The sequence below is a fragment of the Pistacia vera genome, unplaced genomic scaffold (genome assembly GCF_008641045.1).
Source record: "Pistacia vera cultivar Batoury unplaced genomic scaffold, PisVer_v2 Contig298, whole genome shotgun sequence".
Classification (NCBI taxonomy): Eukaryota; Viridiplantae; Streptophyta; class Magnoliopsida; order Sapindales; family Anacardiaceae; genus Pistacia; species Pistacia vera.
Window position 1 is genome coordinate 74,586 of NW_022196110.1, and position 68,982 is coordinate 143,567.

Sequence of the window (68,982 nt, forward strand, 5' to 3'; positions counted from 1 at the left end):
ACAACCAAGACAGAGCTCCTGTTTTATATTATGGTGAGAAATATTGGAGGCCTGAGATTACAGAGCAAGGAAAAGTACAAGAGAAGTAGATGAAACGGCTGAAAAGGGAATGGAGGAGACTCTTGTTTAGTCATTCTTTCTCATTCATAAATCCTTAATTATAGGCAAAGATAGTTACGTTTTGAGAAAAAATATTATAGCGGTGGTAGACTTGTTCTTTTGAAAGGGCCATTTCTAACTCTTTCCTCTCAATAATTTCAACCACACTGGGTCGGTTTATGACTATGACCCCTAATATATTATATGTTTAAACTATGATTTGTTTACACAACTATGCTGTTATTAGGCTCTTAGATTCCGGTTGGTGAGGTGGGTTGAACTGGGAAAGCTACAGCAACGGCGTTCGCAGAAGAGCTGATTAATCAATCATCATTAGAACGTAAGAAATTCACATTTTGGTTAATATTTTACTTCGAGGATGATCTAGCTATCCAGAAGATATCAGATTTTGTTTAGACGTATTGCGGAATTAGATTCCAGGCGGTTTGATTCCATTTTTATAATTTGTTACACATCTGCAGAAAGTCCAAGTAATCTCTAGATTGATTGATAAATACAAATACTAAGCATTGCCAATGATGAGATCACTTGCAAAATATCTGCCCAAAGGTATGAACTTTTGATTTTGATATTGAAGGATGATTTGGCCTTAAGTTCAAATTCTGGTAGTTCTGCCAGTAAAGTGCAATAATGCACCCACAAGATAACAAAGTAGTTTTCTCCATAAATAACATTTGATTCATCTACTCTATCAGTTGTTTGTTCTGATATGGTAACGTTAAATACCCTGTAAACCATTTTGAACCGAAACTCTTAACAATTTTGACTGTTTCAATATTAGAATGAACGTACACAAATAGCCTTCTTCCACCATTTTTTGCAGAACCTGGTTTCTGTGAGTTCTTCAACAGAAAAGCTTTATGTTAAGAAAAGTACAACAATATATGTGTGACTTTGCATACAAGGACTAAATAAATATTAAGGTCTGTTTCTTTTTACATTGTTTTATATAATAAATTATGCACACATTCTGTACTTTATGCCTTTCTGTAATGCTATTTAGTATTCAACTGTGGTGATGTTAAGTATAAAATTGTTACTTGGATTAACAAATACAGTATCTGTTGAATAAAAGACACATTGAAAGAGGACAATACCCACTAATTTACTTCACCAATTGGGATTAAGAAAAGTATTATCTTTGAAGGTTGGTTTGGTGTATAATTAAAGAAAAAAAATTGAATTGTTGGGTTATTGGTAGCATGATTTTTAACAGCCGCAAAGAAATAATGTGAAACAGGATCTCTCTGTTCCAAGCCGCTCAAATTCTTCTCAACACCATCATTATCTCTTGACAATATGCTAGATTTACAACATAGATATATATATTATTAAATTATATTGAACCCGCAAAATCCCCACATATGATGGTGATGAATTATTGGAGAGTTACCAAATCTGTTGGCTTTTCAACAAGGAGGCCATTATATTTGGATTATGAGTAGGCTTTTATACTCATCAAAAGCAATAATAATTTGTATAGTATGCTTCCAGGTGTCTTCATTATTATTATCAGTCCACAGACTATGAAATTTTTCCTGGCACAAAGAACTTTGTGCTCAACATAGAATGCACTCTTGTTGGACTCGACTACTTCAATATTATAGGTCCGCAGACGCATTTGGGGTCCTGCTGTCCGTAGGCGGTTTGGGCTTTTCCATATATAATTCTGAAAAATTTCTTTAAGTTATTAATTCCTTATTAAGTTTTGGCTTAGGAATAGAGATCTTTGTAATACTAGGTTTTAGTCTTTTAACTTAGTATATAATACACTTTTCTTTTGTAACGAATGATACAAATAATGATAAATTACTTTATTGTAAACGAAAGATGTGAGGTATTTGAAATAACATTGACTCTACTGGCGTAACCTGTTAATTAGGTAACCACATAAATCTGCCTTTCTTTTCTTTTGTTTTACTGTTTGTGATTATGTGTTTTTTCTTTTATTTGGTTTTCGCATCTTTCCATTTCGTTCACTTTTACATCACCTTCATTTTAAAAGTACCGCCCCATGTTGTCACATCTTTCTATGCTTATTCGTGGCTGACAATGTTTACTGGCAATTTACTAAGCGGATAGTGTTCTCTTCTTCTTCTCATCATCATAATTATAAGTTTTATGTGGTTGAAACGATTACTGGTTGATATGATTAAGAGATTTTACATTGACACATCTTTTTTCCACTTGGAGATACTTCATTTTCAGCCTCCAAAAACAATCCAGCTACTACAAAAAAAAAATGTAAAAACTTAAGTGCATTTGTTGTGTTTTGGAGAAGAAACAAAGGCTTTCATTATCTGAAGAACTTGGAATGAGAATGTTACCACACAATTTGTTTCAAGTACTACTTTAGACCTTCAGGGAGTCTGAAGTGAGTTTTTATCCCAGTTGTTTGAAAACTGAAACATCACAACAACAACAACAAACATGAGATGTGATTCTGGAGAAACCAAACAGCATGTGGATGCAGTTCATCCATTGCTTTATCAAATTGTTATAAATTACTGTCATCCATTTACTGGTATGTTTGTCGTTTTGCAATATTTCTTTAAGATGCAATGCATTTGGGGAGAAAAGCATAAACATAAATCTTTTTTATGAAAAGCCAACCAAAATTTTTGCTTATCCTGAATCAATGGTTCATTCAACTTTTTATGTATTGGGGTGATTTTGAGTTCCGAATTCATCTCATAAAAGATCACCAAACCAAGCAGAATAATGGTGAAATTTTTTTTACATAGAAGGTTAATAACCGCTAGTCAATACAACATTGTGCTCAAAGGGTGTGAATGAATTGTCATCTTCTCCAGTCCCACCAATTCTTGTCTCTTTATTAGAACTCTTTATCTTCTTCTACAAAATCCTTGCTTAAACCTGTCATAATTAGTGGCTTGAATGCTTGTCCTTCGACAATCGAATCAACTCAGGTCGATGTAGAGCCTCATCTCTCAAGCAACAACTCCGGGTATAGGATATAAATTATTGGTTATTTACTGAAAACCCTCCAAAATATTATTATTTATTAAAAAAAACCCTAATTTTTATATTGTAAAACAGTCAATTTTTTGGGTGCATTTGTTACTTTCTAAAACTTTTGGGTACAGTAATTTTCTTCGAACCTTGAAGAGGAAATTTGTAAATAACCCTATCTAATACCCATTAGACTTAGACATTGACTTCAGAGTTCAGCCCATAGTTTCAGATTGAGCTGGGCCCATAAAGCAAAATTGTCTTTGGATCATTAGATGGATTGGAAACCAGGGAAGATGCTGAAAATCTATTTGCTTGGTTTTGTTCAAGGAAGTGATTTTTTTAAGCCCCATTATTTTTATTTTTAGCCCCCATCCTCTATCTTAGATAGATGTAAAATAACACACAAAACAAAAAAAGCTAATATAAACACCTCATTTGATTTAAGTTTTGTTTTATGACCATTTTTCTGATTAAACGATGTAATTTGTAATAGATTTCTAAAATAAAAAAACTTAGAAAAAAAAAAAAAAAAACCAAAGAAAAAGAGAAAGAAACGAATAAAGAACTCTTCAAAAGAAGATCAAACAATACTTCTGTCTACTTTTGGTTTGTATCGTTGAGGAGAAAAATTAAGTAATTTGATAATTATCATGAGCTTTTAATTCACTGGTGATATCATGAATTCTAGTTGGTCTAAATCTCCTTTAATTCTCAACATAGATGAAATCTTACCCATAAAATTTTCCCTTCAATTATTCAAATCTTTGTGTAATATTATTACAGAATGATCCTCTGACTCAAACTCCATTGATGACTTTTAAGGGGTTTTAGTTATTTATTTTAATTCTTTAACAACATTAAAACATCTCAAATGATTAGAAATTGACTAACTCTTGGTCTTAGGTTAGGTTGAGAATGCCACATTGTTTTATTGTCCCTACATAGAATGAGTTTCCTCACTTCATACTCAACAATTAAAATTTCTAATTTTTAATTATTTATCATTTAACATTTCCTCAAGCAAAGGATGAAATTTTAGGAATCCAAAACCCACAAGTCATTAAGAAATGGACAATTTGATTTATAGCATTACACTAAGAAATTAAATCAAATCCATCAATCAACCTCTGGATGACGGAGTGGTTCGATATAGACTCTTGGGTGTATTATTCAAAAGATCATCAGTTCAAGATCGAGATTGCTAATAGGGGTGACCATTAGAGCTCTTATCTGGTCGCTAGTTTCAAAGTTCCGAGAGATTAGTTGAGATGCACGTAAGCTAACCCGGACACTTCTGATTATAGAAAAGAAATCAAACCCATCTCTAAAATTAGTCAATTCACAAGATTAATTGAGGTACGTATAAGCTAACCGGATAACACCAATCATAAAAAAATAAAAAATCAAACCCATCTCCAAAATTAGTCAATTCACATGATCAGATATTTTAAACGGGATGATCTCTTACAGCTAATGAAACAAAGAAAGTAGATAATAAATCAATATCTCAGTAAAGTCACCATGGCCACAGGCCACAGCCAGCTGCATGTCTGTATCTAAAGATGTGCAGAATTTGGTGGGTGAAACAATTCCCGAAGAGTGCATTATTGGTACTGTTGTTGTACCTTCTAACTTGACTTATCATATCTATGGACATTCAGAACCATTGCCAGAGTTGCAGAAAGAGAAGAAACTAATGATGCTTTCATAAATGAGCTAGCTTGCTTGCTGTCAACCCATATATCTTTTGGCTGCATGCAATCAGCAATCCATTGGGCCATCCTACATGAATTGTGATGCAAATGGTAGGGACTAGGGACTGAAAAGCCTAAGTAGTTTGCTTCACGTTCACCTAATATGTATAATTTACTCTTATATATTTATGTCTATCTTCTTGCTGAGCTTCATAGATTAATAAATAAGTCATGTTCCAGCACTATTTTCATGCATCAAATCTGCAGATAGATCTGGAATATATTATATACTATGTCTCCATGATATGATATTGGATTGAAATTGAATTATACCTAATTGTGTATATTTTATATTAACATCGTGATTAGCACGGCCTTCCAGAAATTTATTTATGATTGTAGAATGGATTGTGACATCACTGATAAAGCCATCCAAAATAATGAGCAGGTGATAAACATTGCTTTTTATATGAACATTGAACTAAGGCCAAAAGGGTTGGAATTATTTCTTCTTTTTTTCATTAATGATCTGAACAAAACATGTACATCATTTGATCATATGGTAGGGAACGGGGACAATATAGACCCCAGATCATGGTTGATTTTTTTTTTTTCTTTTTTTTTTATGCTAATACCATGAATCTAAGCTGTCACTGATGTCTCCACAGGAACCTTGCCAGAGTAACCAACTTCTGATTTCATATCGGCCTCCCAGAGCTCTGGTATTGCTTCCTTCATGTAGTGAATGCTCTCCAATGCATAGTCTGCTCCTTTAACTCTCTGGGAACTTCCAATCTGGACACATTATAAAATAACCATGGCATCAAATTAGATGGTTAATTAACAAAGAATGGAATATCCATCAAGGAGTACTACATGGTACAGATTTCAAAGACTTTACCCTCACTGTGTGAAGCCCCACACGCTTGCCAGCCTGTATGTTGCGGACGCTATCTTCGAAGAACAGCTGATATAACAATATACAAATGATGAAATTATTAGCAAACGGGAATAACAATTTGATTCATCAGACATAAGAAGTAAATGTTAAAAGATCATTCATATATATCTTACTGTTCTCTGAGGGTTGATGTTGGCGATCTTGAGGGCTTGTTCAATGGCAAACTCAGATGGTTTGCATACAATGGGTGTCTTTGGTAATCCCACCATGCTTGGGTTGGGTTGTGCAAAATGCCCAACGATGTCAAAAATTCCAGAGCCATTAGTACTAGCTGTGGTGGCAGTAGCAGTTGATCCCACAAAAGCAATGTCATCCTCATCATCAGAAACATTGCTCTTGTGAGTGGGATTCAGAGTTTCAAAGCAGATAATTCCTTCAAAACAGTCCTCCAATCCAAGCCTGTTTAGAGCTTTAACAGCGTGGTCCTTGTCGGCATTGGTGAAGATCTATTTCACAGGAATTAAACAGATTGTTAGATCAATTACATGACAAGTAATGGCTTTTCTAATTTGTTAATAAAAATGCTTACAATTTTCCTAATAGGAAGGCTCAACAGAAGACTCCTAAGTACAGGATCTGGTTTTATGTTCTCATAAGGCAATCTCCCATGAACAAAGCTGTTGCAAATAAAAGTAAAATGTTTATCAGAATTACCAAATGCTGACAAACTTTGGAAAATTTAATACCCTTTTGTAAAACTGTAAAGAAAAAATACCTGTGGTACTCATTATAGTCAAAGTCATAGCCAATTGCCTGCACAGAATAATCCCATCAATCAATAAGCTCCTGTTTTGACCTTTAAAAACAAAAGGGAGTTGGAATATAAATCGAAGGCATACCCTGAGGCCAGCCATTGTTGTTCCATAATGCTTATACAGCAGGTTCCCCAACTCAGTAATTTTACTCCTATCAATGCCAAGTTTTTCAACCATAAAATCTGCCAAAAAGCCGCTTATCTTAGTATTATAAAACTGTAGCACAGAAAAATAACAGCCCAGGAATAATTACCTTGGATATTCTTTCCGGTTGCTGCTGCAATACCAGAACTATATGGATAAAGAGTGTCATCTAGATCTGCAAATATAAATAAAAAGTTTAGTATTTATTTTCTCCCTGCAAGATATTGAGTTTCTAGTCCAATGTGTTGTTGTATAAAAGAGTTTACCAAACAGAAGGCAATCATATTTTGTCCTCTGGGTCAATCCATAGCGGCCTTCATACTCCATGTTGATTCAGAAAACCTTCATCAAACGATTAAAGAATGTTAGCACCACACGCCAACACAGCTTGAAACCACCCAAGTCAACATCAAAATTTACTTTAATTCTCAAACTATAATGTTTTTTCATGGTCTGTAAAATTAATTAAAGGCAAATATGACTCAGAGTTGGCATCACAAGAAGAGACGTGAAGGTCTAAATATGTGGACAATCTAAGACCGAAATCCCAAGTAGTTGGGACAAGTTATTTAAGTTCATGTGTGGACAAATCTCAACCACAACAACAAATAAAACTAAAGAACAGATAGACCAGTGACCTTAAGGGCTATAAATAAATCCGTTGCCATATATCTGAAACTCAAAAGTCCAACTTAATTATAAGAAAATTAGCTTTCAATAAAATAAAACAGAGAAAAGTATTAAGGCCATTAAACTATATAAAATTAAAGCAAAATACAGAGACCTTTATGTAGTGCCTCTCTTTAAGAATCCAGAGTTCAAAAACTAATAAAAGTACTGATAATCTAATCTGAAATGCTATGGATGTGACTTAAATAATGATAGTCAAGATTTCCCAGAAAGGTTCTTTAAAAAAGAAAGCATTTTTATAACCAAATTAACTTCAAAAGTTCATCTTTTGTTCCTAAACCGAAGCCTTCAACCCGATAAACATTTTCATCTTTAAGAACTCGTAAATGCTCAAAAGCTTTAGAAACTTGTGAGAATAACAAAGATGAAAACAAATAAAACATGAAAGAAATTTTATCAACTACAAGGTTGAGTGAGATAACCCACCAAGGTTATGATACTTGATCAATGAAAAGGAGTTGTGGAGAAAGAGACAGAGAGAAAGTACTACAAAGATGTAGAGGAAGAAGGAGAGGAGAGGGGGAAGAAGAATGGAGGCAGACGAGGGTTTATATAGGCAAACCGTTGAGTAGTTTCCAATTATTTTAAATTAAATTATTATTTTAATATTGACACGCTAAATAGTAGTTTTCTTTATTGTAATAAAAAAATCAATTTTATAAGTGGTTGAGAACGTAAATGGAAGCAACCATGAACCAAACGTTTTCAAAAAACAAATTTTAAAAAATGAAGGTTGTACTTCGTGGACTCTCTTTCTCTGAAAAAATTTCCAGTTTTGTCAGTAAATGGCATATTTCTGAGACATTCCCAACTTTTGACCAAAGATTAGATGACTTACCTTATTTGAAAATCCAACATTTCCTGGAATTTATGGAAAATCTTTTGATGAATAGATGGTCAATTGGTCACTGTAAATTTACCCTTCAAATCTACCTTTCTGGTTTGATCTGAACTTATCCGGAACTTCCCAGAAAGATGCCATTTTGATGGATCAGAATTATTTAGTTGTGCGAATAATAAGGGATGAATGTTATTGGATATCTTACTTCTTTAATTGGTTTTGTTCGTTGTAAGTGAAGTGTAAACAAGTTGTACAGAAAAAGGGGATGAGAAGGAATCCAATATTTCAGAATTCAGATCCTATCTTTGATTAAAAAAAAATTAGGTAAATTGAAGTACAGGCATATTGGTCAAAGAAGGGAAGATGCTCAACTTTGGTTCCAGGACCACACCTAATAAATCTGGACACTTTTGGGCACATGAAACATGCAGAAGCTGTTCCTGTTAAAATATACTGATATTTTACAGATGGGTTTGCCGCTATATAACACTTTCTTTTGCACATTTGACGTATACATTGAACTACTTTTACAGGATAATATGTGTGAATTTCTTGAGCACTTTAAGAGCTCTATTATTGAGGGGAGGAAGAAAGACAAAAACTTACGTCTGTCTGTCTGTCTTATAATTATAGATGATTAAAATGGTTTGATATTATCTGTATTAAGATCAATAATTGATGGATTCTTAGAGCACACGTATCCACGTACTGCTGAAGAAATGTGTGTATTGTATTTGATTATAAATTTTTTGCAGACTCTGAACCTGATAAGATTATGATATTAATTGCTTCCCACAATAGAATATATGATGCATGACAACACTAAACCGTTTCCTAAGTTGGGTTAATTGATTTTTTAAACTATATTTTATGAAAGTATACATAAGAAAAAATTGGAGCCTGAGTCTCCGGGCATACTTGTTATTGAAAATGACTAACCTAATACAGACCAAGACAGAGCTCCATGTTTTATATTATGGTGAGGAAATAATTGGAGGCCTGAGATTACAGAGCAAGGAAAAGTACAAGAGAAGTAGATGAAAACGGCTGAAAAGGGAAATGGAGGAGACCCTTGTTTAGTCATTCTTTCTCATTCATAAAATCCTTAAATTATAGGCAAAGATAGTTACGTATTTGAGAAAAAATATTATAGTGGTGGTAGACTTGTTCTTTTGAAAGGGCCATTTCTAACTCTTTCCTCTCAATAATTTCAACCACAGCTGGGTCGGTTTATGACTATGACCCCTAATATTATTATAATGTTTAAACTATGATTTGTTTACACAAACTATGCTGTTATTAGGCTCTTAGATTCCGGTTGGTGAGGTGGGTTGAACTGGGAAAGCTACAGCAACGGCGTTCGCAGAAGAGCTGATTAATCAATCAATCATTAGAACGTAAGAAATTCACATTTTGGTTAATATTTTACTTCGAGGATGATCATAGCTAGTCCAGAAGATATCAGATTTTGTATTAGACGTATTGCGGAATTAGATTCCAGGCGGTTTGATTCCATTTTTATAATTTGTTACACATCTGCAGAAAGTCCAAGTAATCTCTAGATTGATTGATAAATACAAATACTAAGCATTGCCAATGATGAGATCACTTGCAAAAATATCTGCCTAAAGGTATGAACTTTTGATTTTGATATTGAAGGATGATTTGGCCTTAAGTTCAAATTCTGGTAGTTCTGCCAGTGAAAGTGCAATAATGCAGCCCACAAGATAACAAAGTAGTTTTTCTCCATAAATAACATTTGATTCATCTACTCTATCAGTTGTTTGTTTCTGATATTAGGTAACGTTAAATACCCTGTAAACCATTTTGAACCGAAACTCTTATACAAATTTTGACTGTTTCAATATTTAGAATGAACGTACACAAATAGCCTTCTTCCACCATTGTTTGCAGAACCTGGTTTCTGTGAGTTCTTCAACAGAAAAGCTTTATGTTAAGAAAAGTACAACAATATATGACGTGTGACTTTGCATACAAGGACTAAATAAATATTAAGGTCTGTTTCTTTTTACATTGTTTTATATCAATAAATTATGCACACATTCTGTACTTTATGCTAATTTAGTATTCAACTGTGTGGGTGTTTAAGTATAAAATTGTTAATTAGATTAAACAAATACAAGTATCTCTTGAATAAAAGACACATTGAAAGAGGACAATACCCACTAATTTACTTCACCAATTGGGATTAAGAAAAGTAGGTATCTTTGAAGGTTGGTTTGGTTGAATAATTAAAGAAAAAAAATTGAATTGTTGGGTTATTGGTAGCATGATTTTCTAAACAGCCGCAAAGAAAATAATGTGAAACAGGATCTCTCTGTTCCAAGCCGCTCAAATTCTTCTCCAACACCATCATTATCTCTTGGACAATATGCTAGATTTAGAAACATAGATATATATATATAAATATATATTGAACCGGCCAAAATCCCCACATATGATTGGTGATGAATTATTGGAGAGTTACCAAATCTGTTGGCTTTTCAACAAGGAGGCCATTATATTTGGAATTATGAGTAGGCTTTTATACTCATCAAAAGCAATAATAATTTGTATAGTATGACTTCAAGGCTACCCACTGTCTTCATTATTATTATCAGTCCACAGACTAATGAAATTTTATCTGAACACAAAGAACATTGTGTATAGGAAGTTCATCTAGCCAATTGAATGAGAGCTCAACATAGAATGCACTCTTTGTTGGACTTGTCGACTACTTCAGCATCACGCAGATGCATTTGGTGTCCCGCATATGACAAATTACTTCATTGGAGACGAGAAAGGTGAGATAAAATTGAAATAATATTGATCTGTTGTGAACGTAGTTTGTTAAATTAGGTGAACCAGCATAAATCATGCCTTTCTTTTCTTTTGTTTTACTGTTTGTGATTTATGTGTTTTTCTGTTATTTTGGTTTTCGCATCTTTCCATTTCGTTCACTTTTACATCACCTTTCATTTTAAAAGTAACCGCCCCATGTTGTCACATCTGTCTGATGCTTATTCGTGGCTGACAATATGTTTATCTGGCAATTTACTAAGCGGATAGTGTTCTTCTTCTTCTTCTTCATCATCATAATTATAAGTTTTATGTGGTTGAAACAGATTACTGGTTGATATTGATTAAGAGATTTTACATTGACACATCTTTTTTCCACTTGGAGATACTTCATTTTCAGCCTCCAAAAACAATCCAGCTACTACAAAAAAAAATGTTAAAAACTTAAGTGCATTTGTTGTGTTTTGGAGAAGAAAACAAAGGGCTTTCATTATCTGAAAGAACTTGGAATGAGAATGTTACCACACAAATTTGTTTCAAGTACTACTTTAGACCTTTCCAGGGAGTCTGAAGTGAGGTTTATATGCCAGTTGTTTGAAAACTGAAACATCACAACAACAACAACAAACATGAGATGTGATTCTGGAGAAACCAAACAGCATGTGGATGCAGTTCATCCATTGCTTTATCAAATATGTTATAAATTACTGTCATCCATTTACTGGTATGTTTGTCGTTTTGCAATAATTTCTTTAAGATGCAATGCATGATTGGGGAGAAAAGCATAAACAATAAAATCTTTTTTATGAAAAGCCAACCAAAAGTTTTGCTTATCCTGAATCAATGGTTCATATCAACTTTTTATGTATTGGGGTGATTTTGAGTTCCGAATTCATCTCATAAAAGATCACCAAACCAAAGCAGAATAATGGTGAAATTTTTTTTACATAGAAGGTTAAGTAACCGCTATGTCAATACAACATTGTGCTCAAAGGGTGATGAATGAATTGTCATCTTCTCCAGTCCCACCAATTCTTGTCTCTTTATTAGAACTCTTTTATCTTCTTCTACAAAATCCTTGCTTAAACCTGTCATAATTAGTGGCTTGAATGCTTGTCCTTCGACAATCGAATCAACTCAGGTCGATGTAGAGCCTCATTCTCAAGCAACAACTCCGCAATCTGAGCCACTTACTCTTTCTTTCAGCTTCTGCACCAGCTCTACATTATAGTTAGGCCAATCATTCATTATGTTAAGTTTTCAATAATTGCACTAGTCTTGCTGCTGTAGGGCCTCATCGTCTCAAATGTATCAAACTAATAGCAGTCTAAAATAATGAGTCAATAGAGATTTCATCAGAAAAAAAAAATCAGGAGTTGCAGTCCAAAGAAAGTAATGTTAATAGGCAAAACACAAGATGGGCAAAAAAAAATTCATCAATAGATCATTGCCTGAATTGAATTATCACATCAAATACCATTCATCAAACCAACATTAAAATAGGGCCATACAATGGCAGCCACAAGTTGAGGAAATCTGACAAATAAACAGATAAGAGAAGAAATATCTGCACAGAGGTTATTTTGCTTCCAGAAAAACAACTATCAAGAAAATCTGGGCCGGGCGCGTTTTGCCGGGCTAGGACTGAGGTGTATTTGAACCCTCTAAGCCCGGAACAAGGAAAAGCCTAGGTTTTTTTAAAGGGTGAACGACATTTTCCCCCCTAAGGTTTGACGAAACAACACTTTCTTATCCATCAAGTTTCAAAATAACATTTTTTATCCTTCATTAGATTCTGTTATAGTTTTCGTTTAATATTTTACTGAAAATATAAAAATACCCTTAAATATTTTACTTTATAATTTTTTAATTAGCCAAAAAGTCAAATATTAAAAAAAAAAATAGTTAACCTCCCTTAAAAAGTTAGGAATAATACTATAAAATTGTTTAAAGTTAAATAATCTTAATATTTATTTATAATGTCATCAATATCTCATCACTATTATTTATACTGTTTTTCATTTTTACTAATTAACATAAAAAATCAATATTTCTAATTAATTAAATAAACAAAGAAAAAAATGTATCTTTACATTTGGACTAATAAATAATCGAATAAAGTCTTTGACTTAACTAAATTTTAATTTATAATAAAATAATTAAGAAATAAACTATTTAAGGGTATTTTTGTCTTTTTAGTCAAATATTAATAGAAAACACTAACAGAACCTAACGAAGAGTGAGAAAGTGTTATTTTGAAACTTGACGGGTGGAAAAGTGTCGTTTCATCAAACCTTGGGTGGGAAAATGTTGTTCTTCCTTTTTAAATTTTGTTACCCCACCGAAAATCGAAATATTCGGGTATAAAATAGGGGACGTTGGGTTCAGAGAATGTTGTATTACTGGGAATATTATATTAATGGAAAGATAGATTACCTTCAAGATTACTAAAAATGTTATATTAAATATATTTAGTTAGATTAGAATGAATTGGTGGGTATAAATAACTAATATGTTTGATTGTGAGTAATAAAAGAATTCTAAGAGAAGCCGCCCTTCTTTTTTAATATTATTAGTATATTATTAATTAAGGGTCAAATTTAACAAAATTAAAATTATCATGTAATATTATAATACTTAAGAAATGAGTGGTATTCAGATTATCCCTATATAATCTACAGTAACTACTATTAGAATTAGAAGATTATCGAAATCTTTTATTATTTACCCTGACATTACTAGAACAATAGAGGATTACCCCACCCAAATGCACCCTTAGAGTGTTGTTATTCAAGCCCTACCATTTTTTTTTTTTTAACTTTATTATTGATATTTTAAAATTTTAAAAATATATTATACGTGAAAATTTCTAAAACGGATTATTTATGTCGAAAACTTCAAATATGTTTTTACAACTTTTAAACGTCTTATAATTATGAGATCACAATCTATTTATTTAATTTATTTTTGTTTTTCTATTTTATTTACTAAATCAGTTCATTGACTTTCTAGAATTTTGAATTTTTATGCATCCGCTGTCATCTTTTGGTCTATAACTTTTGGCTTGAAGTAAACCACTTTGACTTGTTTTCTTATTTCATTAAATAATTAATAATTAACATTCAAATTTTGCTTTGAATAAATCCCTGTTGTTTATTTTGCTTCCTAACAAATGAATTTTGAATGTTATCTGCCAATACTTTGATAAATCCTGCATAATGCTTTCATACTAGCTTTATGCAATGGGTAGAATATTTTTGCACAATAGTCAGAATTTTTCATCTTATGTAATTCAGTGTATTTTACATTCTAGTCACTTGAATTGAAGAAGTTAAGCAAAGCTACCAAAAGCTCATATACAAAACCATTACCCTATTCAGTCGATCAACTTTCATGTACAAAAACATCAACCTAATTAATCAAATGCTAAGCAGGCGCGACCCCAGGCTCCAAGGAGGGTGAACTGTCATCTTCCACCGTCTCACTCTCTTTTGTCTCTTTAGAGCCCTTGTCTTCTTCAATAAAACCTTGCTTAAACCTGTCATAATTGGTGGGCTCGCTTGGCTTAAATGGCCGTTCTCCTAATACTCGAACCAAGTCATCTTGATGTAGAACCTCTTTCTCTAGCAATAATTCTGCAATCTTTGCCACTTGCTCCTTGTGCGTCTGTATCAGTTGAACAGTATGTTCATATGCCTTAGCCACACATTCTCTAACTTCATTATCAATAATAGCACCCGTCTTGCTGCTGTACGGCTTTGTCATCTCAAATGTATCATCTCTTTGAGGGAAGGAAAGAAGACCCACCTTGTCACTGAAACCATACACTGCCACTTGGGCATATGTCATCTTCGTCACTTTCTCCAAGTCATTCTGAGCTCCAGTAGATATCTTCCCTAACAATACCTGCTCAAAAGAAAATAACATGTTAAGAAAATCAGTAGCCATCCAAGTATGTTAACATGCAAAACAAAAAGGTGGGTTTCCATAATTGCTGTTCAAGAACTAAATATCAACCACCAAACATGCCAACTTTTCTTTCATACATCTAAATGGCATCCATGAGTTAACTGTGTGCTAATGACCTTTCGGCTTCTAGAAAACAACTATCAAGAAGAGAAACATGCTTTTTTTTTTTGTTTTTTCAGTTTCTGTGTGTATGTGCGTGTGAAGTTTTAGAGGGTAACATATTGCCACTACGACAGGCGATTTATTGAACAGTGAAAGTGAGATACAAGATAAAGATCAAATGTTCAGTGCCTCACGATGAGGGCCCAGACTTATGATCTAGATTTTCTGACTGATAAATGATAGAGCCAAGATCATCTGATGTTTTTCTCCAAGAGTCACCAAAATTTCAACTATTCAAGAATGGTAATATTAGAACAAGAAAAAATAAAACATGGGAAGAGGAGAAACCATGGAAACTGTTTAGAACTAAAAAAACAGCATTTAGAGATAATGAATTATGCAAGTGCCTAAAATGTGGAACAAGCTTATTGAAATGGTTGCATAAAATGTCAGAGCCTGAACCTGAGCCTTCAGCAAAATTTAACATGCATTTCATGATTTATCATAACGTAAATGCAATTTCTCATTTCTTGACAGTTCTGAATTTTCACTGAGCCAGGAAGATATAGAAAGACAAGAGATGTAAGGAGAGGGTGTTGAAGAGGACAGTAAATTCACCTGCTCAGCTGCTCGACCACCCAGTGTCATGCAAGTCATATCAAACAGCTGCTCTTTAGTCATCAGAAGGTTTTCATTGGGCACATACTGGGCAAACCCAAGAGCTGCAGTACCACGAGGAACAATTGTCACCTTCAACAAAGGTTCTGCATGCTCCAAGAACCAACCAGCAACAGCGTGACCTGATTCATGGTAAGCAACAGTCCGCCTTTCCAGCTTGCTTATAACCTGATGCAGAAACAGACAAAGATTTACATTCCAGAGTTTCAGAAAGATTAATAACTGAATAAGGCAAAGTCTCTAGTGTCCAACAGAAGTTTCTAACACCACTCAACTCTATCCTCAAAATAAACGACGACATAAACAGAACATATAAGCATTCAACATTCACAAATAAGAGTAAAATATATTTCAAGACTCAGTTATCAATATACCATCAGGAGTAAAGGTGAAAACAAAAACAATGTGCCCAAAAGAGTGTCTTTAAGTACTTCTGTAGAAAAGCACTATTGCCAAAGCACCTGACAATGCTTCTTAAGAAGCATCAACTCTGGTAACATTTCAAGTAATATTCTGCTCCCAGCAAGTGCTTTTCTCGATTTCAACCAAGCACAAGAAAACAAGGGAAAGGGCTTTAGGATATTTGAAAACACTTTCATCCACAATAATCTGAAGAAGGGCATAAGTGTAAAGGAAAGAATAATATTAAACGTACAAACTAAATTTTAGAAGCTGGTCCAGCAATAAAGTGAATGAATGAATGAAAATTAAAAATAAATTAAACTAATAAAAGTGAATGACTTAACAATAAGACAAAAGTATTACGTAGACGTTTGTATGAATTAGTTTGTACCAATAAGTTGTATTTAAGCATTATTCAAATCAAAACATATGAGAACCGAGATACCTTGTTTTTCTTTTCCAAACCACCGATGACCCTGTCTATGGCAGCCTCAAAATGTTCCATAGTTATCTCTGCACTCTCATTTCTTGCTGCAATTAAAGCAGCTTCATTACAAACATTTGCAATGTCAGCTCCAGCAAATCCAGGAGTGAGTGCAGCAAGTCTCTGAGAGTAATATGATGGTTCAGTATCAAGTTTCAGCTTTTTCAAATAGATTTGAAAAATCTGGTCACGACCTTTGATATCAGGTTTATCAATCGTTATTTGACGATCAAATCGACCAGGTCTCAACAGAGCTTTGTCTAATATATCAGGCCTATTTGTGCCAGCAAGTACAACAACTCCAGTGGTTGTTCCAAATCCATCCATCTCAACAAGCAGTTGATTGAGAGTGCTCTCACGCTCATCATTGCCACCAGAAAAACCTCCACGACCCCTTGCTCGACCAATTGCATCTATCTCATCAATAAATATGATACTAGGTGCACATTGTCTTGCTTCTTGAAATAAGCTCCGAACTCGGGATGGCCCTACTCCAACAAACATTTCCATAAAGTCTGACCCAGACATACTGAGGAAAGGCACACCTGATTCACCAGCAGTTGCCTTCGCAAGAAGTGTCTTCCCTGTGCCAGGAGGGCCAACGAGTAGCGCCCCTTTTGGAATTTTTGCCCCCAAATCCTCATACTTCTTTGGATTCTTGAGGAAGTGAACAAACTCCATGATTTCTTGCTTTGCCTCATCACAGCCAGCTACATCTTTAAAGAATACCTGAATCATCAAATAAAACATCAGGGGTGTTTGTTATGTCAATGACCTTCTTATATATTTAATTTGGTTACTTTAATGCAATCAAATAAGATAGCAGCAGCATAATAATAAAAAAGCAAATGTATAGCTGTCGCTAACCTTCTCTTTAGCATTCTTATCCATCTTCATAATAGTTGCTTTTCCTATATTAAATATATTACGGCCACCTCGACCACCTGGACCTCCAATACCAATTCCACCCTGCATTCTTCGCCCCATGAACCAGAGGACTCCAAAAATCAAGGCTGTTGGTGCAAACCTCATCAATTCTTGAAACCAGTTTACTTCACTGGCATAAGTTATCGGAATATAATCATGAGGATCTATCCCTAGAGCTTCCTGGGCTTCCTCCAGTTTCTCCTCAAAAGATTCAACACTTCCTATGTTAAAATAGAACTTGTACTGGCTTATATTTCTTCTGGTAGAGTTAGCATTGACAGGCACCTGTTTAAACTCATCATCGGTTTCATTTGCATTGCGTGGGGTGTTTTTCACATACACTTTGGCAACTGATCTGTTTGAAACAACAATTTTATCCACCAGACCAGGTTCAAGTAGCTTGTTTTTAAACTCTTGGAAACTAATCTGAAGAACACATCAAGCAGCTTAAATTAAATATTTAAAGAATATAAATTTGTAAAAGAAAACATGCCACAAGGAGATGTATGAAAAAGAAAATACGTTAAGATAGAAAAGAGAAAAGCACCATATTTCAGGCACAAAAAGCTGTTCTTTTTCATTGCCAAAAGAGAAAAAAAATTGAAGACCTAGGTGGTCAGCATTTTTACAACAGAACACTAAAATGCATCAGTCATGCTTTATTTACTGGCCATCAGGTTTCCGACATGCCATAATTGTCTTACAACATATAAGATAAGGTGAAGCTAATTGTCTAACAACATATAAGATAAGTTGAATCATAGTTAGATATAATACGTGATTCTGAAGGTGTTTAGTCATCACCTAACAGCAATCACAATGAGGTATAGATCTGGAATAAGTAGAAGTTGCTCAACAAGTATGGAAACAATTGACATGAATAGAGTACTTGGTTCAACACATTTAATATTAACCATAAGGTACACATTACTAGACTGCTATATTTCAGCTACAGCATGCCATTGATGCTGACTTCAACAATCTATTATCTCCAGAAAAACAGTGAATTACTGGTGGAGAGTACGGAAAAAATGCTTACCTCCTTTTGCTGCTCTGGAGTAAAAAGCATTGATGCTAACACAAAGCCAATAAAAAATAAAGGACTGATCATATTTTGAAACTGCTTAGTGAAGTTCTGAAAATTCCCTTGATCACCAGCACCTGAGTCCTCTAAAAAGGCACAAAAAAGAAAACAATGTAAGCTCCTTGGTAAATTCATAGCACGCAAACAACAAAATGAAGAAGAATGCACAGATAGAGAATGTATTTTGCTTCAATCAGGAAATGAAGCATGATCAAAACATACAGGTATGAAAAGAAGTAGATTTTGACAATCAATGCATCCAATTTGTCATGGAAAGAGCAAAACAAAATTGATCCCTCCAAAATTTTTTATTGACCATAGACAGTTGATAACTTCTCTGGAGAGATGCTTCTGTTTACAGAGATATCGAAAGCATTTTGTATCACCAAGAAACATATAAGTGCTTAATTCATATATGATAAAGCAACGTAAGAATTCTACTAAAACAAAACCTGACCAATGCATTTTAGAGTTCGTCTAGAAGATAGATCATCAGAAAGTGTAACAATTAATCATACAATAGACCATTCTCAACATCTTAAGCAACTGTACACAAACCATGCAACTAAAAGCCCTGAAAAAAAAAAAAAAAAGTAGATGAACTAACCAATCATGGAATTCATTAAACCAGAAGGACAAAAATAGAGAATGTACAATAATCACTATCACGCTTCAAAATCAAACCACAAAATAATCAAGATATCTGTGAGCACACAGCATGTCTCAGAATGTGAATGTGTTAGTGAGAGCGAGGAAGATTGCCAAAAGAATATCAGAAACTTCAAATTTCATCGAATGCAAAACCCCACCAATGAAACAAATCCTGCCAGTAATCATTTTCCAGGCTAGTCTTCCAATTAAAAGAACAGTTCAAGAAATAAAAAATAAATGCTAAGTATATATTCTCATCAAATAAATATTTACTCCTTCAAATATAAAAATAGTGCATCTATTACATCAAAATTTACCAGCAACAATAGTAACTAAACAAAAAGAAAAATGAATAAATACAAACACAAATTAAATCGTGAGAGATATACCTTTTGACCCAGTTTTTTGTTCGTTTGCTTTTGGGATTTCCTTCTTATTCTTTGGATAATAATTTTCATACTCTACATTAATCCATTATAAAACAACATCAAAAAATAAAATTACATCAACAGATAAACCCGAAAAATAAATAAATAAACAAGAATTTAATAAAAGAAATAAATTTCACTTACTTCTTTCCTTAGGTGCTTCGCCTGAGAAAAAACGCCGAAGCCTAGGGTTTGCAAAAAACGGATTCAAATTCGACACGTACGTATTCGAAACGAGCTGTTTCCCGGCTCCAGCAGACGTAAAAAATCCTTTAGCAAGATTCAATCCTCCACCAACGTGTGAAATGCACGCGTTTCCGAGAGGCGTCGACGGCAAAATCGATTCGTTCGATAACGCAGTCCTCGCGTTATAATTACCGGATACCACATTCTAAAAAGCAAAAACAAAGATTCAAAAACTTAGCAACAATAAAAATAAAATCATATAAATAAATAAATTGTAAATTAAAAGAAAATAATAATTAGCGATACCTTTCGGAATGTAGAACGAGTGGAGCGAGAAACAGAGGCACCGATTCTTGAGAAAATCATTAAATCGGCGATTGAAACATGAAAAGTTTAAAACTTTTATTTGGTTGATGAGAGAATTTTAAGAGATTCTAATGAACTGCGATACAGAAGAAGAAAAGGGAATGAATAAAACTTGACATGAACGGTGATTTAAATAATTAAGTTAGATTCCCCTGGTCTTTGACACTTGAATTGCTTGTTACCGGAATTGGTAACTGTTATCTTTTTAAATTACGTATGCACCCTCCCATATTTAGCATTACGGTGAGGTTCATTTTGGGTTAATTTGGTCATTATGTATGTGCTATATACTTTTTATATTATTAAATTTCGAAATATTTTCTTAAGATAGAAAATAGTCCAACAAGATGTTTGAATTAGACAGATTAGAGTCAATTTATCAACTTTAATTAGTAATTAGCAAGTAATTAATGAACTATTAGTTAATGGAGTTAGTTATAGAGAAGTTAGTATGTGAGCAAAAAAAAAAAAACCGAGCTAAATCTATTTAATTGGATTTATATTAGAATGGATCTTTCATTTAATCTCTTTTATTTTTTTTCACTTTTTTTTTTTAAATCATTGAGGGTGTTCGATTCAGCTTAATTATCGGTTGGATAAGAACCTTAATAATGGTTACCTTTATTAATAATTAGGAGAATTTGACCTCAAAAACTTATAAAATCTCTTTTTACTCTTTTATCAGACGCCACCTATAGTAACATAATTCTATTTTTAATTGATTACGCAGAAAAAAGTCTACTCACACAAATATTTTGTTTTGATGCCCCTTCTTTTTCCTAATATATATTTTTATTCAACTTGTGTTCTATTTTTTTTAATTGATATGTTAGAATTTATTATTTATTAATAAATGGGTCAATAACATAATCCTTTTGGTTATACTTGAATAACAAAAATCCCTACGTGGTTATAAAAACATCATAATTTCTCTTACCGTTAATCTTTTGATGTTAAAATAAACGGCGACACATAACCAATAATTTACGGAAAGTAGAATTTATTTTTGAAATCTTAGGAAGATATTTATTATTTGATTAAATCTCAGCGAATCAAGAAAACCTCTTAATAAAGTTGGAGCTTCTCTATTTGAGTATTACTTAATTATAAAATCTATTATATAAAAGTTAACTTGATTGGCACTATTAATAATAATAACATTATTTTGTTCACATCAAAATAAAAATACATTAATACTTTATAATTATAAACCACTAAAATGTACACCTTCACCTAATAAAAACTCATAATATTAAATTGAATGCAAGCCCATATCAAAACACAAAGGTGAATAACCAGGGGACCAGGACAAAGAAGATGGTGAAGTGGGAGGTGAACGGTAAGACGAACAAGAAGAAGTGGTATTGGAAGAGACATTGGTGGCAGAGGGATTGCGAATCATCAAAGGCACCACATCTTCTAGCAGGCCTTGTGGGCTGATCGCTAGTCCTTGTTCTGCAGCTGGTTCCAGCAGTCTGCAGTCGTCAAACGTCCTTGGTGGGGCTTCAAAATTGAAGTTTGATGGGCTCCCATGGACATCTTGTGGCTGTCGTTGTGTTTCCTGAGGCTGGGAATTGACTTGCGAAATGGTTGTTAATGTTTTCTGCTTCTTCATTGGTGGATTCATTTGAAAATATGGGTAAGCAAAGTGAAGATGCAGCCCTTCATAGGTGATTATTAGTGTTTCTGGGTCCTCACAGGACCTCTCCACCTGCTTCTTTGCACTGCACCTTGGGTTTGTGCATTTGTAGTAGCTCCTGTTCACCACATATGTAATTGTAATAAGCTTCAAACAGTACTAAATATAAATGACACTGAGTCACAAAGCACTAGTGTTTAATTAGAAATTAATGCTTATACCAGGTAGGTTGGAATCTTGAGAAACTTTAGCCAACTAAAATTTTAGTCTTCTGTTTATGTAACTACTAAATAAATGTTTATTTTTGAATTAAGAACCTCTCCTTATATAAGTTTTCTTGAAGTTTTATAAGTATAATGTAAAACTCAGGTCGATAATCTCAATCCTTATATTTTAGTAAAATCTGGAGACATTATATGCTCTCGAACAAATTGTCTTTCAAGTGCAGATTACTCCTGAGGAAACTGCGGCATTTGGTGAACCATTATTTTATGATAATTTTATCACGACAGTGAACTTTATTGGACAAGAATAAAGTGGTTTTAATCGTTTTATCTCACTGAAGTCACACACATCCGATATTCATATTATCTTATACAGTAATATTTCTGCCATGAAAATGAAATGATGTGGAAAATGGGCTAAGCGATAACGAAGTAAAAGAGTTAAAACAAATTACCGAGGATTGGGGCTATTCTTGATAGATTTCTGGCCATATTTTCTCCATTTATATCCATCATCAGCCATCCCATTGCCCAAGCTCTTGATTTTGAGAGTGTATTTGTGATCAAGCTTACCAAAACCCCCTTCTAGCAATGAAATTCTGCAAGAAAATCAAACTTAAATGGTATTAGAATGAGAGCTGACAGCAGTCGGAGGTATATTTAATAAAGATGTTGTGAAATAATAATAACCTGGCTTGAGAAAGATCTTCGGAATATTGGTCTTTTTGAGTTGTCATGGATAACGCATTCTCGATATCTCCAATGGTTGGGCCAGAATAGATGGCTGAAGTGAGCCTATTAACAGTCTCTTCATTTGCAGCTGGACTTGACTTTGGTTCAGTATTCTCTTGCGGTAGCACAAACAATGGAGTTTCATCGTCAAAAAGTTCCCTTACAAGTTCATCTTCAAACCAAGAAGAAGCCTTCTCTGTCTCCATTATCACCCTTAAGAAAACTAAATCGAACTGTGCATCAGATGAAAGCGTCAAACTAAAGAAGCTGAAATGATAAGGGTATAAGAACAAGAAGCAGCAGGCTTATGAAAAAGAGGAGAGAGTGGAGTAGATGAGGAGGAATTTGTGACGTCTACGTGTGTGCTTTCTTCACAATAAATTCAGAGAGTTACTGTATTATTTTTATATTCCATTTTGACTTGTTAAGAATTCCAAATCTTGTCAACGTTTACACTTTTGGTTAACTCTAAAATGGGGCACCACCATATTACTTTTTACTTCACTCGCATCTAGCATCAAGATTCACAGCAAGCTGCAGCCAACGTTTGAAGATGGTTTGTTTAAGATTTTACTGTTGTTGAAGCTAGTACAAATCCATTGCCTGGTTGGATTGTCTGTATCTGCATTTGATGCTGAGTTTGTCTTTGTTTACATTGTTTTTGATGGGATTGTTGCATCAAAGGTGGACCAAATCTACCTGACTCGTGACCCCATTTTAATTAACTAAAAGCAAGAGTCAACCACTAAAGAATGTATAAATATTATATATGCCTTTGAATTATGTTCAAGTCTGTATCTGCAACTATCATTCTCTTCTTAATCAATTATCTTCAAGGCAGTTGAGCATGTATTATTAGATTAATTCATGGTATAATATAATTAGAAGTCTATGGGAATATTAATGCTGGGCTACCTAGGTGAGGCTGTTGTCATATTTATTAATTATTCAGCATTAAGACTTTGAGTGAAGGAAAGAAATTAGCACATATTAATCCTTTAACAAATGAGAACCCAACTACATTTTCCTGCTTGCATTATTATTAATTCTTCATAAGAACCACCTGTAATTGGGCTTGAATTTGGCAAAAAGCTTCTCCGAAGAAGCTTAGAGGTCGCTATAAGAAGAAACAACAGTTGTCATGAATGATACTGCTTAACATCCACTAATCAAACCAGAATTAATGAACAAGTCATCTCTGAAGTGACGAACATGTGTCACAAAATTCTTTAAAGGCCGGTAAAATTCATATTTAAGCTTCGTATTTACCCAAAAAATGAGGTGGGGTGGGTCAAAATTTTGAGGCAGTAGTGAAGATATGCATGTGCAGAAATGGACAACCAATATCCAATGGTCTTTAATGGAGTCAGCAGATATGAAATGTACAAGCAGCATTTAGAAATAGAAATTAATCTGCAACACAAGATGATGCTACTGAGAGGTTACTTCAAAGTGAGGGAAGTTTTGTAAGCATGTGGCTTTGACTTTGTGAATCCTAGAAAACCACCATGGCCCGCCGCAGATAGAGACAAAGGGTGGCTGAATGGCTGGGTAGAGTTGACTGTCAGAGTGGGCTTAGGTCTAACAGGAAGGTGCGTCGGTTAGTGAAGTGGGGAGGGGAAGGTGATTAAGACCAAATCCTTATGGACGTTTCTCAAAAGTCAACCCTTTATTAGGGTATGGTCAAGTTGCGTGTGATTGGGTGACACGTTGAATATTGAGACCCCACTCTGTGTTGACTTTCACGTGTGGAGAATGGAGCGGTTCGAGCTGTCCCCGTCCCGGGTAGCCACGGCGAGCCTTTGATCCTAGAAAATTGAAATGACGGTGCAACCAACCCATCATAACCTCTAAAAAATATGGACAGGCCAGCGTGGGACCTTTTAGGTTGGGTCAAGCTCGGTATGTACAATTGTATGGACTTTCGTTTTCATTTTACTTTCTTAGAAATTTCGCGTAATGGTTGGTAATGGAATCTCAGTTCCGTAAGAAATTAAGATGATCAGGGCTGTTTAGGTCAGTTTACATATACCTTAACTAATCTTTCAAGATTTTGAAATTATCGATCGAGTAAAGAGTGTTCGAACCAATTTATATGTGCCTCAATTATTCTCTTAAGACTCTAGACCTATTGGTCAGATAAAAGTTTCAGTAACCATCCTAATTAGCAACCAAAGAGAAACTCGAACTCAGAAAATATTGAGTAATATATCCAAAAGTTCCTATCGAACCATTTGATCACCCAAGGTTGGTTTCGTCTTTTATCTCTTAGTATAAATGGGTAATGGATAGCGTACTGCTGTATCCGTTTGGTTCTTAATTCGGACCTTGTTGAATGTTAGAAACGAAATGGGTGGAGAGGGGCACAAGAAATACAAGAGTCTGGTTGGTTTTTATATGGGCTTGAGATCATTTCAGGTCGGCCCAATAATAGTCACGATCAAGGCCCAATGAATAGCAATTCAAGCGCCCCAATATTTTCCCGCGCAAACACCGACTGAAATTGGCGCCGCCACATTTGAACCACGATAAAAACGGGGTGGGAGGTGGGCCATCCCTGACCACGTAGACATAATCAGTCACTGATTTCTCGCCACGTATCCAAAAAAGATTCCCTGCTAGCTGTCACCACACGATCTTAAAATCCCGTACACTCCACCCAGTGGCCAGCGTCACCATTATACATCCCCCATATTCCCACTCTCTTCCCAAAATTTAAAAATTTAAAAATTTCAAAACCGTTCTATTAAATCCCCTCTCCTTGTCCAATTTCTAGCTGTTAATTTCATTTCAAGATCCCAAGCTCCGTGTACGTGTTTCCCCCAACGGCTGAGAATGGAAGAAGAAGAAGGTTGCACAACTCCGAAGCTTAGGATCCCCGCGGCGTCTGTTTGTCCACCACCTCCAAGGAAGAAATCAATGGTTGAAAAAAAGCGTGACCCGCCCAAGAACGGTTATTTTCAGCCACCTGATCTTGATGCTCTGTTTGCCATGCCAGTAAGGAGGCAAGCTTGCGCTTAACTTAGCGTTTCCGGTATCGTTATGGTTGGTTTTCTCTTATTCTCTTGGTAGTGTAAATAATTTGTTAGTGAGATGGTTAGTACTTAGTAGTGAAGGAAGTAATTTGTTATTGAAAGATTAATTCATTTCTCTTCTATGGAATAGAACAGATTATGTTATGTGTTTGTTTTTATTTTTTTGATTTTGAAATTGTTGTGAGATTCCTCCGCTGTCAGGCAATGATTACCTGGCCACGGCTGTGATTTGAATATTGTTGCGGCAGCCTTTAACCTCATACGGCTACCTAACTTCGTCAGAACTCAGAAATAAAATAATAACGAAACTGGAATCCTATGAACCATAAAATTTTTAGATTAAAATTTTAGACACGAGTTTCAAACTGGCACTGAATTTAAGAACGTATTTTAAGTTTTATAAAATAGAAAAACGGGAATAAATATATAAAAAAAAACATACTCTTATTTAACAAATTAGTTAAAATGTGGATAAACTGACATGAACAGTCCATTGTTGAAAAAAATAAATTTATTTATTATAATTAGAGGTTTGAATAAAGGTGTAATATGAGCATCAAACATGTACCAATTGTTAATTTGTAAGGAGACACAGCAGGAACGATTTCATATTCAACAAACCCTTCAGCTTCGGTCAAATTATGAACCAATACTATAGTGACTTTGAATTTAAGTTTACAAGCTTAGACGAGACCACCCGTTGAATCAGGGCCTGTAAAAACGATATCTGAACCCTATGGGGGAAAATGGGCAGATATCAGTCATTTTCAGGCGTGGCAAAACGTTTGATGGCACATCCTTCTCTTGCAACCAGTAACGCCAGTTGGTAAGAGAGAAACTGCATGATGATGATGATGATGAAGAACTAATTTACGTATCAAACGGTCTTGAACATTACTCTTATTTCTCTCTTCTCAAGCTGAATTTCCACGCTTTCTTCGGCTTTGTTTGGGTTCACAGTCTCCAACAAGTTCCAGAAGGAAGTGATTGATGGGAACTAAGAATGGACGTAAAACCACTATTGATTTTTGTAGTAGATAATTTAACGTTGCTTGCATGAAAATCATATAATATGGTGAAGAAACTGTTGTGTTTTTTCTTAGTTTGAAAGACAAAATAGTTGGAGGAAAGTGCCAATTTTGAACGCTTGTAAATCAATTTTAATGTTAAAGAGAAGTAGGAACTACTCACAGAGTACATTAAAACTGTCTTTCCAGCAACTACCTACTTTCCTAATCTCCTCTGTTAAGATACAACTCCCAAAATTAATCCCTTATTTTTCTTTTCAATAAAACTATACTTGCAACTTTTTCATACAATCCTTTTATAAACCCTAATATGGTAACTCGTGATTGGTTAGCTTGCATTTACGCAAGCGAAACCTATTGCAAATTAATCAATTACGAATTGTCATATCAGTGTTGTATGAAAAAGGTTGTAAATGTAGTACTGCTCTTTTTTCCTTAACCCTAAAATGCTTCAACATATATATTAACAGTAAGAGTAATGTTATATCCACAACCTATTCTCACAAACTTCTCTTACAATCCCAATGTGACAGTCGAGTTGACACTGCTACGTCAGCTAAGACAAAAAATGATTTTAATTAGACTTAAGAAACGATCATTCCTTCGTAGGAAACAATTGTTCTTTCCTTATGGAACGACCATTCCTTTCTTACGGAACAGCATGACCATTATAAGGAATGACTGTTCCTTAACAAAGGTATGACTATTCCTTCATAAGGAATGGCCATACCTCCTTAAACGAATGATCATACCTTCATTCCTTAAGGTATGGTCATTCCTTCATTAAGGAACATTCATTCTTTATGAAGGAACAACTGTTCCTTCTGAAAGAACAACCTTTTATTTCTAGCAGTGTCTTGGGTACCTTGGTATGGTAAGAGATGACGTGAGTCACGTGACAATGTCTATTTGTTGCCACATAAGAGAAAATTGTGAGATTGAGTTGTAAACATAACATTTTTTTTAATTAAGAGTAATTAGTTTATCATAATGAAAATGGTAAACCCATTAGAATAATAAGAAATTGCAGGAGTTTAGAAATATTGCTTGAAGGAGCAGGAGTTTAGAATAATAATGAAAAGTCTGAAGGACTGGATGAGAGCAAACATCAAAACTGAAATGGGAAAAACTTGTGTAAACTGTATTAACTGTCTTGTCAGGAAATAGAAAACATACAGAGAAGAGGTCTACATCCCATTTTTTCACCCCTCTTATTGTTTTCTTGCAATAGAAGAAGAAGCGCAAGAGTCAACCACTAAAGAATGTATAAAATATATATGCCTTTGAATATGTTCAAGTCTGTATCTGCAACTATCATTCTCTTCTTAACAATTATCTTCAAGGCAGTTGAGCATGTATTATTAGATTAATTCATGGTATAATATAATTAGAAGTCTATGGGAATATTAATGATGGGCTACCTAGGTGAGGCTGTTGTCATATATTAATTATTCAGCATTAAGACTTTGAGTGAAGGAAAGAAATTAGCACATATTAATCCTTAACAAATGAGAACCCAACTACATTTTCTGCATGCATTATTATTAATTTCATAAGAACCACCTGTAATTGGTTGAATTTGGCAAAAAGCTTCTCCGAAGAAGCTTAGAGTCGCTATAAGAAGAAACAAACAGTTGTCATGAATGATACGCTTACACACATTAACATCCACTAATCAAACCAGAATTAATGAACAAGTCATCTCTGAAGTGTGAACATGTGTCACAAAATTCTTTAAAGGCCGGTAAAATTCAATTAAGCTTCGTATTTACCCAAAAATGAGGTGGGGTGGGTCAAAATTTGAGGCAATAGTGAAGATAGCATGTGCAGAAATGGACAACCAATATCCAATGGTCTTTAATGGAGTCAGCAGATATGAAATGTACAAGCATTTAGAAATAGAAATTAATCTGCAACAAAGATGATGCTACTGAGAGGTTACTTCAAAGTGAGGGAAGTTTTGTAAGCATGTGGCTTTGACTTTGTGAATCCTAGAAAACCACCATGGCCCGCCGATAGAGACAAAGGGTGGCTGAATGGCTGGGTAGAGTTGACTGTCAGAGTGGGTTAGGTCTAACAGGAAGGTGCGTCGGTTAGTGAAGTGGGGGAGGGGGTGATTAAGACCAATCCTTATGGACGTTTCTCAAAAGTCAACCCTTTATTAGGGTATGGTCAAGTTGCGTGTGATTGGGTGACACGTTGAATATGGACCCCACTCTGTGTTGACTTTCACGTGTGGAGAATGGAGCGGTTCGAGCTGTCCCCGTCCGGTAGCCACGGCGAGCCTTTGATCCTAGAAAATGAAATGACGGTGCAACCAACCCATCATAACCTCTAAAAAATATGGACAGGCCAGGTGGGACCTTTTAGGTTGGTCAAGCTCGGTATGTACAATTGTAGGACTTTCGTTTCATTTTACTTTCTTAGAAATTTCGCGTAATGGTTGGTAATGGAATCTCAGTTCCGTAAGAATTAAGAGATCAGGGCTGTTAGGTCAGTTTACATATACCTTAACTAATCTTTCAGATTTTGAAATTATCGATGAGTAAAGAGTGTCGAACCAATTTATATGTGCCTCAATTATTCTCTTAAGACTCTAGACTATTGGTCAGATAAGTTTCAGTAACCATCCTAATTAGCAACCAAGAGAAACCGAACTCAGAAAAATATTGAGTAATATCCAAAAGTTCCTATCAACCATTTGATCACCAAGGTTGGTTTGTCTTTATCTCTTTTGATTGAACTAATAAATGGGTAATGGATAGCGTACTGCTGGTATCCGTTTGGTTCTTAATTCGGACCTTGTTGAATGTTAGAAACGAAATGGGTGGAGAGGGGCACAAGAAATACAAGGTTGGTTGGTTTTTATATGGGCTTGAGATCATTTCAGGTCGGCCCAATAATAGTCACGTCAAGGCCCAATGAAAGCAATTCAGCGCCCCAATATTTTCCCGCGCAAACACGACTGAAATTGGCGCCGCCACATTTGAACCACGATAAAAACGGGTGGGAGGTGGGCCATCCTGACCACGTAGACATAATCAGCACTGATTTCTCGCCACGTATCCAAAAAAGATTCCGCTAGCTGTCACCACACGATCTTAAATCCGTAACTCCACCCATGCCGTCACCATTATACATCCCCCATATTCCCACTCTCTTCCCAAAATTTAAAAATTTAAAAATTTCAAAACCGTTCTATTAAATCCCCTCTCCTTGTCCAATTTCTAGCTGTTAATTTCATTTCAAGATCCCAAGCTTTATTATCTATTAATAAATGCGTCAATAACATAATCCTTTTGGTTATACTTGAATAACAAAAATCCCTACGTGGTTATAAAAACATCATAATTTCTCTTACCGTTAATCTTTTGATGTTAAAATAAACGGCGACACATAACCAATAATTTACGGAAAGTAGAATTTATTTTTGAAATCTTAGGAAGATATTTATTATTTGATTAAATCTCAGCGAATCAAGAAAACCTCTTAATAAAGTTGGAGCTTCTCTATTTGAGTATTACTTAATTATAAAATCTATTATATAAAAGTTAACTTGATTGGCACTATTAATAATAATAACATTATTTTGTTCACATCAAAATAAAAATACATTAATACTTTATAATTATAAACCACTAAAATGTACACCTTCACCTAATAAAAACTCATAATATTAAATTGAATGCAAGCCCATATCAAAACACAAAGGTGAATAACCAGGGGACCAGGACAAAGAAGATGGTGAAGTGGGAGGTGAACGGTAAGACGAACAAGAAGAAGTGGTATTGGAAGAGACATTGGTGGCAGAGGGATTGCGAATCATCAAAGGCACCACATCTTCTAGCAGGCCTTGTGGGCTGATCGCTAGTCCTTGTTCTGCAGCTGGTTCCAGCAGTCTGCAGTCGTCAAACGTCCTTGGTGGGGCTTCAAAATTGAAGTTTGATGGGCTCCCATGGACATCTTGTGGCTGTCGTTGTGTTTCCTGAGGCTGGGAATTGACTTGCGAAATGGTTGTTAATGTTTTCTGCTTCTTCATTGGTGGATTCATTTGAAAATATGGGTAAGCAAAGTGAAGATGCAGCCCTTCATAGGTGATTATTAGTGTTTCTGGGTCCTCACAGGACCTCTCCACCTGCTTCTTTGCACTGCACCTTGGGTTTGTGCATTTGTAGTAGCTCCTGTTCACCACATATGTAATTGTAATAAGCTTCAAACAGTACTAAATATAAATGACACTGAGTCACAAAGCACTAGTGTTTAATTAGAAATTAATGCTTATACCAGGTAGGTTGGAATCTTGAGAAACTTTAGCCAACTAAAATTTTAGTCTTCTGTTTATGTAACTACTAAATAAATGTTTATTTTTGAATTAAGAACCTCTCCTTATATAAGTTTTCTTGAAGTTTTATAAGTATAATGTAAAACTCAGGTCGATAATCTCAATCCTTATATTTTAGTAAAATCTGGAGACATTATATGCTCTCGAACAAATTGTCTTTCAAGTGCAGATTACTCCTGAGGAAACTGCGGCATTTGGTGAACCATTATTTTATGATAATTTTATCACGACAGTGAACTTTATTGGACAAGAATAAAGTGGTTTTAATCGTTTTATCTCACTGAAGTCACACACATCCGATATTCATATTATCTTATACAGTAATATTTCTGCCATGAAAATGAAATGATGTGGAAAATGGGCTAAGCGATAACGAAGTAAAAGAGTTAAAACAAATTACCGAGGATTGGGGCTATTCTTGATAGATTTCTGGCCATATTTTCTCCATTTATATCCATCATCAGCCATCCCATTGCCCAAGCTCTTGATTTTGAGAGTGTATTTGTGATCAAGCTTACCAAAACCCCCTTCTAGCAATGAAATTCTGCAAGAAAATCAAACTTAAATGGTATTAGAATGAGAGCTGACAGCAGTCGGAGGTATATTTAATAAAGATGTTGTGAAATAATAATAACCTGGCTTGAGAAAGATCTTCGGAATATTGGTCTTTTTGAGTTGTCATGGATAACGCATTCTCGATATCTCCAATGGTTGGGCCAGAATAGATGGCTGAAGTGAGCCTATTAACAGTCTCTTCATTTGCAGCTGGACTTGACTTTGGTTCAGTATTCTCTTGCGGTAGCACAAACAATGGAGTTTCATCGTCAAAAAGTTCCCTTACAAGTTCATCTTCAAACCAAGAAGAAGCCTTCTCTGTCTCCATTATCACCCTTAAGAAAACTAAATCGAACTGTGCATCAGATGAAAGCGTCAAACTAAAGAAGCTGAAATGATAAGGGTATAAGAACAAGAAGCAGCAGGCTTATGAAAAAGAGGAGAGAGTGGAGTAGATGAGGAGGAATTTGTGACGTCTACGTGTGTGCTTTCTTCACAATAAATTCAGAGAGTTACTGTATTATTTTTATATTCCATTTTGACTTGTTAAGAATTCCAAATCTTGTCAACGTTTACACTTTTGGTTAACTCTAAAATGGGGCACCACCATATTACTTTTTACTTCACTCGCATCTAGCATCAAGATTCACAGCAAGCTGCAGCCAACGTTTGAAGATGGTTTGTTTAAGATTTTACTGTTGTTGAAGCTAGTACAAATCCATTGCCTGGTTGGATTGTCTGTATCTGCATTTGATGCTGAGTTTGTCTTTGTTTACATTGTTTTTGATGGGATTGTTGCATCAAAGGTGGACCAAATCTACCTGACTCGTGACCCCATTTTAATTAACTAAAAGCAAGAGTCAACCACTAAAGAATGTATAAATATTATATATGCCTTTGAATTATGTTCAAGTCTGTATCTGCAACTATCATTCTCTTCTTAATCAATTATCTTCAAGGCAGTTGAGCATGTATTATTAGATTAATTCATGGTATAATATAATTAGAAGTCTATGGGAATATTAATGCTGGGCTACCTAGGTGAGGCTGTTGTCATATTTATTAATTATTCAGCATTAAGACTTTGAGTGAAGGAAAGAAATTAGCACATATTAATCCTTTAACAAATGAGAACCCAACTACATTTTCCTGCTTGCATTATTATTAATTCTTCATAAGAACCACCTGTAATTGGGCTTGAATTTGGCAAAAAGCTTCTCCGAAGAAGCTTAGAGGTCGCTATAAGAAGAAACAACAGTTGTCATGAATGATACTGCTTAACATCCACTAATCAAACCAGAATTAATGAACAAGTCATCTCTGAAGTGACGAACATGTGTCACAAAATTCTTTAAAGGCCGGTAAAATTCATATTTAAGCTTCGTATTTACCCAAAAAATGAGGTGGGGTGGGTCAAAATTTTGAGGCAGTAGTGAAGATATGCATGTGCAGAAATGGACAACCAATATCCAATGGTCTTTAATGGAGTCAGCAGATATGAAATGTACAAGCAGCATTTAGAAATAGAAATTAATCTGCAACACAAGATGATGCTACTGAGAGGTTACTTCAAAGTGAGGGAAGTTTTGTAAGCATGTGGCTTTGACTTTGTGAATCCTAGAAAACCACCATGGCCCGCCGCAGATAGAGACAAAGGGTGGCTGAATGGCTGGGTAGAGTTGACTGTCAGAGTGGGCTTAGGTCTAACAGGAAGGTGCGTCGGTTAGTGAAGTGGGGAGGGGAAGGTGATTAAGACCAAATCCTTATGGACGCTTCTCAAAAGTCAACCCTTTATTAGGGTAGGGTCAAGTTGCGTGTGATTGGGTGACACGTTGAATGTTGAGACCCCACTCTGTGTTGACTTTCACGTGTGGAAAATGGAGCGGTTCGAGCTGTCCCCGTCTCGGCTAGCCACGGCGAGCCTTTGATCCTAGAAAATGGAAATGACGGTGCAACCAACCCATCTTAACCTCTAAAAAATATGGACAGGCCAGGGTGGGACCTTTTAGGTTGGGTCAAGCTCCGGACGTACAATTGTATGGACTTTCGTTTTCATTTTACTTTCTTAGAAATTTCGCATACTCCGATACAAATGGAAAATTATCCCATTGGACCTCTAATTTTTGGGTAATAGGATCTCAATTTCGTAAGAAATTAAGATAATCATAGGTGTTTAGGTCAGTTTATGTACATATCAACTAATCTTTCGGAATCTAAAATCATTGACCAGATATAAGATACATACTTACGTGCACCTCAATTATTCTCCTAAGACTTTAGACTTATCGGTTACATAAAAGTTTTAATAACCATCTTAATTAGTAATTGAAGGGAGACTCAAATTCAAGAGATCTTGAATAATTCATTTAAGAGTTTTTATTAAACCGGTGATTGTTGGATTTGGCCTTTACCTCTTAGTATAAATGAACGGTTGTGAGTTGTCCACAGAAATTACATTGCATTAAATAACAAAAAGATTGACAACTAATATGGGTAATGGATAGAGTACTGCTGTATGTCTGTATCCGTTTGGGTCTTAATTCAGACCTTGTTGAATGCTAGAAACGAAATGGGTGGAGTGGGGCACAAGAAATACATGAGTATGGTTTGTTTTTATATGGTCTTTAGATCGTTTCAGGTCAGCCCAATAATGGTCACGATCAAGGCCCAATGAAAAGCAATTCAGGCCCCAATATTTTCCCGCGCAAACACCGACTGAAATTGGCGCCGCCACATTTGAACCACGATAAAAACGGGGTGGAGGTGGGCCATCCCTGACCACGTAGACATAATCAGTGACTGATTTCTCGCCACGTATGCAAAAAAGATTCCCAGCTAGCTGTCACCACACGATCTTTAAATCCCGTACACTCCACCCAGCGTCACCATTATACATCCCCCATGTTCCCACTCTCTTCCCAAAATTTAAAAATTTAAAAATTTCAAAACCGTTCTATTAAATCACCTCTCCTTGTCCAATTTCTAGCTGTTAATTTCATTTCAAGATCCCAAGCTCCGTGTACGTGTTTCCGCCAACGGCTGAGAATGGAAGAAGAAGAAGGTTGCACAACTCCGAAGCTTAGGATCCCCGCGGCGTCTGTTTGTCCACCACCTCCAAGGAAGAAATCAATGGTTGAAAAAAAGCGTGACCCGCCCAAGAACGGTTATTTTCAGCCACCTGATCTTGATGCTCTGTTTGCCATGCCAGTAAGGAGGCAAGCTTGCGCTTAACTTAGCGTTTCCGGTATCGTTATGGTTGGTTTTCTCTTATCCTCTTGGTAGTGTAAATAATTTGTTAGTGAGATGGTTAGTACTTAGTAGTGAAGGAAGTAATTTGTTATTGAAAGATTAATTCATTTCTCTTCTATGGAATAGAACAGATTATGTTATGTGTTTGTTTTTTTTTTTTTGATTTTGAAATTGTTGTGAGATTCCTCCGTTGTCAGGCAATGATTACCTGCCAACGGCTGTGATTTGAATATTTATGCGGCAGCCTTTAACCTCATACGGCTACCTAACGTCGTCAGAACTCAGAAATAAAATAATAACGAAGCTGGAATCCCATGAACCATAAAATTTTTAGATTAAAATTTTAGACACGAGTTTCAAACTGGCACTGAATTTAAGAACGTATTTTAAGTTTTATAAAATAGAAAAAAGGGAATAAATATATAAAAAAAAACATACTCTTATTTAACAAATTAGTTAAAATGTGGATAAACTGACATGAACAGTCCATTGTTGAAAAAAATAAATTTATTTATTATAATTAGAGGTTTGAATAAAGGTGTAATATGAGCATCAAACATGTACCAATTGTTAATTTGTAAGGAGACACAGCAGGAACGATTTCATATTCAACAAACCCTTCAGCTTCGGTCAAATTATGAACCAATACTATAGTGACTTTGAATTTAAGTTTACAAGCTTAGACGAGACCACCCGTTGAATCAGGGCCTGTAAAAACGATATCTGAACCCTATGGGGGAAAATGGGCAGATATCAGTCATTTTCAGGCGTGGCAAAACGTTTGATGGCACATCCTTCTCTTGCAACCAGTAACGCCAGTTGGTAAGAGAGAAACTGCATGATGATGATGATGATGAAGAACTAATTTACGTATCAAACGGTCTTGAACATTACTCTTATTTCTCTCTTCTCAAGCTGAATTTTCACGCTTTCTTCGGCTTTGTTTGGGTTCACAGTCTTCAACAAGTTCCAGAAGGAATTGATTGATGGGAACTAAGAATGGACGTAAAACCACTATTGATTTTTGTAGTAGATAATTTAACGTTGCTTGCATGAAAATCATATAATATGGTGAAGAAACTGTTGTGTTTTTTCTTAGTTTGAAAGACAAAATAGTTGGAGGAAAGTGCCAATTTTGAACGCTTCTAAATCAATTTTACTGTTAAAGAGAAGTAGGAACTACTCACAGAATACATTAAAACTGTCTTTCCAGCAACTACCTACTTTCCTAATCTCCTTTGTTAAGATACAACTCCCAAAATTAATCCCTCATTTTTCTTTTCAATAAAACTATACTTTGCAATTTTTTCATATAACCTTTTTATACAACCCTAAAATGACAGCCCGTGATTGATCAACTTGCATTTAAGCAAACGAAACTTACTGTAAATTGATCAATTACGAACTGTCATATCAGTGTTGTATGAAAAAGTTGTAAATATAGTACTACTCTTTTCTCCTTAACCCTAAAATGCTTCAACATATATATTAACAGTAGGAGTAATCCTACACCCACAATCTATTCTCACAAACTTCTCTTACAATCTCAACGTGACAGCTGAGTTGACACTGTTACGTCAGCTCCATCACACCCAAGATAAAAAATGATTTTAATTAGACTTAAGAAACGATCATTCCTTCGTAGGAAACAATTGTTCCTTCCTTATGGAACGACAATTCTTTTCTTACAGAACAACATGACCATTCCAAGGAATGACTGTTCCTTAACGAAGGTATGACTATTCCTTCATAAGAAATGACCATACCTCTTTAAGGAATGGTCGTTCCTTAACGAACGTATGGTCATAAGGAATGACCATACCTCCTTAATAAGGAATGACCATACCTCCTTAACAAATGGTCATACCTTCATTCCTTAAGGTATGATCATTCCTTCATTAAGGAACATTCATTCCTTATAAAAGAACAACTGTTCCTTCTGAAAGAACGACCTTTTATTTCTGGTAGTGTCTTAGGTGCCTTGGTATGGTGAGAGTTAACGTGACAATGCTCATTTGTTATAATGTTAGAGTTGTAAAAAAAAGTTGTGAGATTGAGTTGTAAACGTAATATTTTTCTTAAAAGTAATTAGTTTATCACAATGAAAATAGTAAAACCCATTAGAATAATAGGAAATTGCAGGAGTTTAGAAATATTGCTTGAAGGAGCAAATTTTTAATAGTTGTCACATATGGGTTTCTCTTGAAGGAGCAGCAGTAGGTTTTACAGATTAATTATCAAAATAGGATAAAAGAGCTGATATTAGTAATGTAATTAAGATATAAATTACGGTAAAAATTCTGAAGGACTGAATGAGAGCCAACATAAAAAATGAAATGCCAGAAACTTGTGTAAACTGTCTTGTCAGGAAATAGAAAATATACAGAGAAGAGGTCTACATCCCATTTTTTCACCCCTCTGGATGTTTTCTTGCAATAGAAGAAGAAGCTTAACTAAGTTCTAGAGATTACAAACAGTACAATTTGGTAAATCTGAAACTAATTAAATTGTTGGTGATAATGTGTACCTTAATTCTAATCTTAAAATGAACCAATAAGAGAAGGTCATTCTGGTAATCAAATGCTTACATCTTACTTTATCAGCACTCTAAAATTAAGCTCGACCAAAAACAAAGAGGAGCAGACAAGGTGACCATCTAAATTGTAAATAAGTTTTATTAATTAATCATAACCTTGATACCTAATCATCCCTTATTTATTAAGCACCATTTCTCTTTTCCATAATCACTTCACTTAGTTTTTTTTTGGCTCCACACTATATCAAATCAAGAGAGAGAGAGAGAGAGAGAGAATACAAATTATGGGAACCTCTGATCTTCCTTCATGCGCTCCAATGGCTACTCTGCTCTTTGGTTTTTGCCTTGTATCTCTATTGCCGGAGTTTGCAGCAGGCATAACAAGACACTATACCTTCAATGTACATTACTAATAACTTGTATTGGTTGTTTATTTTTATTTGTTTTTGTTATACTTTTTTCCATCCTAACTTCAAACTATTGTTTATTTTAAGATCATGTACCAAAATGTGACAAGATTGTGCCACACAAGGAGCATTATCAGTGTGAATGGACGATTCCCAGGGCCTCGGTTGGTGGCTCGGGAAGGCGATCGTGTCGTTGTTAAAGTGGTTAATCATGTTTCAAACAATGTCACAATTCACTGGTATGAATTAATCTACATTTCTTGAATATGTTATCATTTATATAACTTTTAAAACATTGTGGTTGTTTTGTTTGAGAGAGCAGGCATGGAGTTAGGCAGTTGACATCCGGGTGGGCTGATGGACCAGCATATGTAACACAATGTCCCATTCAAACTGGCCAATCCTACACGTATAATTTCACCATTACAGGACAGAGAGGAACTTTGTTATGGCATGCTCATATCTCATGGTTGAGATCAACGCTCTATGGACCCATCATCATCTTCCCAAAGCGCAATGAATCCTACCCATTTCGGAAACCCCACAAGGAAATCCCTATACTTTTTGGTAAAAAAAAAAACCTTTGAATATTTGGTATATTTAATTAATTGCCATGCATTCGGAGATTTTATTAACATTAATATATGCATTGATGTTTGGAATTACAGGAGAATGGTTCAATGTAGACCCAGAAGCTATCATTAACCAATCTCTTCAAACAGGAGCAGGACCAAACGTTTCTGATGCATACACCATTAATGGTTTTCCAGGGCCACTTTACAACTGCTCTTCTCAAGGTGAAAAACCTGTAAACCTTATTGTCCGAGGTTTCCAGGGGCATTGTGGGGATTTTGACTTATAATTAATCTTGAGCAAGATTTGGTTTGTTGTTGTAGATATATACAAGCTGAAGGTGAAGCCTGGAAAAACATATCTTCTGAGACTAATCAACGCTGCACTCAACGATGAGCTCTTCTTCAGCATTGCTAATCACAACCTCACCGTTGTGGAAGCCGACGCCGTTTATGTCAAACCTTTCAACACAGACAAGCTCCTCATAACTCCAGGCCAAACCACAAACGTTCTTCTCAAAACAAAACCATACTTTCCCAATGCCACCTTCCTCATGGAGGCCAGGCCTTACTTCACTGGCAGGGGCACATTTGACAATTCCACCACCGCCGGTATCCTCCGATACAAGCGACCATCAAATCTCTCATCCTCAAAAAAGCTTCCTCTATTCAAACCAACTCTCCCTGCAATAAATGCCACTAACTTTGTAGCCAACTTCACCAGGAAATTTCGTAGCTTAGCCAGTGCAAAGTATCCTGCCAATGTTCCTTTAAAAGTGGACAAGAAATTTTTCTTCACTGTTGGACTTGGGACAAATCCATGTCCTAAGAACACAACTTGCCAAGGACCTACTAATACGACCAAATTTGCAGCTTCGGTTAACAATGTGTCATTTGCGTTACCTTCAATAGCTATTCTCCAATCCTACTTCTTTGGACAAAACAATGGAGTATACACTGCAGATTTTCCGATTAATCCCCCGATTCCGTTCAACTACACTGGGACGCCACCGAATAATACTAATGTAAGCAATGGCACACGCACTGTGGTTTTGCGTTTTAACACAAGCGTGGAGCTGGTGTTGCAGGACACCAGTATTCTTGGTGCTGAGAGTCACCCTCTTCATCTTCATGGATACAATTTCTTCGTCGTTGGACTTGGTTTCGGAAACTATGATCCTAATAATGATCCTAAAAAATTCAATTTAGTCGATCCCATGCAGAGGAATACCGCTGGTGTTCCTGCTGGTGGTTGGATCGCCATTCGCTTCTTCGCAGACAACCCAGGTACAATAATTTGCAGGAAAAAATACATGATTTCATCCTTCAAAGTTTTTCTCTGTTATATGATTCAGTACTTACCCTATTACAATTTAAACAGGGGTGTGGCTTATGCACTGTCATTTGGATGTACACACGAGCTGGGGGCTGAGGATGGCATGGATAGTTTTAGATGGGCCACAACCAAACCAGAAGCTACCACCACCACCGTCTGATCTTCCCCAGTGTTGATCTTCTTGAGGCTTGACTGATTATTTCTACTCCGGACTGGCAAAATTTTTTTTTTGCGAGTGTTTTTGTATCATAAATTCCATTTTTCTTAACTTAATAATCGTGTAATTATTTTTTTTTTTTGTGTGCTTCATTAATAAGAAAGGAGAAAAGCTTTTTCAGAATGTGTCATGATATTGTGATTCTGTTAAGAGTATATAGTAGTTCAAGTGTTAATGTCAGGTGGATTAATTTAATAACCTTCTTTAAGATTTATTGTGGACCTAAAATACCAAGAAAGGCNATTATTTTTTTTTTTTGTGTGCTTCATTAATAAGAAAGGAGAAAAGCTTTTTCAGAATGTGTCATGATATTGTGATTCTGTTAAGAGTATATAGTAGTTCAAGTGTTAATGTCAGGTGGATTAATTTAATAACCTTCTTTAAGATTTATTGTGGACCTAAACTACCAAGAAAGGCTCCAATTACAAGCGCTTTTAAGTCTTGTAATAATTTCACCTTGCTTGAATTCCAAGACTGAAGCTTGACTTTTGATCTATAGTTTAAGATAAAATTAACACGAAAAAGGGCAATAAAAAAAGCAATGTAAACTTTACAGAGGCTTACCACTGTTTGATTTAATCTCTAAAGTGGAATACAGCTCCCCTTTATTAGAAGCATAGCCCATCATTTTCAGCACTAGCAGACACACACTCTTTATTTCTTATCGTATTTGTATTTGGTAGGAAGGAACTTTAAATCAAATCAAAAGTTATTCTAAACCTAATTTCTGAAAAGCAAATGCATAGAGTTTGTCCAAGTCATTTTTCTTTAATAATTCATATGCAGAATGATTATGAATAGTTTCATTGCATACCAGGGTTAAAAAAAAAAAAAAAAAGACAAAAGAAGAAAAATCCAAGTATTTGCAGAATGATTATGAATAAACTGGCCATTAAAACCATTACAGAATAAATAACAATATGCAGAAATAAAAAATTGTCAGCAATACTTCCAATGGAGAAAGACTGATCATGAGATATATAATTGCCCTTGAAACTAAGTTTTCCCATCTTCACAAATAACATTCTACACCAGGATTACAAGAGGTCGAAACCCAATTACACAAAACATGAGTAGTAAAGAGAACGGATAGATGAGTTTTGGGTTCAGCACATATGTTGAACTGAGATACTAAAATGATAAATATATTAAGCTACCACCTCTTTTCTTATAAATTGATTCATGCAAGAAAAACTAAGTTGGTTCCCAGGGTCGGAGCTAGATTAAGTTACCTCATTTATTGGGATAGCCAGAGATAAGCCATTAGCGAGTTTTGACATTAGTCACATAAGTCAAATACACCAAATAGCTACAAAGCATTATATACATTTTACAAGTTCATGTTCTAGGAACCTCTGCTAGAGCATAAGTGTGGAAAAATACTGTTCAAATTCTTGGTCAATGGTTGGTTTCCTCTTGCCTCGCTCAGCCTCTGCAATCAAAATAAAACTTAGTATCCCACTCAGCAAATGACTAAAAAAGAAATGATCTAGTGTGCTCACATTTATATTATGAATGATAAATATAACTGGATTCATAGACCACCCAATTTACTTGCAAATCACAAGTGGCATGGCACTATTTTTTTTTTCTTTCTTACTCATGCATAAAGTTTCTGGGTCAAACAAAATTACCTTGATCACCGCTCTGCCTTCCAGAGGAAAGCACATATATATTTGGATTCACTTCATTGGAGTAGAGAAAATCTTCAATTTCCTTATCTATGTATTGCTGCTCCATGATGTTTTTATCATATCTGGAGCAAAGGTACTCCATATGGCTTCCGTAATCAATTAGAGGTTCATCAAGGTTCTCAGCGATGTGTATTCCATCAACATAATGGGAAGAGTGGAGCTTTTCAACCACAACAGTAAATTGTTCTTTGCCAATGTCTCCTGTCATTGCTGTATCCTCCAAAGAATAACGGTTTTCCTTGACACTGCTGGAGCCCCAATTAGATGAAGAAGAGGAAGGCCTAATGTGTGGCCACATTTTTCCATTCTCAGCTTCAAATTTAGATGCACCCTTTACAGACATTGCAGAATCAGAATCTTCTGCAAAGCTATCGCTAGCTTTTGTTGATTCTTCTTCAGACCCATCGTCAGTGGTCTCTGCCTCTGCCATTCCCTTGATTATATTTTTATGGAAATCCTCTACCTCTAGGTTTTCAACAAATCTAGAGATAGATTTAGATGGTAAGCTTCCATCCCAGCATTTATGCTTCGCTACAGGCAAGCCCAATTGTTCAGACTGTAACTTCCTTTTCTTGTTCAAGTCAATAACATTGATCACATGTTTTCCATTAAAGAGGAAGCTGAAAATTTTGGTAGAAAAGCATTAAAAAGCTATGGTTTATAAGAAGCTGTGATTTGCAAAATAGAGGTAAAAAAATATACACAATGTGTTTAAAATTGCAATAAAAATAGAGAAACTCAAAAAGATGGTCTCAAGCTTCTCAATCCTTTCACTGTCTGCTTAAGGTTTGGAAACAACACTAAAACCTGACACCATCTAAAAAGCCAACACAGTTCATTCCTATGTAAAGCAAAATGATATCATTCTGAAGTTAGTTATACTTCTCATTTCAATTGACCATGCAATAAATAAAGATAATTAGGGAAAATGTATGAATTCACAAGACGTTAACCATTCGATCCAAATAGCTACAACACACAAGTATAATAGACAAGAAAGTTTGTTCTAAAAAGCATTGACTCCATGGTCACGATTCAAAATGCTTCCCCTAGGTTAAGCTAGTAGTTGCGCTGGTTCACAAAGTGTCTATGAGTTACTATGATACAAAATCATTTAGGAAAGTTTTAGCAAAAACACATCAGTCTTGTCTAGAGGGAAAGTGAAAACAATCCCCAATTATAACCAGCAAGTTGAATTCAAATGGTTAGTTATAACCGTTAAAAAAATATGGACAAAAGAATCTTCCAACTACCAAGTAAAGGATTTAATCTCAAAATCAAATATATAGCAGTCAGAGAAAATTCATTTTTTGTTGTTGCAATCGGTAGATGTCCATATCATCATTGTTTAAACTTAAATATGAGTAAGTGTAGGTGTGACAAAAGAATAGAAGGAGATCAAAACAAGGAATATTTCGGTCTTTAAACATGGAGCAAGACCGCTCGGTACAATTCAACTCCGATTCCCACAAATTCTCTTGCAATGGAAAATCACCAAAAAAAAAAAAAATAATAAAATAAAATTGTATTTTCAATAAAAACAAATATAAGTTAAGGAGGAAAGCAATTAAAAACAGTTATGACAGACTCTAAATGCAATCTAGTAGACTTCCCCGTAATTAGGCTTCGATGCGAATATGGTCTTCCTGTTTTTTTTTTTTTTTTTTTTCAATAGAGTTCAAAGTAAATAAATCTCCCAAATTTCCAAATTGTCACTAATGAGAATGGCTGACACTTCTATATAGTTTGCGAAAAAGACAATCTAAACCTCTAGCTACTAACTTGATCACAACAAATAACTAGCTGGGTTCTGCTGAAACACCGCAAGAATCAAATCCCTCATCCTAGAAGAACAAAACATGAACCGCAGTTTAAATACTAACAGTGAATCCAGCATAAAGATCGATTTACAATCATCAAATCACACTTCACTCTAGCCCATCAGTTACTTACTATTACATACAATTTCAGTACTCAAACATACTCCAAAAACGCCATTTCTCCAACTTTTTAGTCTCAGAAGATTTCAGTAACACAAAGTTCAAACAAGTTGGCATCAATCAAATAAAAAAAAAAAAAAAAAAAAAATCCATTTTTGATGACACAGATTACTCAAAAGTGAGCTCCACACAGCATATAAAACATAATTAAATAACATAAAAAACCCAGAAGCAAAAACCTGTCAGGCTGAGATGGGTTGGAGTCATCTGGTTCCATGTGAGTGAGGCAGAGAAGCTGAAACCGGGCAGATGAAAAGGGAAACTACCACGTCGGTCGTTGGAGGATATCTCAGAATAGATTACTCTCGTTTGTTTTTGTAAGATCAATCAAGCCTCTTTTGAGGAGCGTGAGAAGCACTGACCAATAATACCACAACACCTCGCTCTTGTGTTTGTTTTGGGAATGAATGATGGCGCATAAGTTGATAAGTCGGACACAGGCCACACCTAGTCCACGTGACTTATTCCGAGCTGTCAAATTAAAGGGTCTACCTCACTCTTTGATGCCTTACTTTAAGGAAATTATGAAAACGAACACCTCACATTTATCCAGACACTAGTTGTGTTCATGTTCATGTTCATGTTCATGTTCATGGATCCAAATTTATATTATAACTATAAATTTGATTAAGAACAAGGAGACAAGAAACATGGTGGCAGCCCAATATCAGCCAATGTTATTATGCCGCCTTTATATAAGGTTCCATAATAATGTGGATATTGTCAAGATCTGAGCTTCTTAAAATAACGTAACAGAGAAGTCACATCAATGGATGAAAACAACAAATTGCATTGCATTGCTTGAGAAAATTTAAGGAAGAATGACAGAAGTTTACAGAATTTGTTTCATTCAAGTTAAAAGGATTACAACAGTTACATTGAGGACCGGACAGCTCAATTTTGGAGAATTTCGCCATTTCTTCTAATGAACTGAGCCGAGATCTCTGATTCATTCTTTTGTACATCAAGGTATCAGTTGGTGGCCGTATGTGTCGACAAACTCTATACTTGAAAATCAAAAAGAAAATAAAAATGAAAAAATCCGTCCTAATTCTAGTTGTTGCCAACATTGATTTGCTTAAAGTGGTAGACAAAGGCTGTCTTACAAAATGCTGCCTCCTCAACCTCAACTCACCTACTGTGCAACGAAACGCTTCAAATGTCCCAGGCCGATAGTATTGAAGGTACACAATACATGATGATCTCACTGTCTGCCTGAATCCAAGACAGAATAGCCAGCAAGCACTAGAAAAGAAGCTGGGAACATTATCAGAAGATTGGCATTCATCCATTTTTTGACAGTTAAGAAGTTACAAATGTTGTTATTACCAATGGGGATGTCACAACCAAGCAATCTTCAAACTATTTTAGCACAGATGCACCAGCTGTGTTATCATAGGTTGCACGGAATTGGAGACCAGAACCAATATGTCTTGATGTGGGGCAAACCCAGCTGAAGATACTTGGACCAAGTACCTGAAGAATTCATAGAATCCAATTCACATAATTGATATGCACAAAAAAAAAAAAATCAGAGCGCATAGACTGCATTACCATACTCTAAATCCAGAATTTAACTACTATCAAAAGGACAAGATGTTTTAGCAGCAACTTTAACTGTCTAATCCCCTCCATATTTGTAAGATTGAACAAAAAAGAAAAAGTATTCATCTAGAACTGTCAGAGCAAGTAATTCTGGATGAAGCTCAATTAGAATGATGCCTAGGCAGAGTGGCCAAGCGACATGCAGCATGGCATCACCAGCCAAACAGATCTAGGCATGCTAAACGGGTCCAGCCACATGGGCCTCCCAGTCTACCACAGCACATAAGAATATCAGACAGATCATAACATTCTCAACCCCAAAAAAATAGAGAAAACAAAAAAAAAAATACAGCTCACTTGGGACTTATTTGCCCACCTAACCTCAATATTTTGAAGGTCTTGGAACATCAAAATGCATATATAGCAGTAACTCTTGAGTTCCAAGTAAGCATGGTATTGCAAATATTGCACTTTAGTGTGCAAATAGAAAAAGAAACTTCCACCATGATGAAGTTAAACCAGAGCTGTGAATGTGTTCTAGAATTAAAACCAGGAAAAATAGATCAAACTTGCACCGAATCATCATACTTCTCAGCTGATGACTGTTGGCTTCCATGACAATCAAATGAGCAAACAGTTACACCTAGTAAAAATAGATTATGGCCACCTAATCCAAATGCTACAAAAACTATAACCCAATCAAATGCTAAAAGCTCCCATATTTGTCAAAAGCACATATAGGTGAAGAACAAATAGAAAATTTTTCCAACATCTACTAAGTCATACCGTAGATCTATCACCCAAGGAGGTGGAGCAAGATACTTACCATTGTCAGATTTTCATAGACACCCAGATCATATGGATGCATATAAACATGCCCACCTTTCTCTGCAAGCCACAAAGCTCTCACTCCTTCATGGTGCTGCAAGAAATATTCTCAGTAAGGAAAAATGAAAATACCCCAATTAAACAGTGGACCGACATTTGAACTCAAATTGGCTACCAAATCAAATGAAGAACATTGTTAGAAATTATTCTAATAACCTCTATAGTGGTTTTGTTTTGCAAAATGAGGTAGATATGCCAACCTAAAAGAACGCTCAGTGCCACACTCAAGGGGACTAGCAACAGTCCAGAAATGACCTGAAAATGACAGATGATGAACACAATAACAAATATTTGAGGTTCTAACTCAAACAAAACAAAGAATCGTCAAATTACATAAGCAGTTCTGAAGGATCCTCCACTTTGTTGCTCATCCTTTAGAGGATCAGTAGATAGACTACCCACAAGCAAAACCTGAAAATTAAGAAGAAAAAAAAGGGAATTAACTATTGAGTTTAAACTTTTTGATAAAAAAGAACATGAAGTACAAATACAGGACACAAGCAAATAAAAAGAGCATCAAGAAACTGCAAAAGAAAAAAATCCATATTACTTTATTATAAATAAAGTAATCCAGAATACAACATACCAGTGAGTAGATGCATGCAACCACGGCATACAAAAGAAAGACGAAGAAGATTTTGTAGTTTGCATGGCCAACACAATTACTTATCCAAATGCAGTGGTGGTCCTTAAAATCAAGAGGCATTACTTTAACACATTATCCAGGACAGTTAAAAGGCATGAACGATAACATAGATCACGCATACCATTCGCAAAACACATCTTTTGCAAACACGGCAATGATGTGCACGAGGAGGTTTATAGTGGGAACACTTTTGACAATACCTCAAATCTCCTCCCTGCAAAAAGATTCCAACCATATCATGTAAGCCAGAGTTCAAACTATATGCTTAATTAATTTTGCTAAGAAACCAAAATGCTTAATAAAAGATAGCACATCTCATTAACCCCAAATAATATGTTCAACCAATATGCTTAAAAGGGGAAAACCAGTTGATTACAATATTCATTATTTCATATGCCTACTCACAGCAACTTTATTTAAATCTACTGAAGGACTTCCAATAAACGGAAATTTCCTGATAAACTAAATTCACATTTCTCAAGCAGCTAAGCATATAAATTCTTAGGAAAAACCTAAAAGATAGATGCCGCACACCACAAAGGGTGCAGCATAACATTATAGCTTAAAAGTAGATCCAAAGAACAGTCCCTCAAAGCCTTAGAGAAATGCCTTACACCACTGCATGGATTCTGTTCTCGCAGCACACTTACCTCTCATGATAAATTAAGGGAAAAAAAATCAAAAGGACTAGCATAACTAACTTAAGATAATAACTTCAGCTAAGGTAATATTCCCCAGAATCAACTAACCAACATCCATTCATGAGTTGTCTCAATGAGATATGTTCATTTATTTGTATTCTAGATAGAATAGAAAATAATTGGTTTTGGAGAATAATTATGCTCATAGCAGATCAAATGGACAATAGAAAACGTCAGCGATTACAGTTCCTCCGATTCCTTTCTTTTCATGACATTTAGGAAAATGAAAATAATGAAATAAAGGAAATTTACATGGGGCATCAGTTCTATTGACCGAGCTGGTTGATGTAACCAAGCCAATAACCAAAAGTTTCACAAGTGCCAATAAAAAATGTGACATTTTAAGCATAAATAATTTAATACTAAACATTATATTTTTAAATGAGGATGATTGCGGGTTGGTTACTGGAGCTACAGAATTTGCGAAAGTCAAATAATATCCCAAATATGAAAATTTCATGGACATCAATATATCTAAAAAGAGATAAAATCTGATCATTTTGATGGTGTGAAAGAGGAATGTTCAACTCGATTTTCCATACGTGGACTGCAGCATTTAAACTCTGACAATGCAAATCCAAAAGGAAACCTTTCAAAACGACAAGAACAAAAATCTCGTTACAAACAGGAAACGACAATTGACTTTTGGAAACTAATTTTTTTTTTATTTGTTTTATTTTAATGTTTGCACATTGTGATCAGTTGTATCGCCCAATGACCTTGAGTCATGCTATCATGCTATATAAGCATACATCGTCCAGGACAAAGCTGGCGCTAAGATCATGACAACAACAATAAATTGTCGTGAGCTAGAGCTGCCATTCATCAAGTCATAATGATAATAGCTAAAAGAATCAGTCTATCTCAAACACTTGAAAGACAAAATAACTAACTTACTATATCAAAAATAAACAACAGGAAATCATGACATGAAAATTTTGAATTCTAACCATTACCGTGAGTTTACCCATGTGGGCAAAGTGCCTCTCCCCATCATCAATTGAGTAATGCGACAAATACAACTGATGCGAAATTAGCCTTTCATGGAAACAACATTTACCCTATTAAATGCATTCATTTTTTTTTTTTTTTTTTTTTGTACTTTCACCTTTGTGCTACATCAATTTGTACATTAAAGTTTGTATACAAAGTTTATACAATTATTATTATACTTTATTAATTACAACATCCTTAACAGAGTATGTGGCAACTAAACCATAACCAAACCATAAAATTTCCAGTCTGAACCAAAAATTCTACATTTGGAACCACTGACCCAAGTAGTCACAACTCTCTAATTTCGAAATAAATCCTAAATTTGGTAACTACCCATCTCCCGGATTGCATAAACCGTAGAAGATTAGCCAGACCATTATTTCAAGAGACTCAAGAAAAATCTAAATACGATGTCTTTTCATATCTCTCACCCCAGATCAGCTAATACAAAAGCAAAAATCAAATTATATCAACTCATTACTCAATCGTATCATTAAAAAGTGCTATTAAAAAAATAAAAAAGATAAAAAAAAATAAACTCCTCTAACCTTATACAACCAAAAGAGAAGACACATGCAAGGTCAATAAGATAGAAACTTTAACGAAAAAAGTAGAATAAAATAAATCTACAGTTACAAGGAAAGCTTAATGTACCTTGCGCTTGATCTCGTGCATCGTGTTATGATCATCTTCAATATCGGGCATGTAATTGGAGGGGACCCGACCTGGATCCCGAAGGATAGCGACAGCATAGTTGAACATACACATGAGAGCCACGGCGGTGAAAACGATGGCGTTCATGATGCCAGGAGAGGAAATAAGACCGAACCATTGGTCTATGAAAATGAAAACAGTGGTAATGTATATGTAAGAGATCAACAAAACGACGACGGTTACGGGTAGAGAGAAAGTGAAGCCTTGCTTCATTGTGATTGCGGCGGAGGCACCGGCGTTATGAAAAACGACGGCGTCTCCGTGGAATTTTTAAAATGAATTAAGAAATAGCAAAAAGAGTTTGGAGGTTGGAGACGGGTCTGTACAATTCTAGATGGTGCGGTGACGTAAAGTTAGTTTGAAAATTTTACTTGGATAGTCTTTTACTTTCTTTATTTTACGAAAATACCCTATTTTAAGACGAAAATGTATTTTTAACCACACATACTTTTGCTTATTTAATGATTTTCGGATAAATTGTGATTTGAATTTAGTATTAAGATATTATTTATGTAAATTATATCAACTTATAGATATAAATTTATTGAGACATGAATGAAAAAATTAAAATTATTTAGAACCTTTAGGTTGATGCTCAAAGGGTTATAAATTTATGTTAATCCATTGATAATTAATTCAATTTTACAAGCCTAATATGTATCCTAATCAATCCCCATTCCCCACCCTCCCTGACGCTTCCTTCCGTGGAAGAGGGAACATTCATCGGCTATTTCTGGTCACAAGTATTAATGATTAAGATGATTTGAGGGGTCAAGGTCGATCAAGGTTTAACATTTTGGAAGATCAGACGGTGCTTGGGCCCTTTTCCATCCTTGACTATCCAAGCCATCTTCAAGCCAGATGGCAATGCATGAACCAAACGCCTGTTAATTAATTATTATAAAGTAATCCATGCATCTAGGAATTATTGTGGGGGTCTTCTATATAAATTAAGATCATAGTAATTAATTTTGGAACCCACCTGGATTATATGCGAAAAAACGAATGGCGACCTAACCACCGGAAGGGACGCCGACAGTGTTCCTCTCAGCAGGGTCAACAAGGTCGAAGTTGGCCGGGTCTTTGTTCAGGTTGAAGTTGCCAAAGCCTCGACCAACCACAAAGAAGTTAAAGCTATGAAGGTGAAGAGGGTGGCTTTCTACAGTAATGATGCTTGTATCTTGCTTGATAAGAGGGTCCAGGGAGACCTTTAATGGTGAAGCATCGTAGACATTTGGTGTTCCTCCTGATTGCAAGGCTTGGCTGATGATTGTCTCAGTGTCTGCTTTCCACCATTCTCATACAATCATGGTGGATCCAGGTTTTTGTTGAGGGGGTCTCCGCGACTCCGTCATTGTTTGCTAAACAACTTAAAAACTTAAAAAAAATTATGAAACCTAACGCAAGAAATAATACAATATCAAGAATCTAGAAAAAGAATGTAACGCATACTTTCTTATTTGAATAAATTCATGAGAAGCAAAAATTTGAGTAAATATGTAAGTAAACCTTGAGCAAAACCTTCTTTTAAAATTTTTTTTTTTTTTTTTTTTTTGTGTTCCAAGATTATAATATAAGTTTTCAAACTTTGACCAGACTTAACCTAAGCTAAAGTCAACCAAAATTTAAATCAAGTCAACATTGCGTTGACTTTTAATATGAATTAATAAATAAAAAAATTATTGATATAAACTAGATATAACTCAAATTTATTTATTTATTTTGAGTAGCATGGTGATGTTTAAAATGTAGAAAAGTGGTGGGTGAAGGGTGAAGAATAACGTCTTTTAAAATATAGTTAAGGTTTTAATTTAGGGACCAAGTTTTTACTTTACATAAAACACAAATAAACTCACAAGATCTATGTTTTTTCCCCTCAAATTAGAATGAAAACCCTCAAAAAAACAAAAAAAAAAAAAAACAAATGCACGATTTAACCATAAAATAAACTAAATTGAAATGAGCAATACACATACCTAAAACTGATAAAATAGAAAACAGAGTTAATTGTGACATCTTGAGTAGTAAAAGCTTCAACAATTTCAGTCTTAAAAGTTTTAAGATTAAATAACATAAGGAAGAGAACGAGAGAATGAGGGAGTAAAAAATTTTAGGGATAAAATTATAAAAAGCAAGTGGAGCCGGAAGAAGAGTGGAGAGAGTTTTAAACTTTTAATATGATGTGGGCTTGGAAAATATATATTAATAACAAGTTTTTTGTGGGTCTAGATACATATATAATAATTCTCGTTTTTTTTTAAATTCGAGGATAGTCTAGATATATATGTTAATATCAATTTTTGTGGGCCTATATATTAATAATTTTTCTTTAGAACTTGAGGGTAAGGGGCTGAATTCGCCCCTGCCTACAATTGAAAACAAAATACTCTTTATTTAGCGAGTATATAATTTTAAATTATGTATGATAAAGAAGTTGTATATATATTACCAAAAACGATAGGGACTTCTTTGAAATGCTGTGGAAATGGATAAGGGACATATCGCTTGGGGAGAATGACAATTGGTCCATACAAAATAGCTCTTAACCAAGCGATGTGGACATGACAAAACAAGGTTCCTCTTTGATCAGTAATGGTGAAGTTGTATACATAGGACTCCCCTGTTTGAATTGGGCACTGTTTAATATAGGTTGGTCCATCTGCCCATCCACTCCTTAATTGCCTCATGCCATGCCTATTTCTTCAGGTTAATAATACTGATCAATAACCGGTAGAACATATATATACAAGAGAGAAAGTTCGTACCAATGAAGAGTGACATTATACTAAACATGGTTACCCACCTTCCCTTGCTACGATTCGATCGAGGTCCAGGAAATTGCCCATTCACAGTCACAATGCTCTTTGTTAGGCACAATCTTGTAACATTTTGCATGATGATCTGTGGATATCAGGGCGAAAACATTTTACTCTATATTATTGTAAACTTTGAATTAATGTATGAAAACATATACTAATACAAAAGTCAAATTAATGAAGCAAATAGATATAAATTTCGTACGTTAAACTTGTAGTGTCTGATAATGCCTGCATGGTAATTTGCCAGTGCGATGACAAAAGAAGACCAGTACCCGTCTTAGCTTGTTTCTTACTGACAAAGAAAATGATATATGAAATCTAGCTCGAATGGGACAGGGATGATTGGATGGAGAGAAAATGAACAAGAGAGGATTATATACAAATAGTGTGCATGAGTGAAACCAAATTTTGGCTTTGTTATTAATCGATCGAGATTGACACAATTTTGGAGTCATGTAGAGCCAAAGCCCCGAGACAGCAAAATGCTGCTGGTCATGTATTATTTTAGAGTAGCATCCAAGGCAGAGAGTTGCAAAAACTGTACAGCTTGAAGTTGATGCTTCAATCAATTATCCTTGACATATATAGTCATGACTGAGTCAAAATTTGTTCATCTAGTTAAGAAAAGGGAAGGAACGATTAATTGATTGAGTGGAAAATAAAATAACCTTATTTTATAAAAGCTTCTAGCTATTGACGGAAAGAGATGGTTGTCTGGTAATATTCAGTCTCCCACCGTTGATACTTGTTAATCAAGCCAAAAATGAAAGCGTTCATTGCACCATCTAGTTAGCTGATGGTTGTTCGTTACTGTACAAATCTAACAGCTTCTCATGTAAATTAATGCTTATTCTTTTCTGGTTTCAAATAACGATGACTATATCATTGGCTTTCATTGACGACCAAATACGATCGAATTTGACCGTCAATGGTTAGATCTAATTATAGATTTGACCTTTTTCCAGTCAGATCTAAGGTGGATCTAGCTGGAAAAGGCTATCTCAACGCACGATCAGTCAGATCTAGTCAGTCGTACGCCGATACGATGACTCCAGCCACCCTCCGACAGTGGTGGCCGGCTGCTGGTATTTAATGGGTGGATGGGGGTGTTTTTATAATTTTTAATGTTTTTATTACATGGGTGTTTAGTAAATTAACAAATCTAAAGAGTGTTTTTGTTAATTTTCAAATCATAAATCATTATTATCACTCAACTCTTACTTTTTCAAAAATACTATCCAAAATATCAAAATATTAACTATTCTCGATTTTTTAAAGAATGGTGCCCTCTTTTTTAGCATTGTATTTTAACCGAAAATTGTCAACCTCTCTTTTTTTTTTTTTTTTTTTTTTGTCACTAGAATATTTGGGTCAGTTTACGCACAATTAATCATCAGGACCTTAAAACTGTCGATTAAGTAAAAGCTCCAATGACTATGAGTGAACATGGGTAAATGGTAGAATTAAAACCTGAGAACATGCCCCATTAGGGTCCCGTTCTGGTTCTGGAAAATTACTATTAGTTTATTGAATTTTGGTCATTTTCTTAGAAACTTCCATATGAATGTTGAAATTTTTCAGAAAGCTTGGACCAAGTCTTTATAACGTCCTTTCTCAAATGTTATAAACGACAAAACGAAGAACCCTAATGTTCAACGGTTTGTGGCTGGTTTATAGACTTTTCGCAGAAAATCATTGGTAGATGTAGGATCTTTGAGCTGTTAAATCATAGCTGTTTGTTACGGCAAACGAACAACCAACAACTAATTAACAATATGGTGTAACACCCAATTCCCTTTTTGGCTTAATTATCAAGTTTCCATAGTAGAGGTTGAATTCATATTAATGCCAGACGCCGTCAAAAAATATTTCCCTAATTATTGACTAATCAATCCCCTCTTCATCCCCACTAATTAACTTCATTACTTTAGGATATTTTATTTTTCACTCAATATATATATATAAATTCTCAATTATTTCATTTGAACACGAAATTTGTACCTTCAGTTTCTTAATTAGATGAACCACCATTGTTAATGTTGATTGGCTGTGACCAAGTGCCATTGATTCTGTGTTAATCTCAAACTAATGTCCTCAGGATGATTTAGGGACTTTGACAAATACAGTTAAGCTTGATTAATGAATAGATTAGGAAAAACTATCTGCCTTGGACATCACTCGAAAGTAAAACATAACCTGCAACTAGCTATAGAGAGATGGACCAAAAGTCTGATTTGTTGCCGATCGCAAAATTATATGTCAATCTCAGTCACCTAATTATTAACAAACTAATCTTTGTATTTTACTATATAAATCCTCCACCCTCTCACTTTCTCAGCAACCAATCACCTGTGTCTCATTTCTACTATCATTTTCTCTCTATCTATAGATTTTCTGATAGAAACAAAACTGAGATGGGTGCTAGTCTTCTTTCGCCATCGGCTTTCGTGAAGCTTTTGTTCCTTGCATTGTGTGCTATCTGGATTTTTCCAGAGCTGGCACAGGCAAAACATGCAGGAACTACCAGGCACTACAAGTTTAATGTATGAAATATTTGCTTAATTATGATTTAATTAACTCGTGTAATTATATGTGTCTTCATGCATTTATTTGAAGGTGTAACATATTTCTAGCTAATCTTTTACAGATTGTTATGCAAAATGTTACAAGATTGTGCCAAACAAAGAGCATCTTGACTGTCAACGGGCAATTTCCGGGACCTCGAATCGTAGCAAGGGAAGGTGATCGCCTCGTAATCAAGGTTGTTAACAAAGTCAAGTACAATACCACTCTTCACTGGTATGAAAACTACTTGATCTCTTCCCTTTATTATGGTCATTACATCATAATTTATATTAATCAACTTAGAGAAACAGGCATGGCATTCGGCAACTAAGGAGTGGATGGGCAGATGGACCTGCCTATATCACACAGTGCCCAATTCAAACAGGTCAATCCTATGTATACAACTTCACCATCACTGGCCAAAGAGGAACCTTGTTTTGGCATGCCCACATCTCTTGGCTAAGAGCAACTTTGTATGGACCAATTGTGATCCTCCCCAAGGAACATGTCCCTTATCCATTTGCCCAACCCTTTAAAGAAGTTCCCATCATTTTCGGTAAGATGCATAAGTTCTCTTACCACTTACTCTAATAACTGAAAAGTACTCGTTACTGGTTATATTTATGTGCACTTTTTGCCTCCAATTATAGGAGAATGGTGGAAAGCAGACACTGAGAAAATTATCAGCCAAGCCTTGCAATCAGGAGGACCACCAAATATCTCTGATGCTTTCACCATTAACGGTCTCCCTGGACCCTCCTATAACTGCTCAGCGAAAGGTTAAATTATACTGAAAACATAGGCACGTGGTTTATTTTTCTATGCAAACGCTTCTGAAAATAATTTAATACCAACCATGAACTTCATGCAGACGCATTCAAGCTGAAGGTGAAGCCTGGAAAACTATACCTCCTCCGTATGATCAATGCTGCACTCAACGATGAGCTCTTCGTCAGCATTGCCAACCACACTTTAACCGTGGTAGAAACTGATGCAGTATACGTGAAACCCATAAAAACTAACGTCGTACTCATCACTCCAGGACAAACCACCAATGTCCTCCTCAAGGCCAAATCCAAGGCACCTACTGCCACTTTCGCCATTGCTGCTAGGCCTTACGCCACTGGCCCAGCCACCTTCGACAATACCACAACCATTGGCATTCTTGAATACGAACCTCCTTCTCCTGTCTCTCAAAACAAAAACAAGAAATTTCCCCTGCTCAAACCTGCACTTCCAAAGTTAAATGACACAAATTTTGCCATGAAATTCAGCAAGAAAATCCGTAGCTTAGCCACAGCCAAATTCCCTGCCAATGTCCCCAAGAAAGTCGATAGACGCTTTTTCTTCACCGTAGGATTAGGATTGAACCCATGTCCAAAAAACCAAACTTGCCAGGGACCAAACAATACAAAGCTAGCAGCTTCCGTTAACAATGTGTCCTTCGTGCAGCCAAACGTAGCTCTACTTCAGGCTCACTTCTTTAAGAAATCTAAAGGCGTGTACACAACTGATTTTCCCGTCAACCCACCATTCAAATTCAACTATACCGGCACACCACCAAAAAAGCTTATGGTAAACAGCGGCACAAAAGTTGTGGTACTACCTTTTAATACTAGTGTTGAGCTGGTGATGCAAGACACTAGCATCATTGGCGCAGAGAGCCACCCTCTTCACCTTCATGGCTTTAACTTCTTTGTGATTGGTCAAGGCTTTGGCAACTTCAACCCCAACAAGGACCCGGCCAATTTCAACCTGGTTGACCCTGCTGAGAGGAACACTGTAGGCGTCCCATCTGGTGGGTGGGTGGCCATTCGTTTTCTTGCAGACAATCCTGGTGGGTTCTAAAATTAATTACGTAAAAGTTGGATTATAATTATAACAATCATAATTACCCTAATTAATTACTTGTTGGTTGGTACCCGTAGCCATATCATAGATGTCTAGCTAATGTTATCTTGATATTGTGGTGAATAATGAACAGGGGTTTGGTTTATGCATTGCCATTTGGAAGTACACACCAGTTGGGGGTTGAAGATGGCGTGGATTGTGATGGATGGAAAGAGGCCAAAGCAAAAACTGCCACCTCCGCCGTCTGATCTTCCAAAATGTTGAATTTGAATTTGCTCTCCGATAAAGGAGTGCTTCCATATCTATTATTTTTTTTTTTCTTTTTTTCTCGTAGTGAAAGAAATTACCTATGGAAAGATTTTGGATTTTATGATAAGCAATGCTACAGTTACCGAAGAATGTGTACCGAATTCATACACCGAATAACATGACACTATCTTATTTTCTTAAAAAACATAATTAATCGACGGTGAGGATGATGTCATGTCATTCGGTACATGAATTCGGTGTGTATTCTTCGGTAACTGTATTATTTTTCTTTTATGATTATGTTTCCGCGTCCGCTAAAGGGAGGCGGGTGGGGATTTTGATTAGGGATATCTAAATATTGCTTGTAATAGTCAATTATTAATTGAATCAAACAAAAAGTTTCCATATTATTCTTCTTCTTTATTTGCATGGAAATGTAATATTATTTATTTCTATGGGGTGTTTGGGTCAGTTTACGTATACTTCAACTAATCTCCGGTTTATTAAACACTCTATAAATCCAATGTTATTTGAACTTGAAACTCAACAAAAGGAGCAAATTTTCTTAACAGCAAGTCAACCCCTTGGTAATACTAAGTGTTATTTATTTTTGCTATTAGTATAATTATGGTCATCCAAATTAACATTCTCTCCTTACTATAAAAATCCTTGTAGAATGTTACCAAAATCAAAATTATAAGAATTAAGATTAGATAATACGTAGGTCTTCAAAAGAAACAGTTAAGGTTTATGAGAAAATGTTCCAAGTGTCTGGAGAGATTTGAAGTAAGGGCATTCGCATTATAAAAGAATTTCTTGGTCATAAAGATCAGGGATTTGGATAATTTAAGCCCTCTAATTTGTCGTAGTTTATTATATCCCTTATTAATTATTATAATACTAAAAGTAGTGGTATAATTAGATTAAATTCAAGTCGTTAAGAAACCAAGTGTCAATTATGGGCCCAACCAAAGGGAGCAAGCCCAGTGGTATTAAAGGTCAACGTCAAGCCCAATATTGTGTAAATCCTTTTAGGCCCTCTCAGTGCCATTAGCCTTCTCTTGTTGATGAAGCCTCATATGGCATAATTCATAGCGATTGGTCCATTTGTTTTAGTATTTTCGATAGTATTTTTAGAAAAGTAAGAGTTGGGAGGAAATAAAGAGGTAAGATTTAAAAATTAATAAAAACACCCCTTAGGTTTGTTAATTTACTAAACACCCATATAATAAAACATTAAAAATTAACAAAAACACCTTCACTCACCCATTAAATATCGGCAGCTGACCACCACCACCAGAGAGTGGCTGGAGTCACAGTATTGGTGCATGACAGGCTAGATCTGGTCGGTGGTATGCCGATATAGCATTTTCCAGTCAGATCCACCGTGGATCTTGCTAAAAGAAGCCAGATCCATTGTGGATGTTGCTAAAAGAGGCCAGATCTACCACCAGATCTGGTTGTCAACGACGACCTATGGCCAAAGATCTGGCATTTTCCTAGCCGAAAAAGGCTAGATCGGCGCACTACCGGCCAGATCCAGCCGATAGTGCGCCATTATTCCAGATTCTGGCCACCTACTGGTAGTGGTGGCCGGAATCTTGCCAATGTGGGCAGGTGAGGGTGTTTTTGTCAATTTCTAAACTTTTTTTGGGTGTTTAGTCAAATTAACAAACCTATGGGGGTTTAAAAATAATTAAATAAATAAAATAGGATTTTCAAAATAAGGAAACAAATGTGTATTTTGGATAGGATAGGGATAGGATAATGAAAAATAATTAAACAAACGAATCCTAAACAATCTAGGGTTTTGTGTGTGTGTGTGTGTGTGTGTGTATTTTCTAATTCTTTGGTTAATTTTGAAATATATTGTGTTATTTAAACTCAAAAAATTGATTCAAATTTGTTTGAAGCATCATAATGAAATTTGTAACTGCCTTCAATACTTCAAATTATATACAAGAGAATCACAAATTCCCACTAAGGTTGTAATTAAGTTTTGGGTGATACTACACTTATAACATAATCTCACAAACTGTCTTTCATAATTCTGACGTGACAGTTCGCAATTGGTTAGCTCACAAATGGATCATGTCTACTCACTATGGGTCCCTCCTATCTAATTACGAACTGACCAATTACGAACTGTTACGTCGGGGTCGTGAGAGAAAGTTTGTAAGAGTGGATTGTGAGCAAATATTTATTATTAAGTTTTACCACCAAAAAGTTTAATAAATATCTTTGGTAAGGTCTATTAATTGACAGGGTATAACCACGGTAAAGACGAAAATAACTTTTATTATTTGACTTGATAAATTTTTTTATGTTATGAATAAATGTGGATGTCCCTTACAATTCTATAACTTCCTAATCTTTCATCTTCTCTAACTCTTAAACCTTTCAAGTTCTACAACTTCAAAGCATTTTATTAGCTTTTAATTTCATTTATAATATTTCATAATATTGAGACTATAAATAGATATATTATGAAAGATGATATACACTCAACTTTGGAATAAGAAAAGCATTGGTTCTATTTCCCCTCAATTATCTTCTCTCTTCTTATAGCTTATTTTATTATACGTTATCAGCACAAGTCTCTAACCTTATCAACTTGTCAAAGGAAAAAAAAAATTCTCATCAAGTTTCAAGCTTTTGTCTCTTATCAAATTTGGAGTTGAAGTTTTCCATTTGCCAAGTAAATTCAATTTTGCTTGTATCTCATTATGCCTTATAAATATGTTGGAATGTTTAACCATTTTTATAGTATAAAATATATGAAAGTGTTTTAATTTGGAATGTTTTGATTTCATTACAAACAAAACATTGTGTAGTGATAGATTTATAATTCGATTAATATGAAAAGACATACATATAATTGTAAATATTTGCTTTTATGATTTGTGTTTTCAAATGATTAAATTCTATATAATTGTAATATATTGTATGTGCATTATTGTTATTCTAAACTCTTATTTGTAGTAATATTTTTATTTTATTAGAGATTGTCTAATTTATTAAATATTTCTTTTATAGTTTTCGTCATGACAAATCTTACGAAACTTGAATTTGTGGCTCTTGATATTACAGGAAAGAATTATTTGTCATGGATTCTTGATGGTGAAATTCACTTAGATGCTATGGGTCTTGGTGACACCATCAAAGAAGGAAATGAATCATCTAATCAAGATAAGGCTAAAGCCATGATTTTCCTTCGACATCATCTCCACGAAGGATTGAAAATTGAATACCTTACAGTAAAAGATCCACTTCTTTGGGAAAATTTGAAGGAAAGGTATGACCACCAGAAAACTGTGATTCTTCCTAGAGCTCGTTATGATTGGATGCATTTCCATTTATAAGATTTTAAATCAGTAATTGAGTATAACTTTGCAATATTCAAAATTAGTTCTCAATTGAAAGTGTGCAGAGAAAATATTACTGATGAAGATATGTTAGAGAAAACATTCTCTACTTTTCATGCATCAAATGTGCTCCTGCAGTATCAATATAGAGAAAAGGGTTTTCAAAAATATTCCAAACTAATTTCATGTCTTCTTGTGGTTGAACAAAATAATGAGCTATTAATGAAAAATCATGAAGCTCGCCCAACAGGTTCTACTCCATTCCCTAAAGTGAATGTGACAATATCTAATAATCATGGACGTGGGCGAGGTCGTGGTCGTGGCCGTGGACGTAGTCAAAGTCGTAATAATCACAATCGTGGTAATTATAACTATAACTCTTCTAATTATAAAAGCCACCAGAAGTTGAATAATGATGAAGAGAAAAAGGAAAAGGGCAAAAGTGGACAACATAAAAATTCGAAGAATGCAGAAAATCTGTGCTATCGATGTGGCATGAAAGGACATTGGTCATGTACATGTCGTAAGCCTAAACATCTTGTTGAACTTTATCAAGCATCATTGAAAGAAAAAGAGACAAATATGAAAGCAAATTTTGCCTACCAAAATGAAAATAGAGAAGCAAATTTTGCTTATCAAGATGATACTTTTGATCATAGACCTGATGATATAACACATCTGGATGTTGCAGATTTCTTCAAAAATCCTTAAGGGAGAATTGATCATTTAATTGGGGATGGGAATGTCCAAAATTATTAAAGTTATGTTTTTGTGAGTGTTTTACTTTTAATTTATGTACGTTGAGTGTTTTACTTTTAATATGTTTAAGTTGAGTGTCTTGCTTTTAACGAGTGTTTTACTTTAAATATGTTTAAGTGTGATTTTCAATTTTAGATAAATCGCTTTGTTTTGTTGGCTTTGTAATATGCCTTACTATGTATTTTGTTTTCAAATAAAGAAAAATGGACATTCCCAAGTCTATGATTGGATCCAAGATTGATGATGAAGATCTTTGTCTTGCAAACAATGCTACAACGCACACTATACTTAAAGAAAGAAAATATTTTTCTTCTTTGATAATGTGTAAAGCTAGCATAAATACAATATCTGGTTATACAAGATTAATTGAAGGCTCTGCAAGAGCTAATATATTATTGCTCGGAGGAACACAATTTATTATAAAATTAAGATGCATTATTTTCTTCCAAGAAACTTATTAAGTTTTAAAGATATTCATTGTAATGGATAGCATACTGAGACAACCAATGAAGAAAATATTGAATATCTTTATATTACAAGAATAATTGTAGGCAAGAAATGTGTGTTGGAAAAATTACGTGCTTTTTCTTCCAGATTATACTACACAAATATATATTAGTGTATTTGAAACACATGTTATAGTTAACTAGAAGTTTACTGATCATAATACTTTTATTATTTGGCATGATCGGTTAGATCATCCTGGTTCAATAATGATGCGAAGAATAATTGAGAATTCACATGGACATCCATTGAAAAACCAGAAGATTTTTCAATCTAATGAATTCTCTTGTGCTGCTTGTTCTCAAGGTAAATTAATTATTAGACCATCACCTGGGATTGAATCACCTACATTTTTAGAATGAATTCAAGATGATATATGTGGGCCTATTCATCCACCATGTGGACCATTTAGATATTTTATGGTCTTAGTAGATGCATCTACAAGATGGTCCAATGTGTGTTTATTATCTACTCGCAACCTGGCATATGCGAGATTACTTGCCCAAATAATTCGATTGCGAGCACAATTTCCAGATTATACAATTAAGACAATACATCTTGATAATGCTGGTGAATTTATGTCTTAGGCTTTTAATGATTACTGTATGTCAATCAGAATAACGATTGAAAAGCCTATTGCCCATGTTCATACACAGAATGGTCTAGCAGAGTCATTTATTAAACGCCTCCAATTGATTGCTAGACCATTATTTATGAGAACAAAGCTCCCAAGTTCTGCTTGGGGACATGCTATTTTACATGCAGCAGCACTTGTACGCATTAGGCCAACAAGTTATCACAAATTCTCCCCTTTACAATTGGCTTTTGGTCAAGAGCCAAATATTTCCAATTTAAGAATATTTGGATGTGCGGTATATGTTTGATTGCTCCACCACAACACACTAAAATGGGTCCCCAAAGAAGATTGGGAATATATGTTGGATATGAATCTCCTTCTGTAATTAAATATTTATAACCATTAACAGGAGATTTATTTACAACACGATTTGCTGATTATCATTTTGATGAAACAAAATTCCTAACATTAGGGGGACAGAATAGGCAATTGGAAAAAGAAATTACCTAGAACATGTCGTCATTATCTTATCTTGATCCTCGTTCTAAACAATGTGAACAATAAGTTCAAAAGATAATTCATCTGCAAAATGTAGCAAATTAGTTGCCAGATGCATTCACTAATTCAAAAAGAGTGACTAATTAATCATGAAACTCCAGAAGAAGTTCAGGTACCTGAAACTAGCAAGAATGAAGAGATCTCAATAAATTATGTCTCTACAAGAAAAATATGGAATCGAAAAGAAATATTTGTCAACAATATTTTTGCATACAATATAGCGCTTGATATTATAAATAATAATGAGGATCTTGAACCTAAATCTGTTGAAGAATGTAGACAGAGAGAAGATTGGCCAAAATGGAAAAACGCAATCAAGGCAGAACTGGATTCATTAGAAAAATGTGGAGTTTTTAAACTTGTAGTCTGAACACCTAAAGATGTAATGTCGGTGGGGTACAAATGGGTATTTGTGCGAAAACAAAATGAGAAAAATGAAGTTGTAAGATATAAAGCACGACTTGTAGTAAAAGAGTTTTCGCAAAGATCTGGCATTGATTATGAAGAAACATACTCTCCAGTGATGGATGCAATAACATTTCGATTTCTTATTAGTCTGGCAACAAATAAAACCCTGGATATGCATCTAATGGATGTAGTTACAGCCTATTTATATGGATCACTTGATAATGACATATATATGAAAATCCCTGAAGGATTTAAAATGCCTGAAGCATGCAACTCAAATTCTTAAGAATTTTATTCAATTAAATTGCATAAATCATTATATGGATTAAAGCAATCATGTCGTATGTGGTATAACCATCTTAGTAAATATTTGTTGAAAGACGATTATAAAAATGGCCCTATTTGCGCATGTGTTTTCATAAAAAGATCTGGATTTGTTATAATTGTTGTATATGTTGACTTGAATATTATTGGAACTCTTGAAGAGATTCAAAGGACAACAGATTATCTAAAAATGGAATTTGAGATAAAAGACAGTGGCAAAACAAAATTTTGTCTTGGTTTGCAAATTTAGCACTTAACGAGTGGAAGTTTTGTGCACCAATCAAATTATACTAAGAAAATCTTAAAACGATTTTATATGGATAAAGCACATCCACTGAGTACCCTAATGGTTGTAAGATTACTTAATGTAAACAAAGATCCTTTTCGGCCAGTAGAAGATAAAGAAGAGGTATTTGGTCCTGAAGTACCATCCTAAGTGCAATAGGTGCATTAATGTATCTTGCTAACAATACACGACCAGATATAGCATTTTCAATAAATTTATTAGCAAGATATATGATGGGAATCAACCAAAAACAACCTAACAAAACAATCCAATAATCCTCACACAAACAAGAGTATCCAGAATTGATTAAATGTATTTTGATATATTGCTGAACCAAACACAATTGATAAGTATTTAAAATAGATGATAATAAAGAAAACAATGATATAAAAGATGATAAAGGAAACAGCAAAACCCAAGCTGCTAGCAGTTCGAGGAGCTAGAGACCTCCTAAGAATTTTTGAAATTTACTAATGATTTTTACATGGTTTTTCCCCTCCTATATACTAGAATGAGGTCACACTCCGAATGCCCCTTTTTTTAGAATCCACGTGGTAGATTCCCTTTTAACTAATTCCCCACTCAATTCCCCTTGTTGCCTGCCTTCCACCCCCCCCCCCCCCCCCCCCCCCCCCCCCCCCCCCCCCCCCCCCCCCAATCTGAAGAACCACCTTGTCCTCACGGTAAAATTCTAGAAATTGAACATTAATTACATCGTAGGCTTCCCAAGTGGCTTCAAATAGAGGTAGGTCTTTCCATTGGATGAGCACTTCCTAGGAACCATCTAGCAACTGGCTACTTGAGAGGACAACCTCGGGTTGCACCTGCAGCTCCAGGTCCTCAGTAAGGAAAGGAGGCAACGATTGGACTAAAACTGAACTATGGAGGCTTCTTTTGAGTTGGAACACCAGGTGAATCCGAGCTGAAGGGGGTAAGTCAACCGATAAGCAACTTGGCCAATTCTTTCTAACACTACAAAAGGTCCATAAAATCATGGACTTAGTTTCTCATTCACCTTCTTTGCTAAATAGCAAAATCGATAGGGTTGGAGCTTCAAATACATTAGATCCCCAAGCTAAAAAATGACTTCCCGTCGATGTCGATCAGCTTGCTCTTTCATCTGACATTGTGCTACTATTAAATGGTGCTTGAGTGCATCCAACATGACATTTTTGTCTAGAAGTTATTGATTGACATCTTTTACCATTGAATGACTATTGGTTAGTTTGAGTAGGATGAGGGGATCTCTTCCATAGAGGGCCTTAAATGGGGTCATTTTTGTAGAGTTGTGGTAGGTTGTGTTATACCAAAATTCAGCCCATGATAACCATTTAGGCTAAGAACTGCAAAAACACCTCAAGTAGGCTTTCACACACCAATTTACTACCTCTATTTGGTCATCTGTTTGAGGATGGTAGGCTGAACTAAACTTAAGGGTTGTTCCCGCAGCTTTAAACATTTCTTGCCAAAATTGACTCATAAACACCCTATCCTTATCTGACACAATGGATTGCAGAAAGCCGCGGAGTTTGACAATTTCTTGTATGAATAGGGTAGCTACCTCTTTGGCTGTATAGGGGTGAGTTAAGAGGAGGAAATGGATATATTTGGTGAGCCTATCAACAACTACCAGAATTGTATCATGTCCCTTGGCTCTTGGTAACCCCCTTATAAAGTCCATGGACAAGTCTTCAAAGACTTGGATGGGAATTGGCAATAGTTGTAATAGTCCGGCAGGTTTGAGGGAGGAATGTTTGCTTAATTGGCATGTGCTACAAGATTTAACAAACTCCTGAACATCCTAGCGAATGCCCTCTTAATACACAACACTTGATACCCTTTTGTAAGTGCAAAAAAACCCCAAATGTCCCCCACTGGGGCTGTAATGAAACTCAGCCAGAATTCTTGGAATAAAGTGTGTGATTTGCGGGGAATGACTAACCTGTTCTTGAAGAGGAGACAACCACTGTTGAGCTTGTAGTGAAGGTGGCTGCTGGAATCAATGAGCAGGTCCTAAATAATGGTCTAGAGCTTTAGATCTCGCTGTGCTTCAGCAACCAACTCTTCGTACTCTGAAAACTGGACAGTGGTGAGGGCTGAGAGTTCCCCTTCTGCCTCTCTTCTTGATAAGGTGTCAGCCACCTTGTTGGAGTTTCCCGGAAAGTAATGGATCTCAAACGAATACCCCATCAATTTTGAAATCCACTTGTACTATCCCGCTGTTTTTACCCGCAGATCTGTCAAAAATTGTAAGCTCCGCTGGTCTGTTTTGATGGTAAACTTGCAGCCAAGAAGATAATGACTCCATTTGTGGATGGCAAAGACAATGGCCATAAGTTTGCGTTCGTATACATACTTCACTTTAGATTGAGCTAAAAATGCCTTACTAATAAAGGCAATTGGCTTTGAATTTTGGACTAACACTGCCCCCATCCCGTGGCTGGAAGCATCAGTTTGAATCTCAAATGGGAAGTCAAAATTGGGCACCGCGAGAACAAGAACAGTGGTCACGACAGCCTTAAGATTGTCAAAAGCTCTTTGTGCTTCCTCATCCCACCCAAAAGAATCGTTTTTCAATAATTGGGTTAGGGGTTGAGCTATTGCACCATATCCCTTTACAAAGCGACGATAATACTGTAATACCCTGTACTTTTTTGTATGGAGTTTTATTAAATTTTATTTTGTGATTCTTGGGGTAAAGTGTAATAATTTGAAAGTTTTGGGGAGTACAACGTAATAGCTGAAATAAGTGAGGACTAACTTGAAATTTTCTAGATATTTTGATGAACAGTGACCATTCAATGAAAAGAAAAACGGGGAAGAAGAGAAAAAAAAAGAGGAAAAGGAGAGAGAAAGAAGAAGAAGAGAAGGAGAGGAAGAAGAAAAGAAAGAAGTGAGAGGAAGATAGAACCAATAATAAAGAGAGAGGAGAGAAGAAAGGAAGATAGAACCAATAATAAAGAGAGAGGAGAGAAGAGAACAATGGAAGTGGCTGGAAAAGTGGTCGCCGATGAGCAAATTCTAGTGATCGGAAAGAGCAAAGGGAGATTGAGCAAATGGGAGGTGAGTAAAGCTTGATATTTCCCTTTTTTGGTAATTTATGATTCAATTGGTTTAAAGAACTCTCTTTGGATTGTTTTGTCTATGATTTGGTATAAATTCATGAAAACAAAACTGAAATAGGGAGATTGATTTCAATAATTTGGTGTGGGTAGAATACACATGTGTTTCCTAAACAAAATTTGGTTAAAGATGTGATTTTGATATAAGGGTTCACTGTACAAAAATCTGACCATTTGGAATTCCGAAAATTGTTTGTATGTTGAGTTTTCGTTTGAAGCTGAATTTCGGATATGCTGTTGTAGACTTCTTGAGAAGTGTTTAGAAATTATTTCACTCGAAGGATTGAATTTCATATGGATTTTTTAAGTTGCCTTGTGAATTCTGGAATTTTCGTTTTCTGCTGAACATGTATTTTTGGAAAATGATTTGATGTATCTATTCTTACCCAAATTGAGTGATTTTAAATTATGGTGAATCTTATATGTGTCTAGTTTAATTCTGGAGAGTTTCATGAGGTTTGGATTAAGGGCTGAATTGTTATGAATTTTTCAAGTCAGTAACCTCATTCTGGAAACAGGGAACAAATTTGAATGAGTTGAAAGAAAATTGTGTTTTAAATAGTTATTGATTCCGGAATGACTTGAGAAAATTATGGGAACAACTTATGTGTCTCTAGAATGCCCCGTTAAAATTATGCTTAAAATGATTGTAAAACCCCTCCCTAGCCTGGTATTTTCTAAGTATCTCTTTGACCATTGAGAACCTAGAAAACGCACGCCTAGGAAAGAAGTTTATTTATAAACCTGTAGTTTACAAAATATTTTTTTAATTTAATTTAATTTCTAAACTATAATAAGTTTATTGTACAAGTCAAAAAATATAGTTTCCTTTCTTGGAGTAAATTATGAAATCCATAGTAATACTTACTAGAACATACACACTTTTACAAAATTTACTAGCAATTTGATTTCCTTTATTAACATAAACATATATACTTCATTATAACATGGACATATTTACTGCATTATGAGATATAAACATAATTACTACACTAAATACTAGCAAAACCATTCAATAGTCATAATTAAAACATCCCTTCATGCTCATAGTGTCCCTCGGAATCCTCTCCCAGCTTCATGCCTTAATCCTTACCTACAAAACATTTTAAAACATTTCATGGGGTGAATGCTAATCGCTCAGTAAGGGAAAATGGTCATTTATAAACTATTAAGGTTCATTATACAAGTATATTACTTAGGACCTTACCTACCTACAAAACATGACCTTCATTCTTTGACATAACAAGTTCATAAAACATATCATATACTTTGGACTTTTCTCATAAACATAAGTCAAAACATAACAATACATAATATAACATAGAACATATATGACTTATGAAATATTCATTTACATGGCATGCTTATTTCTTTTGTCTTTATACTTGATGTTTTCATTAGTCTTTGTTATCCAATCGGATTCATTTAAACCATTACCTTGTTCTTGGTCGTCACCTCAAAGGACTCATGGTTCCATAAGAATTTCATTCCTCTGATCTTGGTTTATACCTCAAGAGACTCATGGAATTCATTCTTTAACATTTTATAAAATTTTTCATAAGTCAACTAAATAAGTTATATGCATTATCATTATGAATGCAAACATATGGAATAATATCTCTCATGCTCAATCATACTATATTCTCCTACTAAACTTCTTAAAATAATTCATTCAATTTCTCTGACAATACAAGGAATTTCAATAGTAAGATTATTCATGGGTTTATTAGAATTAAAAACAAATGAGAATTTCCCTTAAGAAGGTGGATGCCATATAGTTCGTCACTTTTCAAGCAATTTTTCCCTTATCTTCCAATTCGAATTGATTTTTAGCTAAAACATAAAAGGTTTAGGTATATTTCTCAACCTTTTAATACTTCAAGAATCAACTCAATCGGACTTCTACAACTTCAGTTATGACGGATTCAATGAAGCATGTACAATATAAGTCTTAAAAAGCCAAATCCGAATTCTATTCATTTTAACCATGTCACCTTCATTTGCACATTCATATCATTTGCCATATCATTCTAATTATAAACCAAAAATGCCAAAACATCGTCCAACTACAAATCTCTTAATTGGCATAATCATCCTCCATATGCACACATACACCAATCAACACACCCATTTAAACAATCCATAACCAAAACATAGCATCACACTCATATTAACATAAATAAATGTAAGTTTCATAAACCCTAGGTGTTATCAATTGTAGTCATAAGGGAGATTTTTTCCTTACCTTAGGATTCAAAGCACAAGGATACTCCTCCTTAGCT

The 68,982-nt window shown here is 35.1% G+C and overlaps 10 protein-coding genes across 12 annotated transcripts; 4 read left to right on the plus strand and 6 right to left on the minus strand.

Moving 5' to 3' along the window:
• Positions 1–5,392: 5,392 nt before the first annotated feature.
• On the minus strand, positions 5,393–7,899 carry LOC116135282. Its single transcript, XM_031420988.1, has 9 exons — positions 7,767–7,899; positions 6,917–6,992; positions 6,760–6,825; positions 6,591–6,688; positions 6,467–6,504; positions 6,281–6,368; positions 5,865–6,197; positions 5,692–5,757; positions 5,393–5,585 (listed from the first exon to the last, which is right to left on the minus strand). Exons 2-9 carry the CDS (start codon positions 6,975–6,977, stop codon positions 5,433–5,435), a joined length of 903 nt encoding a protein of 300 aa, XP_031276848.1. The 5' UTR covers positions 6,978–6,992; positions 7,767–7,899; the 3' UTR covers positions 5,393–5,432.
• Positions 7,900–14,234: 6,335 nt separating this feature from the next.
• Positions 14,235–20,378, minus strand: LOC116135289 (ATP-dependent zinc metalloprotease FTSH 10, mitochondrial-like). Its single transcript, XM_031420998.1, has 8 exons — positions 20,198–20,378; positions 19,850–20,096; positions 19,667–19,738; positions 18,582–18,712; positions 17,483–17,968; positions 16,577–17,344; positions 15,670–15,897; positions 14,235–14,886 (listed from the first exon to the last, which is right to left on the minus strand). The coding sequence occupies exons 1-8, from the start codon at positions 20,255–20,257 to the stop codon at positions 14,407–14,409; spliced, it is 2,472 nt and encodes an 823-aa protein (XP_031276858.1). The 5' UTR covers positions 20,258–20,378; the 3' UTR covers positions 14,235–14,406.
• A 1,097-nt stretch (positions 20,379–21,475) lies between these two features.
• On the minus strand, positions 21,476–23,148 carry LOC116135349 (probable WRKY transcription factor 49). The gene is made up of 3 exons (XM_031421048.1): positions 22,811–23,148; positions 22,576–22,719; positions 21,476–22,014 (listed from the first exon to the last, which is right to left on the minus strand). Exons 1-3 carry the CDS (start codon positions 23,056–23,058, stop codon positions 21,510–21,512), a joined length of 897 nt encoding a protein of 298 aa, XP_031276908.1. The 5' UTR covers positions 23,059–23,148; the 3' UTR covers positions 21,476–21,509.
• A 2,538-nt stretch (positions 23,149–25,686) lies between these two features.
• Positions 25,687–25,897, plus strand: LOC116135266 (cyclin-dependent protein kinase inhibitor SMR4-like). Its single transcript, XM_031420962.1, has one exon. The coding sequence runs from the start codon at positions 25,688–25,690 to the stop codon at positions 25,871–25,873; it is 186 nt and encodes a 61-aa protein (XP_031276822.1). The 5' UTR covers position 25,687; the 3' UTR covers positions 25,874–25,897.
• A 4,660-nt stretch (positions 25,898–30,557) lies between these two features.
• LOC116135350 (probable WRKY transcription factor 49) lies at positions 30,558–32,230 on the minus strand. Its single transcript, XM_031421049.1, has 3 exons — positions 31,893–32,230; positions 31,658–31,801; positions 30,558–31,096 (listed from the first exon to the last, which is right to left on the minus strand). Exons 1-3 carry the CDS (start codon positions 32,138–32,140, stop codon positions 30,592–30,594), a joined length of 897 nt encoding a protein of 298 aa, XP_031276909.1. The 5' UTR covers positions 32,141–32,230; the 3' UTR covers positions 30,558–30,591.
• A 5,615-nt stretch (positions 32,231–37,845) lies between these two features.
• LOC116135286 (laccase-17-like) lies at positions 37,846–40,249 on the plus strand. Its single transcript, XM_031420995.1, has 6 exons — positions 37,846–37,998; positions 38,092–38,243; positions 38,327–38,571; positions 38,673–38,801; positions 38,901–39,863; positions 39,958–40,249. The coding sequence occupies exons 1-6, from the start codon at positions 37,882–37,884 to the stop codon at positions 40,086–40,088; spliced, it is 1,737 nt and encodes a 578-aa protein (XP_031276855.1). The 5' UTR covers positions 37,846–37,881; the 3' UTR covers positions 40,089–40,249.
• Positions 40,250–41,348: 1,099 nt separating this feature from the next.
• On the minus strand, positions 41,349–44,216 carry LOC116135352 (protein FAR-RED-ELONGATED HYPOCOTYL 1-LIKE-like). Its single transcript, XM_031421051.1, has 3 exons — positions 44,003–44,216; positions 41,764–42,443; positions 41,349–41,561 (listed from the first exon to the last, which is right to left on the minus strand). Exons 1-3 carry the CDS (start codon positions 44,038–44,040, stop codon positions 41,488–41,490), a joined length of 792 nt encoding a protein of 263 aa, XP_031276911.1. The 5' UTR covers positions 44,041–44,216; the 3' UTR covers positions 41,349–41,487.
• A 381-nt stretch (positions 44,217–44,597) lies between these two features.
• LOC116135291 (probable protein S-acyltransferase 16) lies at positions 44,598–49,641 on the minus strand. 3 transcript variants are annotated; one of them, XM_031421001.1, is made up of 8 exons: positions 49,254–49,641; positions 47,024–47,116; positions 46,843–46,944; positions 46,590–46,667; positions 46,413–46,511; positions 46,195–46,290; positions 45,153–45,299; positions 44,598–45,068 (listed from the first exon to the last, which is right to left on the minus strand). In XM_031421001.1, exons 1-7 carry the CDS (start codon positions 49,524–49,526, stop codon positions 45,186–45,188), a joined length of 855 nt encoding a protein of 284 aa, XP_031276861.1. In that variant the 5' UTR covers positions 49,527–49,641; the 3' UTR covers positions 44,598–45,068; positions 45,153–45,185. The 3 variants fall into 3 exon arrangements, with proteins under 3 accessions (XP_031276861.1, XP_031276862.1, XP_031276860.1); XM_031421002.1 differs by having other exon boundaries at positions 44,598–45,080; XM_031421000.1 differs by having other exon boundaries at positions 44,598–45,299.
• Positions 49,642–54,486: 4,845 nt separating this feature from the next.
• LOC116135287 (laccase-17-like) lies at positions 54,487–56,877 on the plus strand. Its single transcript, XM_031420996.1, has 6 exons — positions 54,487–54,675; positions 54,780–54,931; positions 55,009–55,253; positions 55,348–55,476; positions 55,569–56,534; positions 56,682–56,877. Exons 1-6 carry the CDS (start codon positions 54,547–54,549, stop codon positions 56,810–56,812), a joined length of 1,752 nt encoding a protein of 583 aa, XP_031276856.1. The 5' UTR covers positions 54,487–54,546; the 3' UTR covers positions 56,813–56,877.
• A 2,964-nt stretch (positions 56,878–59,841) lies between these two features.
• Positions 59,842–60,873, plus strand: LOC116135296. The gene is made up of 2 exons (XM_031421005.1): positions 59,842–60,092; positions 60,207–60,873. The coding sequence occupies exons 1-2, from the start codon at positions 59,842–59,844 to the stop codon at positions 60,871–60,873; spliced, it is 918 nt and encodes a 305-aa protein (XP_031276865.1).
• The last annotated feature ends 8,109 nt before the right edge of the window (positions 60,874–68,982 follow it).

What these genes read in the sequence shown, in the direction of transcription:
- LOC116135282 (XM_031420988.1), bottom strand. Translation starts at nt 6,977, where the DNA reads ATGGAGTATGAAGGCCGCTATGGATTGACCCAGAGGACAAAATATGAT. An exon ending in GCCTTCCTATTAGGAAAATT is followed by an intron (nt 6,198 to 6,280) that starts GTAAGCATTTTT and finishes CCTGTGAAATAG; the next exon opens with ATCTTCACCAATGCCGACAA. An exon ending in TGGGGCTTCACACAGTGAGG is followed by an intron (nt 5,586 to 5,691) that starts GTAAAGTCTTTG and finishes TAATGTGTCCAG; the next exon opens with ATTGGAAGTTCCCAGAGAGT.
- LOC116135289 (XM_031420998.1), bottom strand. Translation starts at nt 20,257, where the DNA reads ATGATTTTCTCAAGAATCGGTGCCTCTGTTTCTCGCTCCACTCGTTCT. An exon ending in GTTTGGAAAAGAAAAACAAG is followed by an intron (nt 15,898 to 16,576) that starts GTATCTCGGTTC and finishes TTTCTGCATCAG; the next exon opens with GTTATAAGCAAGCTGGAAAG. An exon ending in GTGGTCGAGCAGCTGAGCAG is followed by an intron (nt 14,887 to 15,669) that starts GTGAATTTACTG and finishes TCTTTTGAGCAG; the next exon opens with GTATTGTTAGGGAAGATATC.
- LOC116135349 (XM_031421048.1), bottom strand. Translation starts at nt 23,058, where the DNA reads ATGGAGACAGAGAAGGCTTCTTCTTGGTTTGAAGATGAACTTGTAAGG. An exon ending in GAAGATCTTTCTCAAGCCAG is followed by an intron (nt 22,720 to 22,810) that starts GTTATTATTATT and finishes ATTTTCTTGCAG; the next exon opens with AATTTCATTGCTAGAAGGGG. An exon ending in AAGAATAGCCCCAATCCTCG is followed by an intron (nt 22,015 to 22,575) that starts GTAATTTGTTTT and finishes TGTGGTGAACAG; the next exon opens with GAGCTACTACAAATGCACAA.
- LOC116135266 (XM_031420962.1), top strand. Translation starts at nt 25,688, where the DNA reads ATGGAAGAAGAAGAAGGTTGCACAACTCCGAAGCTTAGGATCCCCGCG.
- LOC116135350 (XM_031421049.1), bottom strand. Translation starts at nt 32,140, where the DNA reads ATGGAGACAGAGAAGGCTTCTTCTTGGTTTGAAGATGAACTTGTAAGG. An exon ending in GAAGATCTTTCTCAAGCCAG is followed by an intron (nt 31,802 to 31,892) that starts GTTATTATTATT and finishes ATTTTCTTGCAG; the next exon opens with AATTTCATTGCTAGAAGGGG. An exon ending in AAGAATAGCCCCAATCCTCG is followed by an intron (nt 31,097 to 31,657) that starts GTAATTTGTTTT and finishes TGTGGTGAACAG; the next exon opens with GAGCTACTACAAATGCACAA.
- LOC116135286 (XM_031420995.1), top strand. Translation starts at nt 37,882, where the DNA reads ATGGGAACCTCTGATCTTCCTTCATGCGCTCCAATGGCTACTCTGCTC. An exon ending in CAAGACACTATACCTTCAAT is followed by an intron (nt 37,999 to 38,091) that starts GTACATTACTAA and finishes GTTTATTTTAAG; the next exon opens with ATCATGTACCAAAATGTGAC. An exon ending in CTTCTTCGCAGACAACCCAG is followed by an intron (nt 39,864 to 39,957) that starts GTACAATAATTT and finishes CAATTTAAACAG; the next exon opens with GGGTGTGGCTTATGCACTGT.
- LOC116135352 (XM_031421051.1), bottom strand. Translation starts at nt 44,040, where the DNA reads ATGGAACCAGATGACTCCAACCCATCTCAGCCTGACAG. An exon ending in AACCCATCTCAGCCTGACAG is followed by an intron (nt 42,444 to 44,002) that starts GTTTTTGCTTCT and finishes CAAAATTTTCAG; the next exon opens with CTTCCTCTTTAATGGAAAAC. An exon ending in AAGGCAGAGCGGTGATCAAG is followed by an intron (nt 41,562 to 41,763) that starts GTAATTTTGTTT and finishes TTTTGATTGCAG; the next exon opens with AGGCTGAGCGAGGCAAGAGG.
- LOC116135291 (XM_031421001.1), bottom strand. Translation starts at nt 49,526, where the DNA reads ATGAAGCAAGGCTTCACTTTCTCTCTACCCGTAACCGTCGTCGTTTTG. An exon ending in AAAGATGTGTTTTGCGAATG is followed by an intron (nt 46,945 to 47,023) that starts GTATGCGTGATC and finishes CTTGATTTTAAG; the next exon opens with GACCACCACTGCATTTGGAT. An exon ending in GATCCTTCAGAACTGCTTAT is followed by an intron (nt 46,512 to 46,589) that starts GTAATTTGACGA and finishes TGTCATTTTCAG; the next exon opens with GTCATTTCTGGACTGTTGCT.
- LOC116135287 (XM_031420996.1), top strand. Translation starts at nt 54,547, where the DNA reads ATGGGTGCTAGTCTTCTTTCGCCATCGGCTTTCGTGAAGCTTTTGTTC. An exon ending in AGAAGTTCCCATCATTTTCG is followed by an intron (nt 55,254 to 55,347) that starts GTAAGATGCATA and finishes CTCCAATTATAG; the next exon opens with GAGAATGGTGGAAAGCAGAC. An exon ending in CTATAACTGCTCAGCGAAAG is followed by an intron (nt 55,477 to 55,568) that starts GTTAAATTATAC and finishes AACTTCATGCAG; the next exon opens with ACGCATTCAAGCTGAAGGTG.
- LOC116135296 (XM_031421005.1), top strand. Translation starts at nt 59,842, where the DNA reads ATGACAAATCTTACGAAACTTGAATTTGTGGCTCTTGATATTACAGGA. An exon ending in TGGGAAAATTTGAAGGAAAG is followed by an intron (nt 60,093 to 60,206) that starts GTATGACCACCA and finishes ATTCAAAATTAG; the next exon opens with TTCTCAATTGAAAGTGTGCA.